Source organism: Hydra viridissima, unplaced genomic scaffold, assembly GCF_058129835.1.
Source record: "Hydra viridissima isolate aposymbiotic clone 2 unplaced genomic scaffold, HvirCarnegie_v1 scaffold_4, whole genome shotgun sequence".
Taxonomy (NCBI): domain Eukaryota; kingdom Metazoa; phylum Cnidaria; class Hydrozoa; order Anthoathecata; family Hydridae; genus Hydra; species Hydra viridissima.
The window spans coordinates 6,912,728-6,984,816 of NW_028324303.1; the positions used below are offsets into that span (position 1 = coordinate 6,912,728).

Below are 72,089 nucleotides of genomic sequence, written 5' to 3' on the forward strand. Positions count from 1 at the left end.
TTGTTTAAGTGGTGAAGTTCGTATTGTAAGTATGGATATTTTTCTAATTGGAATCTCAAAAGGGATTTGTTAAACTTTACAAGCGTTTTTTAGCGGTCAGAATGGTTGCGTCGGTACAATTTAGGACATGCCTTGAGGTACAATTTACGCAACTAATCTGACATACAGTTAATTAAAAAATTTGACAACTAAAAATAAGATATTTTAAATTATAGGTATTTATTTTGAATTTAGATAAATTATGCTTTAACATAAATACACTGAACAAATCATATCTTCTGCTTTTTTTAGTGAAATACGCTTAGCCATAAAAACCTAAAATAAGAAATCTCCAATAACAAACCAACAAGAGCTTACTCTGGCCTTAATGCAGTTTGATGACAAAAAAAAAAACAGTTGACTCCTTAATTTCATTTAGCAAAGACAAAAAATAAGCTAAAAAATTTCTTGTGGGTTGTAAAAATAACGAGTTATGTTAAAAGTACAATATAGGCATCGGTACAATATTAGCAACCTTACCCTACTTTGCACAAAAATTTCTCAGAGTTAAGTAGCAGTATACAATATATACTGCTACTATTTTTCAACATCCTAATAACTGATATTTTATTAAAAATTTATTTCTTGTATTACTAAATATATTTGCAGAGTTGTACTCATAAAATGCAAAAAAAAAAAAAACTCTGCAAACTCACTAAAATGTATGAAACTTTTTTCTAAAACACCTTCTTCAGCTCAGCAATGACTTTGAGCCCAGATATTTTTATAGTGGTCTACTGGGACCAAATAAGGAGGATTGACATAGTGCACAATATTAAATTCAAATTTTTTTTTTCCGGGATACTCTTATATATATATATATATATATATATATATATATATATATATATATATACACACAGTGGCGACAAAATAAATAGCACAGATTGATGTTCAATATGTAATAGTATATTTTACAGAGATCTGAGTTTTTGAGATCTAATCTTTTTCAGCCTGTAAAAATATCAATTTTAGACGGTAACATTACAGAGTAAGAAAAGAAAGTAACTTAGTTAAAAAAATAGCACAATCATATAAATGATTTAGAAGTACAGAATAAGGGGGGCAATTTAAATAGCACACCCTGTACAAAATAATCATTTCGTCCTTTTGCTATCAAAATCATGGAGGTTCTTTTTATAAATAGCTTAGAAAATTTTATTAGAGGTAAATTAATATTTAGTAAGGTATCCTTTTGAGTCAATAACTGTTTGACAACGGCAGCCCATTGACGAGATCAATTTTTGGCATCGTATAGGCGTAATGGCGTCCCAAGCAGCCTTTCATTTCAATCCAAAGTCTGTCTAAATTTGTTGAAGTTGACCGGTTTATGTTTCTGTCAACTTCCTCCCACAAATTATTTATCGGATTAAGGTCTGGTGACTGTGCGGGTCACTCCAATATATCAATCTTCTTAGCGTTTAACCACATTATAACACTTTTGGCGGTGTGCTCAGGGTCGAAGTCTTGTAGGAATTTCCAAACCAAAGGAAGATTTTCCTCGGCATATAGCAACATGACGTTTTCTAGTATTTCTTTGTACGTGTGTTGAGCAATTGAAATTCTTGAATTCTATGCAACGGGCCCAAACCACACCATGAAAAACTGTCCCAAACTATCATATTGCCACCACCATGTTTTACGGTCTTACGAATATACCGAGGGCTGAGTTCTTGGTTTTGGGGACGACGAACATATTACAAAATAATTCTAACCTTGCGATAAGTCTACAATTCATAACATTACTAACCAAAATGGAAATGTTGTTTCTAAACATTTGCAATATTGAGGTGTTGTTAATGTTCTGAGTTTTTATTCATATCTTAGTAGTTAATGATTGCAATAATTACATAATATTTAGTAATAATGAGTAATAGTAAATGGACTAAAAAAGTGTTGGAGAAATTGATAACAGACGGAGCGGCTCGCTTAGTACCTGCATCATGGACAAAGAGTGAATGCTGGACACGCTTCCGTCGTGTTGAAGTTGGGGATGAGGTTTGTAGCTATACTTACTGCATATGTAATTATTTAGTTTTATAAATATTTCGATAAATCAATAATTACCTGCATCTCTCATATTGCACACAATGCCAAACTGAGCAGCATTCAGGTTTGATAATTAATTGAATATCAATTGCTAAATAGAGTCAATTGACCTTAGTTACAATACATTTTATTTGATAACTGTGAGTAATCATGTTATGATCAACAGGTTGCCAAGGAGTTTGCCGTTTGTAAGCAGTGTGGATTATGGTTGTCAGTGCCAATTGGTCATACTACAACTTTACAAAGACATAATACATCACACATCAATAAGATCAATTCAGAACCTGGACAATTAAAAATGACAAGTTTTTTACCTAAAAAGACAGAGGTTAGTAAATATAGTTAGCGGATCTTGCTTTTTTCTATTTACTGTTTTAACTTTTCACTTGTTACTTGCTGCCATTGATAGCAAAATATATTTGTTACAAGTTGTTAGCAATATTTTAGAAATACAATGTTTTTTGTAGTACAAAAAAAAAGGCCATTATGTATTGCTATGTATTTAATGTCTATTGTTTATTGCTTTATACTTTACAGGTTCCTAAACACATTTGTGAAAATGCTCAACGTGCAGCCCTGTACATGATTGCAAAAGACATTCAGCCATTCTCGTGTGTTCAGGATGATGGGTTCCGTCACTTTGCTCAAAAAATGATTGATATTGGATCGAAGTATGGATCAGTGAAACTTAAGGGTATTATGTGTGATCGAACAACGCTGTCTAAGACGCTACTACCAAAGTTCTACAACGAATGTGTTCGAAAGCTGAAAGACGAACTTTCTGGGGTTACTCATATCGCAATAACAACTGATCACTGGACCGATGACATTCTAAAATACTCTTATCAGACTTTTACAGCACATTACATTAACAGCAGTTATTGCCTTATAAGTAAGTGTGTTGGATTATTTGAGTTTAGTGAGTCTAAGACTGGCATTGCCGTAAAAGCAAAGACAGCTGAAATACTTAAAAAGCTTTTCCCTCAGGCTATAAAAAGTGACAATTTGGTATTTGTGACTGATAATGGGAGTAATATGAAGTCGGCTTATCGCAACGATGTTAGACTTAGCTGTGCAGGTCATATTCTGAATTTAGCTGTTGAAAAGGCTTTGAAATCCCCTAGTGCTAATTTAGTTCATGAAATGATCAAGACTTCAAAGGAAATGGTGGGCCTATTTAAGCATAGTGGGAAAAACCAGGAACTAAATCACACTCTCAAACAGGATGTTGCAACTCGTTGGAACAGTCAATTTTTTCTTTTGCAATCATTGTCATGCCAGTTAGATCATGTCAAGTCAGTTCTTGCTGATTCAAAGCAGTTTGACAAATTTGAGCAACTGAACAACGTTAATGAAAAGTTGTTGCATGACGTCGTAAAATTTTTGCATCCCTTTCACAAGGCTACTGTACAATTGTCACATGATAATGTGCCGACGTCCCCTTATGTATGGCCAATGCTATTTTATTTTCGATCAGTCTGTAAGATCAAGACAGCGATAGTATGCGTGATTTGAAGGCAGTTTTTCTGTCCAGCTTGAATGAAAAGCATATTATTCATCCTTTGCACAAGCTATCAACACTTATTGTTCCTTCTTACAAATACTTGTCTTTTGTCAACACAGAAGATCGCAATTTTGTTTATTCAGAAATGCTTCGTATGGTGGACAAAATTATTTCTTATTACCAAATCAGGTGATACGAAAGGACTCAGGCAATGCAGATATAGACAGCTTTAGTGAATGCAGTCATTCAGATCAGCTGCCTTCTTCAAAGAAGAATAAAGATGACCCTGAATCTTATGATTTTCTGGCAGACTTAAAAACAGCTGCCACTCCATTGTCTAACGCCGACAGTAATGACACAAGACATGAACTTGACAAATACTTGGCACTGCCCGTGACAGCGTGTGATGCATTACAATTCTGGAAAGACAATAACGGTGAACTTCCGACGATGACAATAACGGTGAGCTTCCGACGATGGCATTGATTGGTAGAAAATTGTTGGCTATTCCTGCTGCAAGTACTGCCAGTGAAAGAGTGTTTTCAGTGTGTGGGGTGACGATGAGTGAGCGCAGGGCTCGCCTAAATCCAGAAACATTGGAAATGCTGATATTTCTCAAATACAATATGCAGCCCTGATTACTAGACTGACAGTAGGCTACTTAAGCTACCGTTATCTGTGTTCAGAAAGTTACTACTTTAATGTTTTGTGCACTTTAACTGCAGCTATTAGTAACTGCATTGTTTTTTGAACTTTTAAAGTTGCAGTATAAAAGCATTGCAAATAGTTTCAACTTATTTGTAATGCTTTAACTACTTAATTTTACTTTAATTTATTTGTGTTTTATCATTGTGGATGTAAAGCTTTGTAACTAATAAAAAAACAGTTGTGTTGATACCGAACCGAACCGAACCCGAACTGTGCTTAAGACCAAACTGAACCGAACTCGAACATTAGATATAACCGAACCGAACCGGACCCGAACTTTAAAAAAAGGGTTCGATTCCCATCTCTAATTTTTATACATGAAACGGTCCATTTTTCCACCGTTTCGATGTATTGGACCTAGACCGTTAGCAGAAAAACACCCCCAGACCGTTACATTGCCTCCACCATGCTTCACGGTCTTATGGCAGTAACGTAAATTGAGGCGTTTTCCGGCCGGTCGACGTACACGGCAAATGCCATCGCTCCCAATGATGTTGAACTTCGATTTATCACTGAACAGGACAGTTCGCCATTTCTGCACATTCCAGTCAATATGAGATGTAGCAAACAGGAGTCTTTTCTTCTGGTTTTTTAGTGAAATCAGCGGTTTCTTTGCAGGGCATCGAGAAAACAATCCGGCTTCAACACCACGTCGTCTGATTGTTCGGTCCGATATAGGCAGCTCTAATTGCTTTTGTATCTTGACTGATGATATCCAGGGATCCTTCTTGACGGATCTGACGATCATAGAATCCTCTCTAGAAGTGGTGGAACGCGGTCTTCCACCTTTGTTATCTGCTACAAACTTCCCCGTAGAACGAAATTTGGAACATAGTCTTGATACGGTCCATTTTTTTACGCGATATTTATCACAAATACTTTTTTGTGACATTCCATTTACTTAATCGCCGATAATTTTCTTTCTTAGTTCCAATCCAAGACTGTCGGGAGCCATTTTTATAGATATTTCTGGATGATATTTCTGGATGCTACTAAATGCTTCCAGATGCTTCTTCTGGAAACTCCTGGAAGCTTCTGCATGCTTCTGGAAACTTCTGGAAACTTCTGGATACTTCCTTTAATTGTTAAAAAACTTCCGTGACGTTGATACGGATTAGACTTAAGAAAATGAAACAAACCAAAAAAGTTGCACTTGTTTTGTCCGCTGCAAAATGGCACTTGTCAACGAAAATCTGCCTATGTGCTGTCACCTGTCAGCTGATTGCTAATGTCATGGCATGCTATGACTCCAGACTCCTGAACTGTTTGCTGTGGTAGTATAGTTCGTTTCGTTTTTAAGACATGTAAAATTAGGAACACTTTTTAGAATTGTTCAATGTTGGTTGCAAATGTTTTGTCCAATACTGTGTATATATATATATATATATATATATATATACGCGTATCGAAACTTTTCTTATCACGATACGATAAGATATCGGAATGTGCATATCGTAAGTTTTTTTATATTACGATAATATCGTACCCAAAAAACTTGCACGATAAAGTTTCGAAATTTATCGATTCATTAAGATATCGTTCAGTTACCATAAATATTGTAACATATCGTAATAACGATAACGATACTTATCGATTCATTACGATATTTTTTACTTTTTCCGACTAAAGAAATCAATTTTTAAAAACCTAAATAACTGTAGTAAAATTTCTGACAAATGCACTATTAAGTTTGTATATATATATATATATATATATATATATATATATATATATATATATATATATATATATATATATATATATATATATATATATATATATATATATATATATTAGGGTGTTTCTTATTTGGGGTTAAAAATTTTTTTTTTTGTTTTTCAGTGGGCCACCCAATGAAATGGTTCATTTTGGTGAGAAAATAAATGTGTAAAAATTTCAAGGGGAAGAAAACATTTTTACTGGGCGCTACCAGTCATTGAAATTTAAGGCATACTTTACTATGCGCTCTTAGTCATTAACATAGGAAAAAATCATAAAACTGATGGAGACTGGTGATAATGACTCAGTTACTTGGTACACATTTATTCACTTATTACATGCATTAAAAACATCCATTTTCTGTCATTGCATTTCTACTTATTTATTAAAAGACAGCAATAAACATGCTTTTTTAATTTGATTGTAGGTTTATTAAAGACAATAGTTACTGTACTAAGATTAATCACTCATGAGAGTTGTCTTTTTTCTGTCAGGATATTTCTGTCTATATTTTTGAACTACCAGCAACAGGAACTGCTTTTGCTCTTCGTTATTTGTATGTAGTCTATTATATTCGTCCATTAGTGCTACGCCACGTTCTGCAATGTCGTTGACAACCTTCATGCTTCGAACAGTGGACTTTACAGTCTTGAACTCTTCATTATGTTCCCATTCTCTTACACTGTTTTGAAGAAAGTGTGATGGAAGTCCTGTGATGCTGAAAAATCTTCGTGTATTAAACGTGACAAAGTCCTCCAGTTTCTTTTCTTGGATAACTGAGCAGCCCACAGTAGTCCGTTTCATATGTATCTGATCTGAAACATTGTTCAATGCTTGGACCATCTTGACCTTCGTCTCAGGGCGAACCTTATCATCAAAAAAAGCTAAAGCAACAAGTTCCTCTGATAGGTACCATAGATGCCCTTGTAACTTATTCACAGCAATTTTCGAGATCTCAGGATGCTGGGTCTTGTAGGCATCCAAGTCTTTCAAGAGCTGCAGATCAAGTCTAGGAGCTGAGGTTGCTTCAGGAGATCTGTACCAGGCTGTAATGTACAGTCGAACCGTGAAAAGGCAAATATCCCTTATTCCCTTCTCCTCTCTTTTTGTCAATCTGAATTGGTCTCTAAACATCCAAATCTTCAACGCATAAATAGCTTTCGCCATCCAGCGAGCACGGTGTACCTGAAGTTGATGGCTCAGGGTCATCTTGGTTACTAGGCGAGGCATCTTCTTGAGTTATGCTATCTTCTTTAGGGTTATCTTCACCTTCAGAAGATGATGAAAGAACAACTGTTTCTTCTCGAGATTTTCTTGCCATCTCCTCTCGGTTCCTTTTTCGGTTCATTTCTTTTTGTCTTTTTCTTGATACTTCTTCTTGCCTTGCCAATTTCTTATCGACTGGACCCATTTTGCCTCTCCGAATTTTCTCGCTTTGGCATAATAGGAAGTTCTTATCCTCCTGAATGGTGATCATTTCCAATGCGTTGGCATGGGCAATATCGAATAGTTCTGCTAACCCTTTATTCCATTGCTCTTCCTTTTGTTTCAAATAATCTGAACGCTTAGCTTTATTCTCTTTATTTTTCTTCAACTTTTCCCATTCCTTGTAAATGTTTTCGATTTTAGGGACAACGTGCTTCTTTAATTGCACTGGTATTCGGGCCTTTGACCAAACTTCAAAAACATCATTTGCTGTGGAATGTAATGCTTCCCTAATGCTTTGCTTGGCAATCTGCTTGTAATGGAAGAAAAGGGCCAACACTTCCCTTTTTGATGGAAGCATAACACAATATAAAGAAGAGGACATCTGTCCAATAAGCCATATCTCCGTTTTCTTTCTGGTAGCTATCGTTGCACTGGTTGATGAAGCCATCATTGTACAGTAGTTACACTAGTTTAACCTGCAAAAGAAGCAATTAAGCATTATAGACACAATTCTGCACACTAAAAGTAAAAAAATTACTAGTTAAAAGAGGTTTGTACGCTAAGCACCAACCACTTTTGTTGCATAACATCATACGCAACATAAGCATTTTTAAGGTACATTTGCGCAATACTGTAGGGTCGGTAGCGACCCCTAAAAATCATTCTAAAAAAAAAAAAAAAAAAGTGCATTACTTTTTTATGATAATGAACAAAATGGCAGGGTGGCCCATGCAAAAATCGAATCTTCAAAAATAAGAAACACCCTAATATATATATATATATATATATATACACTACCGGCAATTAATTTGAGACCAGTGGTTAAAAACGGTATTTACATTTCAAAAATAAATATATCTGATTATAAAAAATTGCACTTCTTTATTTTTGGATCAAAAATAAATAGAGCACAATAAAAATGTGGATAGAATAGGATATGGGCATTTTTGCACCCAAAAATTTGCTTATGTACAAAAGTATACAAAAGTGTATGTGCTGAGTTCTTCCAGCATAAAAGACAATACAAGTATTATTTTTAACTGTTACTTAATTTTGATTAATGACTTGTAATTGATATTGAAAGTATAGTTTTTCTCATTGGTAGCTTCTTGTAGATAATTTATGTAGATCCAATATAGTATATTATGACTTGCAAATGAATATACAAATATTGTATTGTTTGAGCTATTTATTTTTTTTTAGTTTCTATTTTGTTGTACTAAAATGGCTCCAGTTCGAGAATTAAGCTTTGAACAGAGAGTTCGCATTGTTTTACTTGATGAAGAAGGTGTTTCAGAAAGAAAAATTACAAAAAGAATAAAAATATCAACGACAGGAGTTCACAATAAAATCAAGCGTTTGAAGGAAATTGGTCAATATTGTGACTTACCACGACCTGGACAGCCTAGAAAGATAGATGAACATGGTGATCGTCGTATTACGAGATTATCTATGTCAAACAGAAAATTAACAGCTCCACAAATAATGAGAGAATACCATGAAACTGCTGAAAAACTTGTTAGTGTCGGGACAATAAGAAACCGATTGATGAAAGGTGGACTTTGAGGGCGTGTAGCTGCCAAAAAACCTTTGCTAAGGAAAGCAAATAAGGTAAAACGACTACAATGGGCTCCCAAACATGCCAACTGGATAATAAGTCAATGGAAAGCAGTAGTATGGAGCGATGAATCCAAGTTTGAATTATTAAGCAACAAGAGAAGAATATTTGTACGCCGGCACCAGAATGAACGTTACATTCCGCAGTGCATTGTGCCTACTGTTAACCATGGAGGAGGTTCAATAATGGTATGGGGTTGTTTTGTAGGTCACAAAATAGGAGATTTGATCAGAGTTCGTGGAATTATGAAAAAGGAGCAATACAGAGAAATTTTGGAGAATCATGCCGCTCCATCTGCTCATCGAATGGTAGTTCGACGCCAGCCTGTTTTTATGCAAGATAATGACTCAAAGCACAAATCTAAATTTTGTACAAATTATCTGAATCAACTAGTACAAGAAAAAACCCTTAGTTTTATGGACTGGCCGGCGCAATCACCAGACCTCAATCCCATTAAACTTCTTTGGGATGAAATTGACCGGTATGTGAAGAAATTCCAATTAAAATCTGAGGATCATTTATGGGAGTTACTGCAAAAGGATTGGAAAGTTATAACCATGGAAACTTTAAACAAATTAATCTTTCGTATACCAAGAATATGTGAAGCAGTAATGAAGAAACGTGGTGGTTATTTTGATGAACGCAAAGTTTGAAACTTGTGCGAAATAATAAAGACCTTATAATTTAACTTTTTCATGTTTGTTAAGTTTTCTATTTGTTTAGAAATATTTGTGAAGAAAACTAAATAAAGTATATTTCATGAACTATATTTGTAGTTTCTTCATTCACTGAGATCGAAAAAAACATAAACGAAAATATAACTGATAGATTTAATTGATTTTTACTAAAATTACTGTTTTCTCATCACTGGTCTCAAATTAATTGCCGGTAGTGTATATATATATATATATATATATATATATATATATATATATATATATATATATATATATATATATATATATATATATATAGTACATACAAATAGTACATACAAATAGTACATACAAAAGGACTTCGGTTTTTGGGAAAATGTGCTTTGGACTGACGAGTATAAGTTTAATCGCTTTGGATCAGACGAAAAACAATATGATCGTCGTCCCCAAAACCAAGAACTCAGCCCTCGATTTACTCTAAAGACTATAAAACATGGTGGTGGCAATGTGATTTTTTGGGACAGTTTTTCATGGTGTGGCATGGGCCCGTTGCATAGAAATCAAATGACAATCGATCAAAACATGTACAAAGAAATACTAGAAAACGTCATGTTGCCATATGCCGAGGAAAATCTCCCTTTGGTTTGGAAATTCCAACAAGACAACAACCCCAAGCACACCGCCAAAAGTGTTAAAATGTGGTTTAGCGCTAGCAAAATTGATATTTTGGAATGGCCCGCACAGTCACCAGATCTAAATCTGATAGAAAATATATATCATTACATTTTAAGCATCAATCCGTGCTATTTATTTTGTCGCCACTTTACGTTGACTGAAAGAGAACAAATAACTGTAAGAAAATAGATAACCGTAAGTAAGAGAACAAATAACCGTTAGTAAAGAATAAGGCAGGAAAAACAGAGTAGTATTAGTGTTAAGGTGCCATTTACCACGACTGCCAATTTAGTTTGATTTAGATTTGTGCGTTTTAGAATGTGAGAAATTGGGTTTTTAAAATGGTTTAGATTTTATATTTATAATTATCCGTATATTCAAATGTGAAAAAGTGGTGGGTGATCAAATTTGTTATTTTTTTTTTGGACTCAGCACACCCAAAAAGTAAATATAGAAAAATTCTTTACTTCGAAAAAAATGTTTATTTATTTTAAGAAATATACAATATGACCTCCTCTTAAAACTTTCGTCGTTTTAAATTTCTTTTAATTTATCGGAAAAAAACATTTTTGAAAAATTTATAAATCGTATGTGAAAATAATTTAAAATCAAAATGTTTTTAGTAAAAAATTCTAAGCCTAATATACCAAACACCAACGCAGATTTTTAGCGGATGTTAAATAATGACGTTTTAAGTTATGATTAGCAGGGGATGCATCTTGTTGCATATAACTATAAAAATTAGTTTTTTTTAGCTTAACTCTGATTAGTTTTCAATTATAATCTTAAACTCAAAAATATCCTACGTGCATTTCATCTTCTTTTCATCATCAAAGTTTACTTTTCAAAGAACGTTTTAAGAAACCAACATTTCCTTTGTTACAATCAAGAAACTGCTCTGCAATTATGGAAACATTTTAAAAAAAGTTAATTTATATCAACTTCAGCTCCTGTGATGCTCTTCTTTATCCTAAGCAATAGAGTTGTGTACCACTGGTCAAGACGAGAAATCGAGTCGTAATCACGAACCTCAAATAAATAATAATAAAAAAAAAAACAACGACTTTAGAGCAATAGTTTAATTTGTTAAAAATCAAGAATCTCTTAAAAAAAACTTACAGCTTCAGTGAAATTGTCAGCATTTTCTTCTTTAACTGCTTCTACTAATTTCTAAACAGTAATCCAAGTACTAAAGAGTAAACTATTTAAAACGGCGCATACTTTTAAATTAAACATTGGTCTTCTTACATTTAGGAGTTTAAGTTCTCTAGAATCTTCAAAAGCGGGAAACATATCTAGGTACTTTTCAATGGCTCCCTTCACAGCAACAATATCTAAGCAAAGCCAACATAAAGATGCTCTAAAAAAATGCTCACGAGCGCTATATTTAAGGAGTGGACTTTCTATGCAAACTTTAGCAACCTAAAAAAAAAATGTCAATCTTGAAACTTACGACTTTGTAGAAGTTAAGAATTTTATAAAAATGCAAATAAGTGCATTGTTTCATAAAAATTATCCGTTTGATAATTTTTAATATTATTTGTTATTTCGATGCACAAAGCTAATACATCCGAAATGGTTTTTAAATTATATTCTTTTCTGACGTTTTTAAGTAAAAATATCAATAAGCATGATTCTAAAATCACTACTTCCAAGTAAATAACAGTTAAAGAACACAAGTATAAAAAAGGTGAAGCATTCCGAAATAATGATGAATTTCAGCAAGGAGATGTAATTTTCCTATTACTAAGAAAAAATCATTCCATCTCCGAAAAAGGTTTCAAACCCAACTCACACAATGCCTTATTCCGCAAACATAACAAGCGCTGAAAACAATAAAAAGCTGAAGGAAAAAGAGAAAAAAAAAAGACGTGCTTTCCAATCCAATTCCAACAAGTGACTCGAAGAAGAGGAAATTTTTTTTTATTAATCGAATAAAATCAAGTGACTTGAAGAGGAAGGAATTCTCCAGCTAGCGTTTGAAATCATTAATCAATTCACCAACCAGGTTTGTCGAATGTTAATAACCGCAACAGCAAAAGTAACTCATTGTTGTGTGTGTGTGTGGTGTGTGGTGTGGCATGGATTCATCAGAATACTGGCTTCAATACATTTCTTGTTATGGATGGGCTTGTGAAGTCTGCTTTTGCATCGACATGTATGCAAAATGCTCTTAATTTAGTTAAATAGCACATATATCTAACTCTGTTTTCACATGCTAAATTTCCCCATAAATGGGGAAATAGCCCCATGTGAGTGTTTTAAACAAACTTTCATTTATGAATAAGAAGAATTAAAAATTTTTGATTTTTTAAACACTATCGAACTAAAACTAAATAATTCTATATCATTTAGTTATTGGCATGAGTTCAAAACTTGTCACGTCTGACAATTAACATTAAAGCAAAAAAAGTGCTGAAATAGCCCCGGTCTACCGTATATCGGAGTTTTTTGTTGTGCTCATCCCTTTTAAATTTTTCATCCAAATAATACCACAAATTTTCAATTGTATTAACATCTAGGCTTTGAGCAGGCCAACAACTCTATTTCATTTTCTTTGAAATATAGTTTGGTAATCTTACTGGTATATTTCGGATCATTGTCTTGTGGGAAGATAAAATCCAGTAATCCTAATATATTGACGGAGAGCATAAGATTGTATTGTAAAATATTAACATATCTAGCTCCTATTAAATTTTCTTCATTTTGAACTAAGTTACCAACTCCAATATAAGTGAAATAGCCCCAAACAAGAAATTTACCACCTACGTGTTTGATGGTTTCTTTTATAGTTTTTTTGGCAAAGGGGTTTCTTTTTCATACATTTTTTCATACACTTGATCGTTTTTTGGAATTCTTTAGTTCGAATTTACTTTCATCAGACCATAAAATTGATGTCCAAAAATCTAGTGGCTTTGAAAAGTACTTTTTTGCAAAGGCAAGGCGTCTTTTTTTTTTTTCTTCTTGAAATGAAAGGTTTTTTTTGTGACACAGAACTCTTAAAACCCTACAGAGCGAAGTCTACGTGGATATAATTTGTACAGAAATGTTCATGCTTAGTTTATCTTAATAGCATTGGCAGAAATTACAGGTTCTTGCTTTACTTCTCGTACAAAAACCTTATCTTCTCTAGATGTTGTTTTTGGCCTGAAAAGTGCTTTATTTTGCAAACTTTCAATTTTTTTTATATTTTTGTATTATTGTTTATACCGTTGCTATGCTTTTATCATATTTTTTCAGCAATTTTTCTATACTCTAAACTACTTTCATGATCATCAACAATCATTTACTGTACCGCAACACTAATTTCCTCGGTCTTAGGCACTTTGCAAAACATTTAAAATAAAAAAAAAAAAGTAGTTATTAAAAAACTTTAAATTTTACTTCTGTAGTGCAGACAAAAATAATTTAATAACTTACCAGCAAGAACAATCAAAAAAATAAACTTACAGCACTAAATAAGTTAATAGGTATGAATACACTGTTATCATGTAATCCAATATTGCCAACCTAGCTGACCCAAGAATGCCACTTATATGGGGTGATAGTGTACACATCCCAGGGTCACCTGGTGCAAATTTTAAAATCTTTTAGGTACGTCTGCGTGAAAAAAGTGACTTTGAAGTTACAAAATATGGACAAAGTTTACCTTCTTTATTGACATAGCAAAACTGCTATAAAATCCATACCATTAATCATAGACCAATAAAATTTGGTGGCAATGTAGCCTATGCCAATACAAAGATTTGGGTAAAATTTAATCCTAATCTCTGCAGTATAACAAAAATGGTAGTTTTAGTGTTGATTTTTTGTTGATTTTTTCACTTCCAGTGCAAAACTTTTCTGATTACTGCCTATTACAAGGCCCCCCCTGGCCATAATGTGGGTAACACATGTGCTCTAGTTGAATATAGTAACAACATTGTAAAATATAGATTTTCATGTTCTTACCAAAATTTTTGGTTTTGGGGGTCAAAACTGTTGTTCTTGATTGAGCCCTGAGGATTTGTGAGCAAAGCAAAGAAATGTGTTGAAAACCTTTTGCATGTGATTTTTAACTGGTCAACATGTATTGTGTGTTGAAAAACCCATTTCATACATAAAATCAGCTAAAATCATTATCAAATGTACAAGTTGTAAAGTTCAATAAATTTACACTAACATTGAATTAATTTCTAAAATTTATTCAATTCTATTCTTTTCTTGTGATATCTTCACACTCTTTAACTTATTTGACATGACATTTAAAGTACTGGTCAGCTTACTTTTCTCAAATGGCATTAAACTTTGAAATAAGAATGGCACAAGTTTTAAATGTTTTTTTTGATATTGACTATAACTCATTATAATGGGCTACTTAAGAGCTTAAATTCTCTTCTAACAAGTAATATTAATCCTTTAAAATGAAGCTGAATGGATGAAAATTCTTGATTATTTTCTAAAGGTGTTTGCTATTCAAATCCACAAGACAACTGAACAGCCTTCCTTTGTATTCAGGGTGGGTTTTATCTCTTTTGTATCATGACCAATGCTGGTGAAAATCTTGATATGCAGTCTCAACAGCCTGTTCACTGAACTGTCCTAAACGCCAACTTTTTATGTTTACAAAGTCCTTGATGTGGTGGAATACTGTGTGGATTTCAGGCATGATGCTTCCAAGTTGGATTGCCAAATATGTAGCTTTAAATTGATCAATCTTGAAAGAAAAATCCTTTTCTAGTGCATTTCCAAAGCATGAATTCACAACCAAATTAAACATTTTGAAAGCTTCAATGACAGCAAGAACATTTTTCAATAATTTCCTGCATTCATTGCCTTCAAAGTGTCCGCCATGTAATGGGCTTAGGTGAATGTGAAGCATGGCTCACCACTTTTCAGCATCAGACCTCACAGTTTTGAGAGTATTGAAGAGCTGATTTACTGTGTCAAAAGAAGGTGTAACTCCATTGGTTGAATGATGTCTAGAATCAGTGTATCCTTAGGTCCATTGATAATTGACTTGTGAACAGTATTGCCAAACATTTGGGCCTTGGCCATCACTTCACCCGATTTTTCAAAAGACTTGAGATTTTTTTTGACTGAGCCAAGTGTTCTTAAACTGTCTTTGCAAGCAAGGTTCTTGTTTCAAGTTTCAGGTTCTTGTCTCAAGGTTTGAGTCAATATCACACCAACAACAAGGGTGCATACTTGAGTGTGTTTGAAATCCACAAATAATGTTGGCAACTTTCATGTCACATGCAATAATCAACTTCAGAGCATCTTGCATTGATGAGTGACCAGACCTTTTGAATAATAGAATGAGTTTCAGGCAAATCTTCAGAGACTGCTACAAGAATTTGTCTTTTCACACTTGTTACTTTTGCCGCTCTGGAACTCAAAAGTCGCTTTTGAGGTGGCGAGTTCGATTTATCTTGTTCTGTGGAGCTCTCAATAACACTAACACAAAACTTGAGGAAACCTTTGCCTCCATCATTGCCTAATTTGACAAAGTAGCCACCTGAAGTTTTTTTAGATTGAATGACTTGACTAACCAGAACAGACAAATCTTTGCAATGAACAACAACATGGGTTGTGTCACAACCTTTGGAATCTGTGGTTTTTAAGTCTGTAAAAGTAAAAAAACTCCTTCAGTTGTTGACCAGCCATTTGAAAATTGGTATAAAAGTTGGGCTCAATCATCTTCTTCTCTGATGACTGATGAACAGTTTTCACTAATTTTTTGATCCCATTGTTGGAGAGGCCGTTGTTAACTTGTACATTGATAAGGTCTTGGATTGTCATTGTTGGAGAGCCCAGTGTTACTTTGTACATTGATGAGGTCTTGGTTGATGTGGCAGAATGTGATCTTGCTGCACTTGATCCTATAGAGAATTTGCATTCATTACCTCCAGCAAACAAAAATTACAAAAAACCATCATTTTATAATTAATTACTTACAAAATTATAATATTATAATTAATTTTTGCTGATATTGTACCTGGAGTAACAGGGAGTGGATGACCTCCACATGCTTATTTGAAACGATTTGTGGCTTTTGGAGATGCTAACTTATTTTCATTCACATTGGATGCTATCTGTTCTGCAGCTTTGGCATCTAATGAAGCCAATTTTTGTATATTTTCCCTGAACTTTAACTGAGAACAATGATGTGGTAATCCCTTACCTAAAAGGCTGAGGCAGGTACTGCATCTCACAGTTGACATTTGATGCACTTTCATTTTTTCATTAGATTCAGCTTTTTCTGGAAACCTAGACTGTCCAATTTTGTAAATCAAGCAGTCACACACATGACTACGTGTTTTAGCTCTGACTCAGATAGTTTTGAAATCAAACAACTTTGGCAATGCAAAATCCTTTCCTTCCTCTTTTTGCCTTAAGGCAGTTCTGCATGATTCGCAAAGACCTTGAGGCACACAAGAGTCACAACCATCAAGATTTGTCTGGTAAATGCAACAAACTCTTTCAGCCTGAAAAGCAGTCATCTGTCGGACACATTTTTGGAGGCAGAGCATGCAGACACACTTTCTGTTCTGCTCATGGTTTCTTGCCTGATTTGGCATCTAAAGGAGTCAGTGCATTGTAGCTGTGTACCTAAACAATTGAGCTATAATATGAAATTGAAGAATATGATTGACAAACATTAAAATTTCTAACAATGCTATTTCATTCCTAGCATTACTAGCGGACTCTCTGTAATGTCATCATAAGAGATAGCTAAATTTATTTTGATTGGATTTCAAGACTATGATAAGCTTTAGAATTGTGCCTTCTTTGATAATGTGAATTTAATGCACTAACATATTTGTCACATTGACTCAGGTAGGTGTATTTCAAATAAATAACATATTGCTACAAGTAGAGCTACATATTTAGCTAAATCAATCCTATTACTTCAGCCTAACAATTTGTATACTATAAAAAATGAAAAACAAAATTTTTTTACCACATACAACAATTTTCAAGTGAAAGGTTTAACAATTTTGGATATTTCTGCAAACTTTTCAGTTCAGTGCTACAAAAACAAAGTTTTGTTATGATTTTAACTTTTTATATGTACATCACAGCGTACAAAATCAAAGCAAAAATCAAATTAATAAGAAGAATTAATTGATATTGTTAATTCCTCTTATGAAAAACTCTTTTTTTTTCTAATCATTATTAAAACAAAAATGGAACAAGACTAAAGTTAAAACACTTAAAACTTTGAAATTAAATTTAAGCATATCTTATGATAGAGTAGAAAAAATACTCATTTTAAGAATAGTAAGCTGACCAGTGCTTTAAATGTCATGTCAAATAAGTTAAAGAGTGTGAAGATATTACAAGAAAAGAATAGAATTGAATAAATTTTGTAAATTAATTCACTGTTAGTGTAAATTTATTGAACTTTACAACTTGTACATTTTATAATGATTTTGAAAACAAAGCACTAAGGAATTTCTGCATTTTTAGCTGATTTTATGTATGAAATTGGTTTTTTAACACACAATACATGTTGACCAGTTAAAAAACACATTTCTTTGCTTTGCTCACAAATCCTCAGGGCTAAATCCATGTGTAGAATAAGCGCAAATTTACTAGAGTAAAAAATGTAAAGATTTTTTATAATTTTCATCAAAAAATCTGTTAAAATGCCTTAAATAACTTCTAAGGTAGTAGTTTAGTTAAAAGAATGGTTATGGGGCCCTAATAGTACTGCCATATAAGGTTTTGTATAGAAAAAGGTGCATATGCTGTAAATTGAGCTCAATCAAGAACAACAGTTTTGACCCCCAAAACCAAAAATTTTGGTAAGAACATGAAAATCTATATTTTACAATGTTGTTACTATATTCAACTAGAGCACATGTGTTACCCACATTATGGCCAGGGGGGGCCTTGTAATAGGCAGTAATCAGAAAAGTTTTGCACTGGAAGTGAAAAAATCAACAAAAAATCAACACTAAAACTACCATTTTTGTTATACTGCAGAGATTAGGATTAAATTTTACCCAAATCTTTGTATTGGCATAGGCTACATTGCCACCAAATTTTATTGGTCTATGATTAATGGTATGGATTTTATAGCAGTTTTGCTATGTCAATAAAGAAGGTAAACTTTGTCCATATTTTGTAACTTCAAAGTCACTTTTTTCACGCAGACGTACCTAAAAGATTTTAAAATTTGCACCAGGTGACCCTGGGATGTGTACACTATCACCCCATATAAGTGGCATTCTTGGGTCAGCTAGGTTGGCAATATTGGATTTCATGATAACAGTGAATACTAAGTATGTTGTAAGTAAAATTGCACTTTTAATGTTATATACTAAGTATAACCAAGCATAATAACTTAACATCATAACTATCAACACAGAATTGTTTATTATCATGTTTACGCATTATTTTATAGCAATAAAGAATAAACATGTTAGAGTATTGAAACAAAATTTAATAATGTACTACGGGTATGAATAATTTTGGCGCATACTGTATTTAAGAAAGTTTCTAAAACTAAACTTATATCAATATTTTGAAAACTCAACAATTTCTGAGTTACTGAATGGTCATTAAGGCTAAACCAGATAACCAGTTAAAATAATGAAGATTTTATTCCATTCTATCTTTCTATATTTCTCTTGATGAAATTTAATTCTGCAGCAATCGATATGTTCATTATAGATTGGCTTCAAACATTTTAAAATTCATTATAAAAATATTTAAAACTTACCTCTTCATATATACTAATAGCTTTTTGATAATTCTCCTGCTGCGCAGAGTAGAATGCCACTTTCAATAAGCATTTGTTTGCTGCACTAGAATGATAAAAACACTTCCAAAAAAAAAATTAACTAATTACTATAACCATTTAAGAAAATTATTAAAATCACAAAAGCAAAATTACTGATGGTTAAAAAACTTTTATAGATAAAGAAATTTGAACTTAATTCAAAATTGTCAATTTTTATTCTCCTTTAGAAATTAGATAGTGATATTAGCACATCATAAGTTGAAACTTGTTTTTCTAACCTAACTAGTCACAGCTGCTCTTGCTAGATGTATATGCACAGTTAAGGATTACAGAGATTTAAAATTACCTGCTTGATTCTTCTCCCTTATAGAAATCTGCAGCCTGTGTATAGTGAACAATTGCCTAAAAATCATTAAACACAGAAGTAGAAAACATTGTTCCAAAACAGGAATATCTCTACCATCATTTTATTTTTACTGAATTATATTTGTAATAATCATCCTTTTTTGCTGTTCCTACTCATCATGGAATTTATAAACTTTTATATTAATTTACTCAAACGCAATTTACCATAATTACAGTAATATAATTTAACAATTCAAAAATTATATTTGATATTTTGTTCGTATTGGAGCGTGACATTTCACAGTAAAACAAATTTACACAAAAATAATTACAAATATAAACTGTTGAAACATTATTAGTTAATTTTTAACAACATTCAGGATGGTTAAAAAATAAAAACAACTATAAAACAAAGAAAACACAGATTTTGTTTAAAAAATGTTTAGGTATCTTTGTACTTATAAGCTATTTGTAACAGAAGCAGATTGATAATGCACTTGCTGCTCAACTAATCAAAATAAAAAATAATTTTGTTGCAATGTATAGTGATATAGCACTTGCCAGTAGAAAACAAGTACCCCTAATTTTCCTTGAAAAGTAATGTGGTGATGAAACCATTAAGCTTAGAGTATCTGTGAAAAATTGTGTACCCACTGAAAAGAACCCTAAAGAATATCTGGGAGATCCAATTATTATTAAAATACAGAGACCTTTTTCCTTATCATTGATACTGTGGTAATAGAGAATACTTCTGTCCAGCTGTTTGACTCTTTAGAACTATCATAATTTGAATGTAAGTAAATTTAAACTTTCTCTTGATGATACTGATACTCAGTGAGGTGTTAGCTTTCTTATTTAACAGAAATGGCACCTGGTATGCCTAACTTGAAGCTTTTGTATAAACTTATTTTAGCTTTAGTGAATTGAAACTAATAAAAAGCTACCTTTGCTGAATGATGACTTACCCTCTTTTGATCAGATCATTCAGAAAGAAAAAAGAAAAAAAAGTAAACAATTTATCTATAATCAACTTTATAAGTGGAGTGCATACAACATGGTAGTAAAAGTTGCCACAAAAAGTTTAGTTTCAAATTTAAAATAGTATAAACTACCAAAAATGTATTGACGAAAAAAATAATTGTATTAGTTTTCATAAGTATGAAAAGAAGAAACTACTTAGAGGTTTTTTTGAATGCTGATTTCTATTTTTAACTTTCGATAAATTAATTTCAAAAAATCAACTTCAAATATTCATTTGTTTCATTTTCATTAATATTATTGGAGATTTTACAGTAAAATATTATTAGGTATAATTATCAGGTGTAAAAGTAATAGAAGTGTATTATCAATAAAATGAAAATAAACAATAGTAATTAATGACCAGGATTGCAACAGTATGGTTGGAAAATCTCTCAGTGTATAAAATAAGTATAATATATAAGTATAAATATACTAAAAAAACACTGGGAAGAGTGAAAGAATACTACTTATCATACTTTAATGAAAAGCATTTGGTAAATATTTTCCTGCTTAAATGTGGAAGGTCAATAATCATAAAAGTTTTCATAAGGCTTCAAATTTTATCTTATTTTAGAACATCAAAGACTTCTTATTCAAAATCTTCAAACTATTTGATATCTGAGGAGAAAAAAAACTTTCAAAAAAAATACATAGAAATTTGTACAAATGAAGGTCTAGAACATATTAATTTTATCAAAACTAATATGAAAGATGACTCTTGAACATAGAAAAGATCCTTTAAGTATTCTTTTTTTAGGAAATGCTTTTACAAAAATATTTAGACTTTTATCATTATCATTTAAGACAGAAAGTCTTTACAACATTTTCACAACCTCATATGGTCATGGCCTTACAAAACAAGTTTTGGTATATAAACACTGAAATAGAATCTTTTTGATTTGTTTCAAAAACAACTTCCAGGAAAATTTTATAAAAACTGTTTTTGAAACTTCGTGATATAGTATAATTGGATAAAACTATTTTTATGAATAAATCAAAATTTATAACACAGTTCAATGGTAATAATTGAATATATAAAAAAATAAAATTGCTTGTTTGACAAAATAAACTTCAAAGTGATTTTCTCAGCACTTTTACACTTAATATCTTGCATGATTTTAATTGCTTACTTAACATAAATGTTACTTTTTTGTGATTGAATTTCTATATTATCTGTATTTCAGTTTATTATTGTTTTTTAAAAGTTGTGTTTTTTAAACAGTCAAACAACTTTTTATGATTGTCTTCTTTATAAAAATGGCTACTGAACCAAACATCAAATCTAGCTATAGAAATTCACAAATTTTGTTAAGCATTTCATGTTTGTCTGAGAGTAGTACAAAAGCAAGTAAGGGATTTCTTTAGAGTTCCACCTTGCATTACTTATATTAGGTAATGTTTTAAAAGTAATAAAGGGAAATATAGCAGGTTCTTGATAATATTGGTAGGCATTTCCCAATCAGTATAAAGACTTTATGAGACTAAATCCAATACATAATATTGACCTGGAGACTAAATCCAATACACTGAGGAATGCCATTTGACATCCTATACACTGAGGAATGCCATTTCTTTAAACTTCTGTTGGTTTATTAAAAAAAATCCATTCCTTACACAGAATTGAAATTTGAATTATCACAGATTATACTTTTAATGCTATCCCATAATTGACATTTTCTAATATCTCACTTATTTCATTAAATAGTGTTAATTCTTTTTCATCACTAAGAGTTAGTGCATCTAAGCAAACTTCACAATTCTGACATTAACACAAATTGCATTTCTTGCTTGCTAGTTTTTTTTACCATCAAAGTGTAAAGCCCATTTTTCATTTTTGAGAGTTTCTTCAAAATTCTACTGCATTTTATGTGACTCTCTAATAGATGCCCTTTATATTGCAGGTTGTGTTAGTGTAGGGATGTAAAAACTATGGTCTGATAGTTATTTTCAAATTCTTGCTGGTTTAAAGAAACTTAAATTAGTCTGCTTTACTAGCTGAAGTGTAGTTTTTGTAGCAGAATGTTTTGTTTTTCTTACTTTAGCAAGAGGCTCAAAACTGTCAACAGAGTTGAGGAAAAATCCTTTTTTTAAAAAAAAAGAAACCTAAACATCTGTTGTTAATTGTTTTATTATTTATTTTAACCATTTGTTATATAAACATTGAATTTTCTTGATTTTTCCCAATATAAGGTAGCAAAACAGAAAAATAAGTGATGAATAATTTTATGTAAACAAAATAGTAAAATGTAAATATACACTAATATTAAACAAGTAGTAAAAGCTTTAATTGAGTGACCCAACTTAAAACTTGGTGGTCTATCTGGTGTAATAAAAAAGGTGAAAAACAAAAAAAAAAAACATAAAAAAACTGAGCCAATATTTAAACAACCAAATATTAAAAAGAAGCATACTCTATAACAATTTTTCTCGTTTAAGATTTACCTTATCTATATCTACTATGTTAGTTTCATAAATTTCAGCAATTGTAATGTGATGTTTGGCAGCAATAGAAAATCTTCCCTGTTAAGAAAAAGAACAAGTTCAAATATTTTTAAAATGACTAAAAATGCTAACAATTAATTTAAAAAAATTAAAAGCACAAACAGTTTGATCTTTCCAACATTTTGAGCTAAACTTGAAATGGATTACTTAGTTAACATTCTTAATATTAACAATATAAGTGCAGCATGTAATTCTCTCCAACATGTAGGTAATTCTCTCCAAGAATATACCACTAATGTTCAAGAACAATTAGGCTTTTTTGACAAATGTTAAAATTCCCACACAGAAGGACAATAAATTCAGATAAATATGATAATTTCAGGCTTTGATTCTTATAGTTGATCTTATTATATTATTATATTTGATAACATTCTTTTTATTTGATATTATATTTGAGACTTTTTGATATTATTATATTTAATGATTATATTCAAATACTTTAAGTTTTAATGATCATATTCAAAATTTGGAATTCTAGAAGACAGATTTTTTAGTTGCACTGAGGGAGAAAGGAAGGTCTAGATTACTGGGAGATGTTTACATAAAACTAAGTGAAAAAGAGACTATGATTGAGAGCAGAAGGCCAGTAAAAGAAAAAAGTCTAAAGAAGAATGAGAGAGCTCAGCAATAGAATGTCAGCTATTTAGGAGTAATCACAGTTTAGAAGATGCTGATGAAGTATGTTATTAACTACATATACCATTCTCCAAAGAAATTTAAAGCAAAGTAAGCAGTCAAAATTTGGCATTTCTATGCCATTGTTGATTGAAAGACACAATTAACTATGTGTTTTGATACCACAGTAAACAAAAGCTGAAGCATGCACTTTACTTAAATGTAAGCTACAGAGGCCACTTCCTGAAAGACTTCACATAAATGAGCTTGTAACATTACATATCTTCAGCCTGTTAGTATTATGTTCAAGTAGACTTACTATTAAACTATTTGATTGCTTTTTAAAAACCTGGAATCATATATGCAAATAGAATTTTAAAAGCAGTACCAGCAATAACCTTATTGCTATCCTTCTTGTACCACAAAATGAAAGTCTCATAAACTTCAGCATCTGTTAGATGAATTTCAGCCAAGAGACAACAACTAGGAATTACTAGATCTGGCTATACTTTTTCTTGGTGATCAGGCAAATGATGTTCTCATTACATCTCCAGGGGCATTTCACAGAGTTTACTGGAATGCAAAGATAACTTACAGTCTTAAAACTGATCTGTTTTGCTTGCATTTCATTTTAAAGTCACTGAACTATCTTGACTTCAACATATCAATCCATTCACAATTGAGCTAAACTTACATGTCTACAAAAAAGTATTGCATACAGTTCAGTCAACAAACTTATTTCTATGCATCAATTGATGAGGCATTTCTGGCACTTGTATCAAGTACTAGTGTAACTGGCTTTCTTTGATACTGAAATCTCTGGCACTAAGAAGTCTAAGACGGCAGCAACTTTTTTAAAACTGTGCTACACATCAATTTAAATCACTTGATGAAAGCAGTGTCTTTCACCCTTTGTTTTGTGAAGTACCAAGAGGTTCTTCTCTGCAATGCAAATTGAAGTAGATTTTTTACAGCAGGACCTAAGTAACTGGGACAGCAATTAACAGTACAGCATCAGGAATCAGAAACATGAGTATCACTGATTCAGGACGTTATGTTATCACAAACCAAGTAGATCAGAAAAAGTACTTCATTGGCAGTTTCCTGCATTCTAAAGCATATTTCTATGTGTTTTTTTTCTCATATATGATAGAATATATCTAGGAATTGAGATAAATCAATTTGCAAACATTTATTTTCACTGGCACCCTAATGATTGTTCTGCAATTCAAGGATCTAATTCACATCACAATAAAAATGTATTATAAAAACTAAGCATTTATATTTATGTAAGAGATATTGTAGAATTGAAAACAATAGGTAGGTAGGTTGCATTATTATTGTGTCCATTCATGTCATTTTAAATTTTTATAGTTAAGACTGTCCTAACAATTATCACAGCTAAACAATCAGTTGTTATTTCCTAATTTAGTAATATTTTCATTATAGCCACAGCCAACATTAATAAAAAACCACTAAAAAGGAGTATTTAAATCACAAAAATATTTAACTTTTGTTTGTTTTAAAAATGTTACCATTTCAGTGAATATTTCGATAGCTTGTTGCAGGCAATTGACGGCTTCTAAAGAATAATTAGTTGAATTATAATAAATTCTATGAAAAGAAGAAATTGGATTTTAAGCTTCAAACTTTATTAATGTTTTTAAATTTCAAAAGCTTTTTCATGTAAATTTGGCTTCAAAAACAGTTAATCTTCAAAGACCATAATGGAATAAGCTACCTTCAAAATCAGACTTTCGATAACAGTTTGCTGCCTCAACATATTGAGATGCAGCCTCATGTTTACTTTGAAGTTGGTTTAATTGAAGTTTAGCAGCTTCACAAAACGCATTTCCTGCAGCTAAAGAATATACAAATAAGAGGAAAAACAATCAAATTACCATAAAAATTATAATGGATTTTTTAGTTCCAGTAACCAGAGAATTTTCAGCTCAGTCTTTTTTTGGTTTTTAAAAACTTTTTGTTGATGGATTAAAACTATAGTTTATTAATTTTAAAATTTCACAGGTAATAGTTTGTGACAAGAAAAACTTTTAAAAAAGATTAATATTTTCATAACTCAGTGATACTGAGTAGACTCAAACCCAGCAGTTAAATTTTAAAAAACTACTGATTTCTCTTGATCAACACTTTTTTTTACAAAAATCAAGTAGCAAGAAAAAAACAAAAGCCATGAGAACAAAAAAAATATAATCATTATATCTAATGTGCTTGATAACTTAATATGAGATGTATTTGTATTTAATCATTAATCACTTGGGACATACTGTAATTTGGATTTAAAATTGAGATTTTTATTACTGTATGGTTAAATAAGAACTCAAAAGTTAATTTTATTCCAACTTTTTAATAAAGCAATTCTCTTAATGACTTTGTTGATTGTCAAGTTATAAATATTTCAACTGCATAACAGAGGTTCTTCTAGTTGCTATAAAACTTTAAAAATATAGATTGGAAGAAAATTATTTTTGTAAAATAACACTTACAGCACATAAAGTCTATAAACAACTTTTTATTATTCTAATTATTAAATTATGTATTTAGTTGTTAATTACTTAAAATTGTTAAGTTTTTCTTTTTTTAAACAAAAATATTCATACCAGTCCATTTTTTTGCCATTTTAAATGAGTTACCAGCTCTTGAATACAATGAAGAAGCATCTTCAATCTTTGATGTTGCACTATGCACAAATATTTATAATCAGAGGAGAAAATAATTCAAAAATGAGTAATACATCTCATGGGTGGGTCATTCCATGTTAACTCATCCTAGCAAATTAACCCACTTTTTCTAAATTTTTTCATTTTTAGAACAAAGATAAGTAAAAATAATGCAAACAAATACTTTTATGTAGCTTAAATTATTTCAGAAGTTACGAGGATTTAAAATTTGCACTTTCTCTGGCATATTTATTATAACATTGGTGTGTTCTTAAGAATATTACACCCATAGTAATACTCTTAAGAACACACAAATGTTGAGATTTGTCAGGAAAAAATGAAACTTAGTAGATTTGTGAATGTTCAAATGATAAATCCGAAAATTCATAAATAATCATATTTTTAGAAATCATAAAAGGGTCAGATCATTATTCTTCAACCAACTTCAAGAAAACTTTGTGAGGCACCATCTCTGATTTTTACATATCATTATCTACATGATGTAAATAGGTTAAATGTGCATTTTCAGAGTTCCAAGTAAAACGGTTTAGAAATTATACCTTACAAACACTCTCAGGTAGCCTTCTCAGTTTCTTGAATGGTAAAAATAGACAACTTTAAGGCCTTATAACTTTTTTCTAACTTTTAACAAGTGGCTCATTTTTTCTAGAGCTATTTTCTGGATACTTTTGTCTTAAAAATAGTGATTTTCATTAGCTTATATCATGTTAGAAACAACTATAGCCTCTTCAACTTTGGAAAAATTCTGAAAAATGCTAAAAAAAGGCAAAATGAAGTTAACCGTAGTATTTTTCTATTTATCAACAAGTCCTTACATGTTAGTTTTCTGATTAGCTACAGTTGTCTGCAACAAATGGGCAAAATATAAGCAGCTTGTTACAATTTAGAAATCAGTTATATCTAAAAATATATAGTCCATTCGACTAGAAAGTCCCATTTTCAGCTATTTGGGGATAGCTCGTCAATTTATCTAACACTTTGTATTGATCTGATATTAACAGCAAATAAGACTATTAGATCTAACTATACAAAAATGTAAACATTACAAACTTGTCATGTTCACAACAAACACGGGAGCATTTTTTAATAACCTTGTTTTTCAATTATCAGGGTTGAATAGCATTATTGAAAACCAGTGCCCCAACCTGTCTCCTGGCCTATGTAACCCACTATCTGTAATTTGGGATGTAACCCACTATCTGTAATTTTTTTTACAAAGTTTTATATAATTGCTATAAAAACCATTTCTGGCCCAGAATTGTTATTTATGTCAAAAGCATAGTTATCTTTTTTTCAAAATTCTTGTATACTCCCTTAATAATGACAATAAATAATAATGTAGTTGAAAACAATTATATATGATAATTCATTTCATCTTTTTTTTAACATGAGAAGAGTAAAACCCTCTAGTGTTTTTGAGCTCAGGCTCATGTAATGTGGCAATAATGTCACTAACTGGATACCAATGCATATCTGTGGTTCTTGGATACTTGAAATAATTGCCTGCTTTTTGTAAACAGCTGAGACAAACCATGTCACCTTTAAGATCAGTTATCTTTAAGGTATAATTTCTAAACCGTTTCACTTGGAACTCTGAAATTGCACATTTAACCTATATATATCATGTAGATAATGATATGTAAAAATCAGGAAAATCAGAGATGGTGTCCCACAGGCCATTGGTTGAAATATAAAGATCTCGCCCAAAAATCAAATCTTTGTATTTAACATTTCGTTCTAAATGACTATTTTTGAAATAATATATTGTTTCACCTAAGAGAAATTTCAAATCTAATAAACACCAAGCTTCAGCCTTTAAGTATTTAGAATAACCTACAACTCATTTTACTTTTTTTATATAGGTAGATTTCTATACCTTACAAATTTTCCCATATTTTTTACCATTTTTTAAAAGTACATTTTGTTTACGAAAGAAACATATTTGTAGCCAAGTTACAAATCACAATAGATTTTATAGAACAATATACTTTAATAAACAAATTTTATGCCATTTGATTAAAAAAAAATCCTTTAATTTATTTTTCTTTATTTGTTACACAATATTTTTGCATATAAACTTATTAAATTACCCATAATTATTGAAAATACTTCTTCTTACAAAGATTATTCTAATTTTTGGTTTTTCTTGGTATTTTTGAATCTTATTTTTAAGAGTAATTCCATGTCAATTGAGCCAGAAAATTTCAAAAATGTCACCATACATCTCAGATTTTGCTGAATTTTATACAGTTGAGAGTACTTAGTAAAACAAGAAATTCTTGAAAATTTTAGCTTCTAGCTCCAAGTGGATCCTGAAATATGATCATTTTACTCTCAACTGATCTTGGCCAGGCCCCTCTTGTCCTCTCAGAATTGAGACCTTTGTTTAAAGGTTCCAAGTCAAATTGCTTTAAAAATATTTGATGTTTTGACTTAAAAATTTGTACCTGGCTTTTTTCAGGGTTGAGGAATCCAATGAAATAATCAAAAATATAAAAAATTATTTTTAAGTACCTGTTATTATCAATTTAAATAAATTTAGGCAATTTTTTATATACCTGATTTTGATGCTCAAGAAACCCACGTGGCCTTGATGATATCAAAAAAAAATATTTTACACATTCTAAATTTTATGATCTTTCAGAAAACATAAGAATTTTGATCTGCAATTATATGGATTTCCATATATGGATAACGGGGCACAGGCCCCACCTTTTTGTAGCGGAATCTTGCAATACATTTTCCACTACCTTTCAGACTAGCTAGAGCTATGAAAATTTCTGTATTTTTTTAGTGCTGATAAACAAGCATTTTAAAATTAAAAAAGAGCCCAAGACACTAGGGGAGGGGGCTAGGGGCATGTGCCCCACCTTTTTGAGCAGAATCTTGAAATGGATTTTTCACTATCTTCCAGACAAGCTGCAGCTCTGAAACTTTCAGCATTTGTGTAGTCCTGATGAACATGCGTTAAAATTGTTTCAGGTCAGACAACCAGATAATCCATGGGGCTGGGGCACCTGGTACCATGCCCAACTTTTTTTCTCAAAAAAAAACTTTTTTTTTTTTAAACTTATTTAAGATAACTTTAAAACTATTGTCTTCAAATTATTTTTTTTTAGATTTTCATTTTTAACAATGTTAAACATTTCTTTGATAACATTGCTTTCCAAATTTTCGTGATTTTTATTTGTTCCATTTGGTTTTGGTCATTCTATGTTCAATAATTTTTCTTAAAATGTTTTAAGAAACTTAATGTTTATAAGAATTTTGATTTGCATGTATAAGATTAAAAATAGTCTAAAGTAATGATTTTAACAGAATTTATTTTGTATAATTTAACATTTGAATTAAAAAAGATTAATATATTTTGCTAATTCTAAAATGGTAACAGCAAGTTGTTAACAGAAACAAAAAACATCCTGTCATTAACTAGTATAGAAGAAACTTGTTACCTATTAAAGTCATCATTAACATTTTTAACATTAACAAATTGAGTATAATTAAACTTTGTGAAAAGGAAACTTTCTTTTTGTCAAAGTAAGATAAAAGAAATCAATCACTGTTTAGTTTTGTATTACCATGGTGATTGCTTAAGTTGCTTTCATTAAATTAACTACTATTGGTTTCTTATTTTAAATTAATGTCAAATTGTTTTTAGTGTTACAGTAAGAATGGATTCATGTGATTAGGGAAGAAGAACTGAAACATAAAATTCCTCATACGAAAATTATTGACAAAAGTAAATGTGATGATCTAGACAAACTAACAGCAGAAATAAAAGAAAAATTAATTGTTTCTGACCAAAAAACTAAAATTCAGTTGTTAACATTTACACCTGAGTCTTGGTCAAGAAATTTTGCTGCAAGATGTTTCAATGTCACTATATACCAAATTAAAGAAGCGCGCAAACTAAAGAAAATAAGTGGGATTTTTTCAGTTCCAGGCACTAAGAAAGGAAAAATATTTTCAGAAATAACATTAAATAGAGTCAACAATGTATACCATGATGACGAATTTACTAGACAAATGCCTGGTAAAAAAGATTACGTATTGATAGAAAACAACACATGCAAAAGTGTCTTATTTTATGCAATCTTAAAGAACTTTAGGTTTCTTTTAAACTAAATATCCTCAAGAAGTTATTGGATTTTCTAAGTTTTGCAGTTTAAGACCAAAATGGTGTATAACTGTTGGAGGCATTCATTCTGTTTGTGTATGTACCCTCCATCAAAATGCAATACAAGTAAAATGTACTTACAAAGATCTGATGACAAAAGTTCTTTGTGATGTGACAAGTAACAGGTGCATGATTCATCGATGTCCGAACTGTCCAGGTATAGTTTCTTTAAAGAAGTTTTTGGATCCACAACTAATTGACAATGACGAGGAGGTGTCATTCTATCAGTGGCAGAAAACAGACAGAACAACATTGATCTATCAGACAACAACAATGGAAGAATACAAATTGATGTTATCAGAGGCAATAAACAAGCTAACAGCTCATTCCTACATTGCAAAATGTCAAGCAAGATACCTAAAGCAAAAAAAGGAAAATTTAGCAAAGACTGCTGTATTGTCTTAGGTGACTTTGCAGAAAACTTTACTTTTGTGATTCAAGATGAAATCCAAAGTTACCATTGGTGCAAAAGTCAATGCACATTACACCCTGTTGCCCTCTATTTATTAAATGAAAATGACCAACCTGAAGAAAAATTGTTTTGCTTCATGTCAGAAGATAATGAGCATGACACTGATTTTGTGTATAAAGTTAAAACACAAATAGTTAACTATTTAAAAGAATATCATCCTAAAATTTCAAAGATTCTTTATTTTTCTGATGGTTGCGCTGCACAGTATAAAAATCACAAAAACCTTTACAATATCTGTCTCCATAAAAATGATTTTGACATTGATGCAGAGTGGACATTTTTTGCTACAAGTCATGGTAAGTCACCATGTGATGGTATTGGTGGCACTGTAAAACAATTAACTACAAATGCAAGTCTACAAAGGCCCATAAATGACCAGATATTGAATTGTAACAAAATGTTTGACTACTGTACTAACAATATTAAAGGGATTATGTTTTTCAAGATTGAAAAAGAAAGACTGACAGAATTGCACACCACTTTGAAAACACGTTTTGAGCTAAGTAGAACAATTCCTGGATCTAGGAGCTATCATCAATTTAAACCAGAATCTGTAGATACTATTAGCTTTAAACGAACAAGTGGAAATGTTCATATAACAGGTATTTTTCCTTTTTCTGGTATTCAAATTTCTCAAAATGATCAGTAAATTAACATTGATGCCTTGAAATTGGGTGAATTCATTATTTGTAAATATGATGCGTTTGATTGGATTGGTATGATCAATGAAATTGATAATATAGACCAAGATGTTATGGTAAAGTTTATGCACCAGCATGGTCCTTTTAATAAACTTTTCTGGCATCTAGAGTAGATGAGTTTTGGGTGCCAATTACCAACATAACTTGTATAATTGATGCACCTGTAACAACAAATGGACGTTTTTATACTTTAACCGTCGATGCATCTAAGCTAATCTAAACATTATTTTGACTTTCTTTTTTTTGTATTTTATTTTGTAAATAATGAAGTAAAATGGAACAAGTATAAAGCAATAAAAATTTTTGAATACAATATTTTCAAAGTTATCTTAAATTTAAGACACATTTATGTGTTTAAAAAAAAATAATAAAAAATTTTTTTTGAGAAAAAAAGTTGGGCATGGTACCAGGTGCCCCAGCCCCATGGATTATCTGGTTGTCTGACCTGAAACAATTTTAACGCATGTTCATCAGGACTACACAAATGCTGAAAGTTTCAGAGCTGCAGCTTGTCTGGAAGATAGTGAAAAATCCATTTCAAGATTCTGCTCAAAAAGGTGGAGCACATGCCCCTAGCCCCCTCCCCTAGTGTCTTGGGCTCTTTTTTAATTTTAAAATGCTTGTTTATCAGCACTAAAAAAATACAGAAATTTTCATAGCTCTAGCTAGTCTGAAAGGTAGTGGAAAATGTATTGCAAGATTCCGCTACAAAAAGGTGGGGCCTGTGCCCCGTTATCCATATATGGAAATCCATATAATTGCAGATCAAAATTCTTATGTTTTCTGAAAGATCATAAAATTTAGAATGTGTAAAATATTTTTTTTTGATATCATCAAGGCCACGTGGGTTTCTTGAGCATCAAAATCAGGTATATAAAAAATTGCCTAAATTTATTTAAATTGATAATAACAGGTACTTAAAAATAATTTTTTATATTTTTGATTATTTCATTGGATTCCTCAACCCTGAAAAAAGCCAGGTACAAATTTTTAAGTCAAAACATCAAATATTTTTAAAGCAATTTGACTTGGAACCTTTAAACAAAGGTCTCAATTCTGAGAGGACAAGAGGGGCCTGGCCAAGATCAGTTGAGAGTAAAATGATCATATTTCAGGATCCACTTGGAGCTAGAAGCTAAAATTTTCAAGAATTTCTTGTTTTACTAAGTACTCTCAACTGTATAAAATTCAGCAAAATCTGAGATGTATGGTGACATTTTTGAAATTTTCTGGCTCAATTGACATGGAATTACCCTTAATCTTCTTCTCAGGTTGTTCTTATCATGAATTAAGTCTAAAGCATATTCAGTTTAGATTACACCATGCATTACATATATTCAAGAGAAACTAATTACTGCTCATTTCTATATTTCTACATGTCAAAATATTTGAAAATCCAAAAAAAGATAACAAAAATGAATGCTATAAATTTTGGAGATTTTGCCAAGAACAACAGCTTTTTTACTCAAGATAAGGTTGAAAATTTCCATTAAAACAATTGTTAATGCACAGTAAACCAGTTGTCTATGTTTCAGATGACAACAACCACATTGTCTTTATCAAATCATGGGAGGCAGCCAGGTAATGGTATAAGTAGAACAGTGAAAAAGTTTGTTGCCATATTTATAGAATGTAAAAAATAAAAAATAAAATAATAAAAAATAAAGTTAAATAATTTTTTTTTAGAAAAAAAATTATTTGGATGTTGTACATTGAGTAAAATTTGTAAATACCATCATGTCTATACTTTTCAATAATATCAATTAACTGTTTTTTTTGTTTTTTTTTTTTTTTTTAATGAAAAGTAGGCTAATAATTCATTATGGATTGACTCAAAATTGATTTTGGAATATGAGGATACTTGAAATTAAAGAAATTTTTTAATTTTAATTTCCTTTTTCTTAAATTTTTGCGAACTTTTTATATTGTAGTGGGTATTAGTAATTTTAAAAAAATAATACTGCTTTTAGCATCATATAAAAAATCAAAGTTGCTCCAAATAACATATCAGCTACAAGCTACATCTAAAGTAACATGTGATAACTAAAAATCTGGACAAAGTTTGTGTAAATATAAAAATACAATGGAAAAATTTCATGAAATTACAATCACTTATATTTTGTTGCAAATTTAATTCTTTAAATGTATTGTTAAAAAATAATTTATTTAGGAATAATTAAAAATGAAAAAAAAAAGCTTATAACGAAGAATCCCTTAGAAAACGAGTGTATGCATTTTTGGATTTGCATCCAGATGACAACAAAAACTTTATTGTAAATCATTTTCGAATGGAGAAAATACCAAAATCTACTATTTATAATAAACTTAAAAGAAAGGGGAACAATATAGGACCAGAAAGAAAAGTTGGAAGTGGTCACAAAGCAATAAAGATGCCTGCAAAAGAGATAAAGCGTCTTAAAAAATTGATTGATCAAAAGGATGGTATTTCACAGCGTGGTCTTGCAAAACGATTTCATGTATCACAACCGTACATATGCAAAATTATTCACCAAAAAACTAGCATTTATTATTGTAAAAAAACTAAAACACCAAAAAGAACACTGGCTCAAAAACCAATTGTTTGTTCAAAGTGCGGCAGGTTGGTTTTGATTTTTTGGAAAAAAATTGTAATTATTGGCAATGAATCGTATTTTTATTTGAGCAACACTAATATTTCTGAAAAAGCTGGGTTTTACTCTTCTGATATAAAGGCAGCATCAAATGATGCAAGGTTAAAAAGAAAAGACAAATTTGAGCCAAAATTACTTGTTTGGATTGCATTCTCTACAAAGGGAATCTCTCAGCAGTAGATTGCTCCATCAGGCCAAGCAGTCAATGAAGATGAGTATATTTCAAAATGTCTTGTTAGATTGGACAAATTCATTGAAAAACATCATAAAAATGACAATATTGTTTTTTGGCCTGATCTAGCTTCGTTGCATTATTCACGTAAAGTACAACATCTTAAAGCAAAAAATATTGAATTTTTACCAAAAGAGCTAATGTGCCAGAATTACATCCAATTGAAGATTTTTGGTCTGAACTTAAGAGATTAGTGTACAACAAAAACTGGCAAGCTGAAAACCTAGGCAAACATAAAAAGTGGATAGAGTTTTCAATTAACAGAATCAACATAGAACGTGTACAAGGGCTTGCTGCTGCCACATTTACAAGAGTATACACTGTTCGTTGTCATGGCATGAAAAACTTATAAATATATTTATTTTTATTATTTAGATGTTTTTTGTTACTATACTTTTTAAATTGTTAAAAAAGATGACTCTGTTAAAAAGTTATACCGTTTCTAATTTTGTCCAGATTTTTAGTTATCGCATGTTAAAGAAACTAGACAATAAAATATTGAGAAAAATATATTGCAAAAGTAACAAAATTTCAGTAAGTAATAATCATTAAAATCAAAATACAAAATATTCCAAGATTGTATATTTTAAAAAATGGCTAAATCAAATATTTGGCTAATTAATTATAGATTCAGTATTTTAATTGTCACTATGCTCATCAACCATATCTAATTGTGATGTATCAGAGTCAAAAGATGTATTGTGTGAAATGCCACTAGGTCAATGGTCTAGGTAAGACATTCAGACTGAATCAAAACAAACAATGAGCTGGTGTGTTGCAGAGCTGACAGTAACAGATTCCTTAATGAATTTAAGAAAATTCTGGCCTTAGCTTATAGAAGCCTAAGTTAAACTCAGTGATAAATATGGGAAGGCTAAACTAATTATTTTACACATCAGTTAATTAATATAATTGCTAATAAAGGATGTTGATGCTAAAATTAACTACTTTTTTAATAATAGTGTGAGTAAATTAAAAAAAAAGCTTTAATAAAATTTAGGTGGTGTTTTTAAATGAACTTTTTGAGCCAGTAAGTTTTCAAAAATTAAATGTATTTGACCATGAATTTCTTAATTAAACCTTTTAGAACAATTTAATTTACAAGATGGCAAATAATGGTTTCTTACTGTGTGGCTCACCACACTGCATTTTTGTTTTTCTAATATTAACCTTTCCATCTATCACCATTTCTCTATCTTTTACTAGCTATTTTCCTACAAAAATTAATGAAAATGATTGCTTACATTGAGTATAATAGAATATAAGTTAACTCAAACAGTACAGGAAGACTTTAATTAGAAAAATAGTCTCTGCCAGAGAGCATTAAGATATCTGAGATAAAAGAAAAGCCTGAAGATCACCACAGCACAGAGTTAAGTTAATACTATTTTTCTACTAACTAATACAAAATATGCATATATTTTATTGATAATAAAAATAAAAAATGTCATTCTTACCCTTCTCTAAGAGCATTTTTTTCTTGGTGCCAGTTTGAGAAGAATAATCATCTCAAAATAACACCAATGATAGAAAATCTCTTTCTATTTTTAAATAAAATTTTCTCATTTTAAAAACTATTATAAGTAAAAATTTTATTTACATATTAATTAATTACACTGCAACTACACAAAAAGATATTTAAAACACACAAATTTTACATTAAGAGCATGTGACAAGATTCATGCACTTCTATTGGCTTAAACCTATGTAGTGAAAATAATCTGAGCATTCACTAAAGATATTTACTTTTACAACAAAATTAATGATCAAAACAATATAGTTAAAAACAAAAAATTACCCTTCCCATAAATTTCTGTTAAATTGCAGTATAAACAGTATTTTTTTATTCTGCTATTTTGAAAAAATCATGTTTTTCATTAACCTAAAGTAATTTGAGTCCTTTTTCTGTAACACAAATTTTAAAAAAATTATCTCTATTTTTAGACAGATGCTGAGTGCTAATAAAAACCCTTTTAAATAAACTTTAACATTTTTTTAATATTCATTTAAGTTTAATATTTACTATTGGAAAATTATGACAGACTGTAACTGGATAGTCACCTGGAATAACCATGTTACTAAAGCTAGTTTATAGAAAAATTCTGTTAATCAGCCAATAAACCAGTAAAATATGTTTACTAACTGAACCAAACGTGTAATAGGTAAAAAAATTTATGAATATCTCAAAATAAAAAAGCAAATCAAAAAAAAAAACAAAAACAAAAACAAAAACAAAAAACAAAAATAAGAATATAAATCAAAAAAGATTTTGAAAAGATAAAGACAAGGTGACAGAAAAAAATGCAACTCATGTAATGGATTGCAATCAAAATGTTATTTCAAGGTTAATACACAATTTTACAAAAGTCTTTCTTTTATAAACTGAATATGCTTTTAAAAAAAAAAATGCTTCAAAAAAAGGCAACATTTTGAAGTTGTAGAAATCTATTTATCTAGAAAAATACAATTAAAAATAACTAAACTTTTTTTGACTTGTTGGTTATTTTTATATTTATTTACAAGACTGTGAACTGGTTTTGATTAAATTTTTATCTTTTCTAAAATTTCACTTGCAGTAAATTTCTTAAAAAAAAAAATTGTTTTAAAAATACTTGTTTACAACTAAAAATTTATTGCAAACTCTTAATTTCCATGATTTCTAAAATGATTTTTGGCTTCAGCATTTAAAAATATAGCAACATCAATTTCATTACTTTATGATTAGCAATTTTAATCTTCATAATTTATTTAATGCTGAGAGCTAGAAGTGCTAATTTCAATAATATTTTGATAAAAATTCACTTTTGAATTAAATACATTATCATTTAAACAAGTGTTAAGTGCTTTAATGCGGTAAACTATAAATATTTTGATTCAATATAGAGTTTTTCATTTACTAACTTCAATTTCTTAGTTTTACTATAAATAATAATTTTAAATGCATAGATATAAAACAATCATAATCATAATTCGGAATATTATCTCAGTAACGATTTTTTGATTTATTTTATAAGTAAAAAAAAAAAGCTAAACAACTTTTTATAATTCAGTTCAAAGTAATAAGTTTTGTAATAACTTAAAACAACTTAAATATTTGAGATTAGTTAAACAAAATTTGTTTGAGAAAGTTACTCTAAAAACTAACATGTATTTTAAAACAAAAGTATATATACATACCCAAACATGCGACCCAAAAAACTTTTAGATGATTCAATACACTTTTTAGCTTCAGCTAATAACTCATTTCCACGCTCTTCATCACTCATTCTTGTAGTTAAGACAATTTAAGTCAGATAGCCATACTTTACATAGGAAAATTATGCTATACCTATATATATATACATACATATATATATATATATATATATATATATATATATATACATATATATATATATACATATATATATATATATATACATATATATATATATATATATATATATACATATATATATATATATATACATATATGTATATATATATATATATATATATATATATATATATATATATATATATATATATATATATATATATATATATATATATATATATATATATATATATATATATATATATATATATGGCGCTACCACACTTTCTCAACCTACCCCTAATTTTATGATTGATTCTGATAGAAAATTTTATGCTGATTAAGAATCGTATAAAAAACAAAGGTCTCAAAATCAATGGAAAGTGTTCTAATTTGAAGTTGAAAGAACAAAAATATACCACAAATCGCTAATACTCGCCATCTTGAAACATTGTTATTTATTTGTTTAAAAGTCACCTTTTAAAAGTATTAGTAACCTGGTTTTTACTAAGGGTCTGCGTATCGTTTCATTTTCATTAAACCTTAGATAATTGGTCTCGAGTCTCGATTTCTCGTCTGGTATCGGTGCAATACCATACAGTATCGGTATCGAAATCACGCGATACTGGTATCGAAAGTATCGTTAATGTTGGTACCGTTTGGTATCGTTTGGTCTCGATGCAATACTTTACAGTATCAACTTCGAGATTACGCGATACTGGTATCGAAAGTATCAGTTATATTGGTATCATTTGGTATCGCTGCGATACCATACAGTATCGATATCGAGATCATGCAATACCGGTATCGAAAGTATCGTTTATGTTGGTATCGTTTGGTCTCGGTGCGATACCTTACGGTATCGATATCGATACTAGTATCAAAAGTTATCGGTTGTGTTGGTATTGTTTGGTACCGATAGTATCATTTGGTATTGCAACTTGGGTCATCATGAGAACTTCCATGTTGTTTTTGTAAACGATTTGTAATTTGAAATAGTAAATTCGTATAACTAATGAGATATATATCTGAGATATATATGAGATATATGGCTCATTTATTATAAAAAAAAAGTTCTCCAAGCTGGTGGTATGACATCATGTTTATCATTTAATTTCTCATCTGGTATCTTTGTTTTAATTTAAATGATTGTGTGGTACCACTTCTGTATTTTAATTTCTCATCTGTTATCCTTATTACAACTTTTTCTACCGTGAGTTAAAGGAAAGAAAAGATTTTTAAAATATTTATTTCTGTATTAAATTTTTACAAATTATTAAATTATGTTAAACAGTGTGTAAGGGCGGACAAAAAAGTAAGGGAGGGGTTGGTATTCGGGGTAACTACCCCCTTCCCCTACCTAAGAATTGTCAAACTTCAAAATATTATAAAATTTATATAATCATTCAATATATTTAATATTACTATCTTATAACTTTTCTAAAATCTATCTAAATATCAAATGAAACAGTTGTTTTATTTTGAAAAAACGCAATTCTTATTTTTTATATTTTTTTTGTTCCGACTACCCCCCTTGAACAATGACCTGGATCAGTCCCTGCAATGTGTAATTTTCCATGTTGTTATTCCAACTCTATCGAATTATTATTCTATTCAAGCAAAAATTTTCCGTGCGGATATAATCTCAAAGGGAATAGTTTTGCAATCATTAAAGAGTGTTATATAATTCTCCAAAGAAAATTGCTTGTGATGCAATGGCTAATGATTATTCTAAACGAGTATTAGAAATGGTTGTTTAAAATTAATTAGTTTTGAAACTATCAGTAATTAGAGTTTTTCATGTAATTCTCCAAAGGGAATTGCTTTTGATGCAATCGTTAATGATTATTCTAAACGCTTATTAGAAATGATTGTTCAAAGGGAATTGATTTCGTAACAGTCACTACAGTTATTTTAATTTAATTAATTGTGTGATATCGCATTCATATTTTAATCTCTCTTCTGGTATCGTTACTTTAATTAAATCTCTCGTGGTATTGTAATTCTCGCTTTGTTCAACATTCAACAACTAAACTTTAGTTTTAAACAATTAAACATAAGTATACTTTAGTTATCAAAGAAAACTAATCTTCACTCGTTATGCCTTTTAAAACATCTTTAACCTGGGATTATTTCAAGAAAAATATAGGTAAGCACTACTTAATAAGTATTTTTTATACTTTATCTCAAAAGGTAATTGCCGGCAATGTCGGGAAATAATTCTAAAATTAATTACCGGCCGAATTATTGTTACATATAATAACTTAACTAAAGAAGAAGGTTCTCTTACATGCAGTGATCACAAACTCAACACTGCACTTCAAAGAACAGTTGAGGGTACCCCGGAACTGAAAGATGCTTTTCTTAAAGCCAGCTCACTTACTACCAGGCTTCATAAATCGACAGCCTTCAATGCTTCGTTGAAATATGCTGGTTCTAAGTTAGATGTGAGTTATCTGAAAATACCCTCTACAGTAACCACGAGATGGAACAGTCATTACGATATGCTGCACGTCATGCTTCGACTGAAGGTTCCACTCATATACTTACGCGATACAGAAGGTGATGATTGGAAGAAAACCGTACCTACAGATGAGCAGTTCCTACTCTTTGAAGCTATTGTTCCAGTGCTAAAATCTGTTAAAGAATATCAGTTTTTTTATTTTCTGACACAGAGATCCGAATTGACATGACGCTGTGGAATGTAACAGCACTCATCAACTTCATCGAGAAAGAAAAAAATAATTATGTTACTCATGGAAAAAATAAATTAGTAGAAAAATTCTTGGAGGACTTACTATCAGAACTAAATAAGAGATTCTCAGACAAAGGCTGTAAATTAGCCGCATTTGCACTAGGACATTACCTTCATCCATTTTTTCGTGGACATCTTCTTGATGTTGACGATGAAAATATTCAAAAACTGGTTGAAAACCATCCCACAACCAAAGAATACTTTGAGAATTCTTCATTGTCTGTCTCAAGCTCCAGTAATATAGGACATGAATCAGACTTATCTTTGCCAATATTAATAGAAGAAAATCCTAAAATACCAACGAAAGTACGGCAAAGGAAAAAACAACGAATGGACGATAACCAAAGTATTGTAGATTATTAAAAAGCAAGAAGTAAATCTCTAAAAAGCAATTGTACTTGTATTTTGTTTACAAAAAATTCAATAAGTCACTTTTTAATTTTTTGTTTTTTTGTTTTATTGAGTCTCGATTCGAGACCATGCGATACTATACGATTCTTTCTATTATCGGTATCGTTTGGTATCGAAGCGATACTGATAGTATCGACATTGGAACATAAGCGATACCACACGATACGAGACCTTCGTTCTCGGTATCGACTTATACGATTATCTAGTGTCTAATTTTAATATCGTTATCATTCCGATGTGATATCGGAAAAAAAAATTATCGGAATGACGAGAGTTCCGGTTTATACCGAGATTTAAATTATAACACCGGTTAAAATTTTTATAACGATATTAAGTCGTAATAAATCCGATGACACTTTTTTTTCCCGATATTATATCGGTATGATAACGATATAGAAATAAAACGATACGCAGACTCTTAGTTTTTACTTTTAGTAATAAAGATTTTGAATAATAGAACGTTATGGAAACCCATAAGGTTCTTTGGAAATGCAAACGATAAAATATCGTTATAAACCGATAACATCGTATGATTTTTCAACTTAAAAAAGGCATATCATTACTACACTGTTCTCCAAATTGACCGCCCGGTTGAAGCTCTCCCCACCAATGATATGTTAAAAAGAACAAGATGTCTAACTTCCGCGTATTTTTTGAAGCAAAAATCGGCCATTACGGAGGGCAAATTTAAAAAATCTTAAGCTTCGTATTTGTGTTGTTTTGATAGTGTAAAGATTTTGCCCCCTATAATGGCCGATTTTTTCTTCACTTTTTCTTATGCCGATTTACGGCAGTTAGACATCTAGTTATTCTTAATATATCATTGCTCCCCACTACTGATTTTTTTACATTTAATCAATCATATGCATTAGTAAACACAATATATGTTGTCAGGAAATCTGAACTAAGTGCTAAATATCTATATTTTCAAAATAAAAACGCATAATTTTTGGCTTTTTTTCTTCCAAAGTTTTAATAAAGTCAGCCACTATGGTAGTCAAAATAACCCATTTATATTTATTTATTTCATTTACAAAAAAACCATAATATAAATACATTTGTATCACCATAGTCAGTATTTAAATAGTCTGGAAACGCGGGTCGTCTTCTATGGATTTCGTTAAATAACTTGAACATTTAAGGGTGACTGGAATGAGAGTGCATCAAATAATTTTAAAATGACTTTTTCTGCCGCAGTTTCTAATAATTTAGATGAATTTGATGCTGTTTTAACTGCTATTGATGAAGATTTGTTGGAGACTGATCCTAATTTTAGTTCAACTGTTGAGTTAGCTGTTGGAAATATTCCTAACGCAAATGATGAGCGTGTATTTTTGTGTTTATATTGCGAAAAAAGATGTTTATCACAAGGTGGTTTAACTCGTCACCTCAATGCCAAGCACAAGGACAAGCTTATTGATAAACAGTTTAGTAAAGAGAAAAAAATAGCAGAGCTTATTCTTCATTCTAATTGCTTTCAAAATTACTTGATTCAGAGTGCAGAAAAGCTTGCCATTGATGCTACCCTACTAAAATAAGAACTGAATTTAAAAATTTTAAATTGACATGTATAGAGGAGGTCAATACAGCTTATTCTTTAATAAAAAGTATTATTAAATCATTTGATGGAAATGCTGAAAATTTTTACCCAGCTTTCTACAAAATATTTTCTGAAGCACCAAGTCCTTTTAAAAATCTTAGCCAAAACTGCACTCTTCTTTTAAGTTTTGAAGTTGCTAATCTTGTCTTGGCTCATCTGAATGGAGCCTCCTTTAATAATGATGTTTTAACATTTAAACATGAATCTTATCAGTTTACTGAAAAAGAAAAATCTATTATCGCTTATCTTAGTGGTTATGTTTTTGGTACCTTTTATCGTAGAATTAGATGTAGTTCTAACATGTCTAGTTTGTATCATAAACAGTGTTTATCATTTTTGCTTGCTGGTAAATGTACAGGAGAAACGATTTCTTTGCCAGAGCATAAACATGTTAATTTGCATGATAGGGGTGGTTTATGGAAAGTAAGTAAAGAGGTTATTTGTATCTTTACTACTGCAGAGTACCATTTTATTTCTATGGCAAAAAAGTCATCTTATACTATCAATTGCAAAGAAATAGTTGATACATTAATTAAAGACTCTTTTGTGCTTGTTAACTTTTCAAAAATTATACATAGTTCAACTGATAAAGTTCAAAAAGAAATAGCACTTAATTTATTAGAAGATCTTCTAATTCTGTATATACATGTTCTTACATTTTCCTATGTGAAAGATAAGTTGCAAGCTTTCAAGATTTCTAAAAGTCAAACTAAATCAAATGCATTAAGAACAGCAATTAAAAAAAAAGTCTTAACTTTGGAACAAGGACATTAAAGACTTGGCATGACTTGGACTTATGAAAACGGCTATTTTCATAGCCACATATCTTTTAAAAATATTAATAGCATATTACTAACTACTCCTGAAGTAGTAAAATGAATACTTAATAACTTACTTTTATGATGTATAAGTTTATGGTATATTTCATATTGATATTGTATAAATCAACTTTGATATATACAATATCAATAACAAAATTAATACTTTATAGTGTTACCATTTTTTTAAATTGTAAGATAAATTTAGATATAGACAGATCTTTAAAATTGATTATTTTTGACCAATACATTTATACCAAAAAATATTTTAAAAATAGTGTACTACATTTTTAAAAAAGAAAATAAGTCGAAATCTATATATGTTAAATTTTAAGTGAAACATATTAGTAATTGAACTCATCAAAAAACATTATCTTATGTTTAATACAGTTTTTACTTGGTTAAAATTTTTTTTTAACACGATTTAATACTATCACTCGTATTATCTGTATAGCTAATTACATTTCCAGTTACAGGAAGAAATACTTTCTGATTTCTTATCATGTTATCATTGTAACCAAAGTCATTAACAGATGGATTATCTTTTCGTGATCCAAGTGATCGTTGGCGTCCAAAATAATTTTCAATTGGATCCTGACAAAAGCGTTCAGTTAGAACATATTTTACATTTTGCTGCAGTAAAAACTGAACAGATTCTGTAATTGAATGAACTGTAATCTTCAAACTTTCATATGTTTGATGGGCAATGAACATCTTTGATTTTTGAAATATCTCCAGGATGCTCTTCAATAGATTTTAACCAATCTTTAAAATATTGCAAAAAAACACTTTGTAACCAAAAAAACCTATCATCATTTAATGATGAGAATGGAGCTAGATTTGGTTTTAGATCAAATTTATGACCATTTAAACTTATATACATTATATCAAAGAAGCTATCCATTAAGGCACAAAACTTAGCAGTGCCTTCAGCTTCAGGTGGTCCGTAATGTAATAAAACTTTTGATACAGTAGAACTTAGCACTTGAGCAGCAAGTTTAACATTCATTATTGAATATGGCGTCAATTTTATATGTTCAAAAGTGAGTTTAGGCAAAATATGTAAGCCACATTCTCTGTCCTCATAAAATTTATCAGCAATATGATTCCACAATATGAACATACCACCATTCCACATATATCTTGTTCCTTCTGCATTTTTTGAGTTAGATAAACAGTTACGAACTGTCTTAACTAAATGTGGTGGGTCAGATATAAAATAAATAAATCGTTTTTCTGAACTAAAATAGTTAAGCGTTCTATATGTGACATCAACATGCGGATTCATATCATTACGTGTCATGGTAAAATGCATTTTAAACAACTTGCGATTTGCAGAAGCTCCATCACAAGTTACAGCAATAACTTTTAAGGAATTTAATTCATAAATTCCAATTGCTTTCCAAAGCAATGGAAAAATTTGATAAGCGGTGGCTCCAGTTGTTGCAAAGTTAGCTAAACTAAATTTAAAAGGATTGACAATACTACGAACAAGAAATACTAAAACATGGGTAGCAAAATCATCTACTTTTGGCAAAGTTGTTATGTTAACATCAGCATCACCAAGATCAACATAACCCACAATCTCCCCAGTGTGCTTGTCCCAAACTAAGTTTTCCTGAATTTTCATTTCATCCATTAGAATGACAATAAATTTTTCTTGCTCAGAAAAATCTTTGGTTTTTTCTTTTGATTCATCAATTATTTCCTTATTAAATCCATGTTTAGGTTAAATGTAATTTTTATAAAGCGACGACGACTTGGAAGGACAAGAAAACCTGTTCCTGATTTCTCATTGTAACGTATATCATCATATATTGCAGCAGACTTTGATGCCAGTGAAAGACAGTATCGAATTATTATAGGATGATATCTTACATTAGTTGGAGATAACCTCAAATATTTTTGCTGCTCCTCCCAAAATAGCTTCATAAAAGGTGAGTTTTTGTTTTGATCTGCATTTGACATAATTGATATTAAATCATCACTTAAACTTGAACTGATAGTCAGGGCAGATTTTGAAATTGAATTTTGTAAATCAATGATTTTTTCTTTCAACTCCTTATTTTCAATTCTATAGTTTTGAATTGTTAACTTTAGGCGATCTGGAGAAGTCAATGATATTGGTACATTAAGTTTAGCAGGCTTTTTCGCTACACTGTGCTTTCTTTTTGATGATTTGGAAGACTTAGAAATTAAAGTTTTTTCATTTATAATACAGTTATCACAACAATACAGTTTGCTCAAAACTGAACATGTACTTGATCTGAAATACTCAGTTTGATAAGTAACATAAAAGTTAAATTCTGTTTGATTATATATTTTAGGGACACAATGTTTGATGGCAGACTTTTTTGCTTCATCGAGTGAGACTCCTAGACAAATACTATAACTTGAAATAACTTTGATCAAGTTTGACAAAGTGATATTTTTCATTGAACTGTCATAACTTTTATAAACTTCATGGGTTGATGGTAAACGCCAGGCATAAATGCGAAGTGTAAATGTTAAAGAAGCATCAATAAATATGTCTGTTTTTGTAACTTCATGAATTTCATCTTTTTCAAAAATATGAACGTGAGAAATATTATTATTTATATTCCAACCAGAAGGAAGATTAAGATGTATTATACGCTTAGTAAATTCTTCCATTGATTTGTAACATTCCTGGATTGAGTTTGGTTGAGTATTTAAATTGGATTTCTTATCAACTATGATTTCTGCAGATTTACGAGATGTTGTGCTTAAAATAAAATTATCAATTCAAGTAGTTTATTTGCAATTATACAACAGTATAAACAAAAAACTATTTTCAAGCTTATATATATATATATATATATATATATATATATATATATATATATATATATATTCTTTATTATTTTTCAAAATAATTTTATTTTACCTTGAAATAGAAAAACTTTTTTGTGGTAAATTTATTTTTGGTATTGATCCAGGAATAAGTGTAGTTTTTAAATCATCTAAAATTATAAAAATGTACCTGAATTTTCTTGTTTCCAGTATAGATACCAACACAATGTTAATACTGATATAATATTTGTCAACTAATCCAGCTAAGTAAACTTTATATAAAATATAAAGTTTATTAGGCTCTATTAGCTAACATTTCAAATAAATATATTTTGAAGATAACGTATTATATCTGAAGTCATCCATCTAATTATACAGTCAATGAAATGCTTCCATATATTATAATTATATGGCATATACAAACCAATTTCTTGAAGCAGCAGATATATTGAATAAAATATTGCAATTTACTCACGACGAAGAAGTTGATCCTTTGTGTAATGACTTTCACAAATATAAAGATTTCTTTTTTCGATTTGAGCTTTTAATCCTTTGTCAATCACTCTGTCATGTGTAATTACACTTATTAACTTCTGTCTCCAGTTTGCGCTATATTCGTCATCTTTTGTTGGAACACGAAATATAGACAATCCAACATGATTTCTTGATACTGAACAACCAAATATAGCGCAATTGGCTCCTGGCATTTTCAATATTTATCACAGAGTAAATGAAATTAAATAGCAGCAAAGTACTATGTTTCCAATTTGATGCACTCTAAAGTAGTCTGAGCACTAGTATTGAAAGGAACTTAAGTGTTATGAGAAAACGGCCCGCGTTTCCAGACTATTTAAATACTATAGGCCGGTGTTGCGTTAAAAAAGTTAGTCGTTAAAAAAGTTTATTAAATGTGCATGCGCAAAATAATTACAACTTTTTATAACGCCTTACGGCATTATAATAGTTTGCCCGTTTAAAAAGTATTCAAAATGGTACCGTCAACCGGGGTAACTTTGGTCGCCGGGGTGACTTTGTTGACCGGGGTCAATTGTTGATTTTTTTTTAAATTCCTAAAATTTAACAAAGATAACATGTTTTAATTTTGTTAGAGATACCAACAATATATATCGACTATTATATCAACAAATTTGGTATATCAACAGTTTTTGTGAATATAGCACAGTTACTTCGTAGACTACATTGAGTTTATTTTGGCATGTTTTGACACTTCTGATACATTTATTGAACCATTTGAATTCTTAGCCGGTGAAAATGCCGAGGAAATATAAGCAAAAGCGTGGTTCAAGAGCATATGCAACTTCATACAGTCAAGAAACGTCCAATGCTATAAAAGAATGTTTAACTGGAAGAGTAAGCGTGAGAAAGGCTAGTCGAAAGTTCGGAATATAGGCTTCCCATTTGCTTTAACCGCTGGACGTTGCTGTTTTCCGTCGAAATGGTCATGAAGCGTTTGCCACAGGTTAACAAAGACATTGGAGGAGGTACCGGTAGTACTGTTAAGGAAGCATTCAATGAAGATATAGAAGGTCTAATAGTGAAACATTGTGGACAGGATGGGAAAACAAATCGCACCAGAGGGAAAAAGATCACACCTGGCAAAGCGATAACACCGCAAGATCTGGTGAATAACACAACTCCTACCACATCAAAGAATAACACCAAGAATAACAGTAACACCAAGAATAACAAGAAAAGGGCAAGAGTTGAACAAGTGTCATCATCCTCAGATGACGATAATGACCTACTAGAAAATGACTGTTAATGACTTTTGCACAATAACAGGGAGCTAGTTGCAAAATTTTTTGTCCATTTAAATGTTCTTTTCATGTTTCTCTAAGTGTTTAAGGGCTGATGATTTTTTAAAACTCCAAAAAGTGACCAATGTTACCCCATAGCAGGAGAATTATTGATCAAACATGATAAAAACCTGGGGTAACATTGGTCACTTTTCGGCGTTTAAAAATAAATATTTGTAATAAAAAAATTAAAAAAATAAATATAGAGGCCTATAGCCAAGACCTATAATGTTATTACCACAAGAGAAAACTGTAAAAAGTTAATAAGATTTTGTTTTTGAGCAAAAGCTCTCAAAGAGAGTTTCAATTATTTTTTCCAAATTTTTTTTCCCTGTAATTTTCTAATTCTATACAATTCTCATGACATTTTCTTTTTCATTTGACCTCCTCATAGTATCAAAGCTTTTAAACTCCTAAATAAATTATATTTCATGAAAAAATAGAACATAGATACTCACTTCTAAAAGAATTATACTATACTAATTATAGTAATATATACAAAATCAAATATTTTTAAATTCTCATATTATAGTTCAGAAATATTAACATTTCACCATGAGCTCCTGTTAAGCTATATCTCTTTGCAGTATATACATTTCCACCTATACTAAAAAGTCTTTCACTCTTCACAGAAGACGGTGGGCAGCTTTAATACTTTAAAGCAAGCTTTGCTAATAGTCGCATTTTGGTTTTCTGTGATTTCCACCACAACAAATGATTGCTTTCTTTGTCAATAAGGTCTTCATTTGAGTAGTGTTGAATTTTGTTTAATAAAGTTTCATTTGAAATTAAAGTTTGTGGTTGACCAATTTATTTAGAATTAAATCCTACAAGTTCTTCGAAGCAATTGTCAAAACCCATTTCTACTATATCTTTCTATTCATTTAGTACTGTACCATTATTTTCATATTCTGAGTTAATATTTTCAATGTCACAAGCTGCAGACCGATCATTTTCAGTAACTTTGATGTTTTTTATATTTTCATGGGTTTTAATAAGCTGAATGGTTATGTTCTCAGTACTTGTTTTAGCAGCTGAAAAGGTGTTTTCATTTTTGAACATTTTTAATTTGAATCTGGGATCAAGAAATATTGACAAGATGATGTTATAGTTATCAGTATATTGTTTGAAACTATTCTCCATTGAATTAGCTGTCATCAATTAAAGGTTTATTAATGAAATGTTTCAAAAACTGTATCTGTGGTATAATATCTGAGACAATAGAATTTCTTTCACTCAAGCGAACTCTTGTTTTGTGGAAATCTTTTAGCAAAACACAAAACTGTCCAATAATCATCCATTTGTTTGCATTTAATAAAGGAAGCTTACCATTTTCAAGTGCATATATGGTTAGAGGTTTCCTTTGATCATAAATTAGTTCTAACATATGACAGGTACTATTCCACCTTTTTGGAACATTTTGAATAAGTTTGTGCTTAGGAACATTGTTTGCTTCTTAAAGAGCTTTAAGTTTAGGGCAGACTTGGGGAGAATGGCTGAAATGCCCAACAATTTAATGCCAGTTTGCAATGACATTCTTGACAACTGTTTGTTCAAAAATACACTCATTAATTACTAGTTGCAGTGTGTGTAAAAACAAGCCATACTATCATATGGGCTATCTTTAATAGCCTTGACAATATTTCTACCATTATCTCTAGCTATTAAATGAATTTTTGAAGGTGATATTTTAAATTCAGCCATATCTTCAATCAATTCAGCAATATTTGCTGCTGTATGCCGCTCAGGAAATGGAGCTACTCTAAGTACAACAGTTTTCTGATTAAATGTATTGTCTAAACAGTGACCTGTCAGGCTCATGAAGCTTTCATTTGAACTACTGGTCCATATATCAGTAGTAAAGCTTATAAATTCAGCAACTGAGTAATTATGGACAGCCATTTTTAACATAAAGTATAAAATAATTTCATCAACTGAGTAAACATGGACAGCCATTTTTAATATAAAATATACACTAATTTTTATTATTTTACATACCCTAATGAAACAATGCAACTTTTTTAACGTCTAATTTCATTCCCTAACGAACGCTCCTTTGACTTTTTTAACGACTAACTTTTTTATCGCAACACCGGTATAGCAGTCTAAAGTTAAATAAATACTCCCGGAGTATATATTTCCTAGGAAATATGTACTCCGGGAGTATTTTTATCCTAGAAAATAATTACTCACGGGAGTAATTATTTCCTGGGATAAAAATACTGCCCCAGGATATAAGTACTCCCCTAAAGTTGAATTTTGAAATATATAAATATAACACTGAATTTGAGGTGGCGCGTCGCATCTCTCTGATGCGTACTGATTAAATAATTTTAAGCGTAACAACATTGGTTAAAAAACAGATGGTTTTTACAGTATTTTTACATTGAAAAGAGGTTGCATCTTTTATTATTTTACTTCCTTTAAAGTTTTCAAAAATATTATAAAAATACCGTGGCACCTCCAAATTTTATCAAGAGGATATTTTTTCTTTCTACTTGTACCGTTTTTTTGGTAATCGGCTTTAATCGGCATTTTATTGGGTTTCCCATGGTTAATTTTTTATTTTTATTTTAAACAGTTATATCTTGTAGTATTTAGAATCTTTATGATTCCTTGGGATTATCATGAGAAAATCCCTTATTAAAAATTTCTTCTTAATTTTTCTTTTCTAAAAAAATGCTAATACTGGAACCCAGCACTATTTTTGGCCTGCGGTTTTGGTACAAAAAAATAATTAATAGATAAAAGTAATTATTTACAGTTTATAAAGTTTTACAGTTGTAATTATTGTGTTTGAATACAATATTTATAAACAAAAAAAATTCTTTTGAGGAAAAGGTAAAAGATGCTGAGACTTTAAACATGATAACAAGTGTCCCCGCATTTTCAATACATCAAAGTTCGTTTCCATAGGTGATTTACCTGCTAATAATTCGGCTGCAAAGGCAACAGCAAACAATCCACAATTAAAATCATCTGTTTGTTTTTGTACAGGCAGAAAAGTTATAAGTAAGTCTTCATTACTATTAACATTGTTTTTATATAAAGACTGAACACATTTCAAAGAAACAGGATTCAGTGAATCACAAATATTGACTCTTCCATTAGAACAAAATGTAAGAAACCAATGGCATGAACCATTATGCATAAGTTGAATATGTTCAGTATTGACTGGCTGGTATGGATTATTTGAACATTTTTGAGAATTTAGTACAGATTGGAATTCTGCATTTGGTCCTAGCTGTTTACAAATAAGCATTTGGGCAGCATCCATGATGTTGTCATTTAGCCACGAATTATGAGACAACAAAATCTGTTTATCTTCATTTTTAAGATGATAAAGATTTGGAAAATTTAACCATAGTTTTTGAGGTTTTAAAGCCTTTTTTGAGTCAACTGAATTGATTATTTGATGTGATTTCCAAAATGTTTGTTCAACTGTAAACCATGAATGTTTTTCTGCACAAATGATAATCCATGAAGATTTCCATTTTTCATTATTGACAATATTGTTCAAGCAAGCTGCAACTCCACTAAAAGATCCAAATATTTTTAATAACTTTTGAATACTTACTTTTATTCTATTGTTCCGTTGCATTAAACTTGAGAGTTCGTGATCTTGAAATTTAAGGAAAATACGCGGAAGAAGAAACTTTTTTTTTGTTGCAAAATGTTTTTAAATCTCTTACAAGTATGATACAACGATTGATATGTTTCCGTAACAATAATGGATGTTTTCACTGCACTAATCAATATCATTTCAACAACTTGGTCAGGTAACATGCACCATAAACTTGTAACTTTTTCTTCAGTTTCAACACAAGAACTCAACATATCATTATATAATGACTTTTTATTTTTATCAATGTATGGCTTAAGTAAAGTAACGTTGTATTTTTTCTTTAGAGTAGTATTTTTTTGGTTAACCAAAGTGCACAAGTTGTTTTTAGAAATTGAATGTACTGTATATGGACCAAGCCATTTAAATGAAAATTTTCCTCCTTTTCTATCTATCCTTTTTTGATTTTTTAAAAGAACTTTATCATTAATTCCAATCAAATGAGGTGCTTGATGGCGTTTATTATAATCTTTCTGCTGTTTATTTTGAGCAGTTTGAATGTTTTTGAATGCGGTATGGTAAACTTTTTCTCGTAAAGAAATAAAAGAAGTAAGAACTGCATCAAAAGTTTCTCTCTCAAAACTTTCAATGTCATGCTTTTTAATATCAACCATTCCGTATTTAACATCTACAGGTAAAGTGGGTTCTCGATTATATAATAGAAAAAATGGTGAATATTTTGTTGAAGTGTGCTTGCTAACACGATGTGCAAATAAAATTCCTTCAATAATGTAGGGCCATTCTACAGCTTTTTCATCAAGAACTTTAACTAATGCTTCTTTTATAGTTCTATTCTGACGCTCACATAAGCCATTAGATTGGGGATGGTAAGCAGAAGTTACCCTTTGCTCAGTTCCTGTCATTGCATGCAATTTTTCGCTGACTTCATTTACAAACTCTCTTCCTTGATCATTAATTTGTATTTTAATGCACCCGTGTCGACAGGTTACTTCATATAAAAAGAGTGCAATTGAATCAGCAGTTTTGTTTTTAAGAGGTTTAGCTTCTGACCATTTTGTGAAATAGTCTATACAGACAACTAAATGTTTAAAACCATCAACCTCTGGCAAATTACAAACATCAATTCCAACTTGTTCCATTGCTTTACTTACAATTGGAATGGAATGCAGTTCTGTTGAAGAACTTATTATTCTACCATGTTTTTGACACTGATCACACTTTTGAATAAACTTTTCTACGTCGAATTTAATATTGTGCCAGTACAACCTGCTAAAGATTTTGTGATGAGTTGCATCTCTTCCACGGTGCAAGGCCATTGCTTTTGCTTTGGAATTTTCACTAAGACCAAAATGAATGTCAGATATTATCTTTTGCTGTTGATCTTTACAAGCAACGACTAACTTTTTGCTACGGTATAGTAATTGTCCAGATAAAATGCTAAAATTTTTGCAAGCTTTTCGAAAATTAGATTTCTTTCCTTTATCAGCTTTAATTTCTAGAGGATAAACTTTTTCTTTAAGGTACTTTTCAATTGCAACAAAATCAACATGTCTCGCCATTTTTTATTTTAAGTGTGTGTAAAATTTACTTTCGATATTGAAGGAACAATTTTACGACAAGCGATGCATCGCAATGTCTTCAAATCCTTTTTCAGCCTTGATATACTACTAAGTTCACTTGGTTTTTAATAAGTTTAAGAACTTAACTATAACATAATACTGCTCAATTTACCACAAAACAGAATTTACAAATGTAAAATCAATTGTCATTAAAAGATTGCTTTTCGAATTTAATTTAAATGGTAATAAGTACTCTCATTGGGAGTACTTATTTACTAAAGGGAGTATTTATTTACTAGCTTAAAATGACTGGGGGAGTACTTTTTGACTAGGAAATAAGTACTCCGGGAGTATTTTTTTACAGGGAGTTATTTTAAGCTACTACACCGGGTGAATAAAAATGAGTAATTGCTTTTACTCAGTAGTTGGTCAGCTTTACGTGAATAAAAACTTTTAAAACTTTACTTAAGTTTTTATTCAAGTAAAATTGAGCAATTACTGAGTAAATTGCTTACCTTTACGCGGATAAAAATATGAAGAAAACTTTTGAAGTTTTTATTCACGTAAAGCTGACCAATTACTGAGTAAAAGCTATTGCTTATTTTTATTCACTCGGCCTTATGACAATGGTTTAAATTACAATTTACTACAGCAGATTTTAGCTTTTCTCCATAACTTTTGTGCCCTATGTTTCTTTTATAGTTCATCCAAATTTTTTTAAATTTGTGACGAACTGATTCACCACATTGTTCTGCATTGTTACCTAAGCTAATATTATTGCGTTCTACGAAGAGGAGAATGTGACACACTAAAATATGTATTTTCCATGAAACTGTCAAATCATAGCCAAATACATCTTTTGTATACAGTTGAAGACAAGAAAATGAACTTTTGAGATTTTCAATCTCAACAGAAATATCTGTACCCATTTCCAAACCAAACACAGCTGAATTCACTAATGTAAAATTATGCAAACAATTGATTATTGGTAAAATATTGATTGTTGCAGTTAAGGTAACATCCCTCTCCAAAATATCTAACAGGAGCATAAGTCAATTAAACAAGGATTTATTACATTTTTGTATTCCTGCATTTTCAATCTTTTTTTTCCACCATATACATATTGATCATAACATAAGTCTATGGAGCCCAACGTTCTTAGTTTCTCTGCTTCAAGGGAGCATTCTCCTTCACAATACAGATAGGCATATTTACCAAAGTGACTTGAAAGTTCAAAAACACTGCTTGCACACTTTAGATCAAATGCCATACTAAAGTTTACTTCTTCAAGTTGAAGAGGTGCCAATAATTTTTAGAGATTGCCATTATCCTCTGAGACCATCTCCACAATGGCAAGAATATAGCATCCCTTCACACCAGAATCTTCATATACTATTATTATTATTATTGTTATTATTATTATTATTATTATTATTATTATTATTATTGTTATTATTATTATTATTATTATTATTATTATTATTATTATTATTATTATTATTATTATTATTATTATTATTATTATTATTATTATTATTATTATTATTATTATTATTATTATTATTATTATTATTATTATTATTATTATTATTATTATTATTATTATTATTATTATTATTATTATTATTGTTATTATTATACTTCTATAAAAGGAGAGTTCTGGGACAAAACCATTTTTTATCTCCGTTCTGAATTTTTTGTATAATCGCGGGTTAAATAAATGTTTTGTGAGAAAAATGATTTTTTGTATAATCGCGGGGTTGAAAAAATTTTTTTTTTGTGATGAAAATTTCTGACGAGGGTGAGGGGTGGCGAAGATGATGATGATGATGATGATGATGATGATGATGATGATGATGATGATGATGATGATGATGATGATGATGATGATGATGATGATAATGATGATGATGATGATGATGATGATGATGATGATGATGATGATGATGATGATGATGATGATGATGATGACGGGAAAACGTTTTTTCATGACGTGATAAACACGCGTAATGAAAAAAAACTTTTTTGTAATTGTGTTTAAATCTTGCGCGAAAAATTTCTTTTTTTCTTTGTTCTTGTTTTTGTTCTTGTTCTTGTTCGAGAACTGATTTGTACATTTCAATTTCGCGCCATCCTACTCCTTTGCTCCTTAAATATTCAATGGGGCCAAGTGTTTTTATGCTTCTAATTTTTCCGTCCTCATTTCGCAATATTCTAGTTTTTTTGTTCATTTTATTAAGCCAAGAAAAATTATTTAACTCAAAAAATTTTTTTAAAAAAGGATTCTTGAGAATGGGAAGTTTTGTGCGAGAAGCAATCAAGATAGGATGGGCACATATTTTCTGTCTCTTTTGAAGTATAATCCATCTTTGAGTGAGCTTCCTGTGACCCATGGTGTTAAAAACAATCCGTCTCCTTTGTATGTGGCAATTTTCATCCCTTTTCCATTGCTTTTGAGGTAAGCAATACCATTTCCAACAATTTTTTCGATCAAAGTGGGTGCAAGAGCTCCCAATAAAGGTAAAAGAAAAGGAAGAAACCCTCCTTCTGATTTTATTCCATTTCCTAAAATTTTGTCGATCATATTGGATCCAAGAGAAGAGGCAACCCCGCCCAAAGCGGCCTTACCAAAAACTGGGACGGCTTTAGCTGCAACCCTTCCCAATAAAGGTAAAAGAGCACCAAGAAATCCTCCTTCTACTTTTGCGTTGTGTTCCAATTGAGTTTTGCTCATTTTTATGGTGACTCCAACTCCTCGATTGAGAGCGTCCACAATTTTTCGATGTTGGCTTTCTGTTAAAAGTAAAACGTCGTTTCCGTGCAGATTATCTTTTGAAATACGGATGCTCGCAGGTTTTCCTTCAATGATTGATTTTTTTATTTTATCGATCTGTCCCTGAGAAACATTTAATTTGACACGAATGTAATTGCTCATTTTTAAAATGCCGGAAAAAATATTTATTTCACTTCTCGAATGTGATAACGGATCGTGATGTCCTCGCCGCGAAAGTCGATTAGATTACCGTTTTGATCGACAACGCGTGTGACCAACGTGGAAATTTCTGGTACTTTGACAGGGAGGTAAACCAAATTGGTAGGTCTTTCGATGATTTTAAAGCCAGGACCCACAGAGGGGTAAAAGGAGTAGATGCAAATTAATTGCGAGCCGTTGATGTATGCCGACCCGATAACGTTGTTAACGATTCTGATCGTGTTGACGTTCGTAATTCTGACAATGTCGTCGGACTCGTATTCGGATTTGGAGTCTAATTGTCTTTTTGTGAAACCCAAAAGCGAGGCGATGCTGTTTTCCACGTTTAAATCCATCAAATAATTTAATCCAAGTTTGATGGTTGATTTTAAAGTGTTTGAATTGGATCCAATCTTGATGTTTTCTGGTGAGTAGCTGATTTTATTTGCGGTAACGTAGCTTGCGCTTTGAGACGCATAATTTTTGATTGTGTTTGAGACGGTTTTTTGCAAATAATTGTTGATGTCGATAATGTCGTAGCTTCCTTCTGGAATGACGACGTTTTCCCAATTGGCACCGTTGGTCATGCTGTACCGGAAAGAATTGTTTTTGCTGATGATGTTTGGAAAGCTATTGTACGTCTCAAGACCGAGAAAAGCCATCTCATATTTTTTTCCTTTTTCAAAAACGATTTTGTCCAAAAATTCTGTTATTATTATGTTGGATGTTCCATCCACATCGATGATTATGCCTGACATTTTTTAAAAGGACGAAAATTTTTTTTAAATGGTTTTTCTTGTTGCACCAAAAATGTCAAGTCCGATTCGATATTTTCCCTTGTTTTTTTTTTGACGATAAATCGATAACAGCAAATCCGTGATCCTCCTTCCAGCATTTTTTGCAAAAATCTTTGAAAACTTCTATTGGCATGTCGCTCGAAACGTGATCTTCATAAATGTGGTTAATATTTTTATTGGATTGATAAAATAAACAAATAAAGTTGGCATTTTCTCTGATGGTTTGTCTGGGGATCTTGAAATAATTTTGAGCTAGGTAAAAGCAGTCGACGTTGGAGTGTCTTCCTTGGACGTAATATTCTTCACACTTGTTTTGTTTAGCCAATTGCAAATCGTCAAAGATCATTAAATTGTTTTTTGTTGAATCGAGATCTCCAGGTTTAGGCACATCGTCATCCGTTTCGAAAAATTGACAATCTATATCCTCGGAATAATATTTTGAAAGGTCGTCAATGACGCATTCAGGGTTTAAATTTAATTTTTCAATTTGTTTTTGTACCTTGAACAAATCGAGAATAATTTCTTTTGGTAGTTTCTTCTCAAAGGCGCTTTTGAGTATTTTGTATTCGGGTTGGAAAAGAGATTTGCCAAAGACCTGTAAGTGGTTATAATCCAACCATCCAGGCTTGAGCAGTAAATTGAGAAGCAAGGTTATTTTTCCACAACCTGATTTTCCAACGATGATCCCACGAATGCTTCTTGGTAAAAGCTCGATGTTGTTCCTTTTGTTTTTTCCAATACTCCATGACAAATCGGTTACGTCCATTTTTTTTAATTTAAAAATAATTATTTAAAATAAAAAAAATGTACTGCGTCAAATGTAAAAGGAAAACAGAAACGATCCATTTGAGAAACGAGAGGACAAAAAACAACAGAAATATGATCAAAGGGACTTGCGACTCTTGTGGAACGACCAAATGCACGTTTGCTTCTTCGACGACAAAAGGGGGAGACTTGGTCGAATCGATAAACAATTTTTCAAAAAAAATAAAGCTTCCGTGGGCAAAATTTCCAGGAAAAATGCAGATTCCAGAAATGAATTTTGAAGGACCTGGCACAAACCTGGACAAAAGGCTCACATCCACCGACATGTACCAAGAGTGGAGCAAACCGGTGGACCGAGTGGACAGTGCAGCGTACCACCACGATTTAGCCTATAAATATTTAAACGACGTTCAAAGCAGAAATTTGGCGGATCAAATGATGCTTGAAGAAATGAACTCCATTCCAAACCCCACTCAAAAAGAAATAAACGAAAGAAAGCTTATCGCACCCATCATCAAAGCCAAAGCCAAATTCGGACTGGGTGTCTCTGCAAAAAAAAAAAAAAAATTTTTTCAAGTTTAAAATGGACGGATCAGCTTGCAGAAGAGCTTCACAAACCGGTCATTCGCCATTTTAAAAAAAGAAAAGTGTTTGTGAACGACATCGATGAAATATGGGCTGTCGATTTGGTTGACATGCAATCGTTTTCAAAGTTCAACAAGGGCGTAAAATATTTACTCATGGTGATCGACGTGTTTTCAAAGTATGGGTGGATCGTTCCGTTGAAAAGCAAAACAGGTCTTGAAGTGGCTGAAGCGTTGAAAAAGATTTTTGGTGAAAGAAAATGTGTAAAAATGTGGGTGGACAAAGGAAAAGAATTTTACAACAAGCACGTGAAAGCGCTGGGTGTTCAATTATATTCCACTGAAAACGAGGAAAAAAGCTGTGTCGTTGAGCGATGGAACAGAACGATGAAAGAAAAAATGTTTAAATATTTTTCAGCCAACAGCACCAATAAATACATTGACATTTTGGACGAAATGGTAAAAAATTACAACAGCACAAAGCACTCGTCCATAAAAATGACTCCAATTGAAGCCAGCGAGGAAAAAAATAAAAGTATGGTCTGGATGAACCTGAATGGAAAGATGCAAAAAGAAAGACCAGAACCGAAGTTTTTAATGGGTGACAAAGTGAGGACCACAAAAAAGAAGACCAATTTTGAAAAAGGGTACACGCCGAGATGGACCTAGGAAGTTTTTACCGTGTCAAAAGTTCAGCGAACGGATCCACCCACGTACAAGGTTACCGACGACAACGGTGAAGACATTCAAGGCACTTTTTACGAGCAGGAGATGCAAAAGACGGATCAGAGCATATTCAGGATTGAAAAAATCGTTCGCAGAACAAAAAGCAAATCACTGGTAAAATGGAAAGGATATCCAGACTCGTTCAACTCATGGGTGGACAATAAAGAATTGATCCGTTTGAAAAAATGATATAAAAAAATTTTCTTTTCATGTAAAAAAGATGAATTTTGTTACGATTGAAAATTTTGACGACAGCAAACTATCGGTTGGAGAGATTTATTCCGCAACCAAACCAATTCAGTACCAAAAGATTCCGCTTTTTTATGAGTACCCCTCTGGAAAAGGTCCTTTTATTCTAAGAACCCCCGTTTTGTTTTCTCTGGGTGTGTTTGAGAACTGCAGTTTTAGAACAAACGAGCTGGAGGGATATTCCATGTCCTTTTTCGGTTTCAACGAAAAAAATGGAATGAGCGAAAAAGAAAAAAAGTTTATCGAGGCGACTGAAAAAATATCAAAATTTCTTCGCGAAAAAGTCAAGGAAATGATTCCCATTTTGAAAAAAGGAGGAAGAACGAAAAAAATAACGACAGAGGATCTGTCCATTTTTAAAAACAAATCCGATAATCCACATGCAGCTCCCATTTTTTCCGGACAATTGTTTACAAAGAAAAACGAAAAAAACATTGAGGTTTCTTCTTTGTTTTTCAAAAAGGAGAACAAAAAGATGGTAAAAGCAGATCCTTTGGGATATGTTCGACAAAAGTGCTACGCCGTCGCCTCTTTGAAAATTGAAGGTGTTTTTGTCGGAGCGCAGATCGAGTCCATTCAGGTTAGGATTCCCGAAGCGGTCATTTCAAAAAACGAGCCTTCAGTTCAAAGCATCATGGGTGACGATTTGGATTTTGGGGCAAATGGAATCTGACGAAGAAATGTGAAAAAACACGAAGAAATGTGAAAATACGAAGAAATGTGAAAACACTAAGAAATGTGAAAACACGAAGAAAAAAAAAAGAAAATAAAATGAGTTAAAAAAATTTTCTTTTCATATAAAAAAGATGACGATTGAAAACGAATGTACGTTATTGCGAGAGGCATCGGAAATTGCTAGACTTGGCATTGTCCAATTGCTCTTGGAAAACGGAGCCAAAGTCAACGTGCAAGATAATAACCTCTGGACACCTTTGCATCGAGCTTCTCAAATAGGTAATCTCGAAATTGTTCAACTGCTTTTACAACATCATGCCAATATTGACGCGTTAAACGATGATGGATGGACGCCTCTGCACGTCGCTTCGAATGGGGATCATCTTGAAATTGTTCAATTGCTCTTGCAAAACGGAGCCGACGTCGACGCGCGAGATAAAGACAACCGGACGCCGTTGTATTTAGCATCTCAAAACGGTTACGACAAAGTGGTTGAATTGCTTTTGCAAAACGGAGCCAGCGCGTGAAAACACGAAAAAAAATGAAAATAAAATGAGTTAAAACATTTTCTTTTCATATTAAAAAATGCATGCTCCTCACAAGTTTTTTAAAAACGTTTCCTCAGCAGAAAAACACGTCGATTCGAGTTTAGAGATCTCGAAAATGTATTTGGGACACATAAATGAGAGGATAAAAGAGTTGGAGCGATTCAAAGAGTCAGATCGAACCAAAAATTTAGAAAATTTGGTGGAAAGAATCAAAGAGCTGGAAAATTTGGTGGAGACAATAAAAAACCTGCAAAAAAAGACATCGCAAAATATTGTTGTGGCAAAAAAAGATTTGGATCATCCAAACTGTTTTAACATAAATGCGCAACACGAGATTTTTGCTCAGAAAGACATAAAATTTGCTGCTCTTTCTCAGACGACAATATCGTTGTCTGTTGGATTGAGTTTTGACAAAGGAATTGCTGTCGTCACTTTGTTGCATTCGATCAACGAAAAACTAAACTTTTACAAAAACGATGCCATTTTTTCTGAGCCTGTGGAAGACATCGTTTTGGATATAACCAGCAACAGCATCCATGACGTCATAGTCAAAAAAGGAGAAATGCTTTGCAAAATAAATCACATCGATTCGAATTAAAAAAATCTGTCTTTATTAAAAAGATGGAGATAATAAAAAAACCTGAAAAAATTTATCCAGTTCTTCCAACGGCATCAACCGATCCAGTTCTTCCAACGGTATCAATCGATCCAGCTATTCCATCAGCACCACCCTATGGAGACACCGTTTTCCGGCTTCAAAAAATAAGTGAGATCCAAAAAGAAATGGAGGATGAAAAAGTGAAAAGAATGGCTTTGAGCAAAAAGTACCATCGAGTGGCAAAAATTATTCGTTTCGTAGACGATGGGTTGCAAACGGTGTGCATTGGTTTGGGGATTACAGGTATTGCACTTTTATCAACCGTCGTTGCCACCCCAGTTTCTATTGCGTGCGAGGGGATTGCGGTTGGAATGGGTGCTTTGTCCATTTTTGGAAACCATCAAAACAAAAAAATGATGATAAAGGCTGAAAAGCACGAAAAAATAAAGGTTCTTTCCGAGTCAAAATTGAATACGATTGGCGATCACATTTCAAAATCGCTCATGGACGGGTTTGTGAGCAATTCCGAATACGAATTAGTTCTCAGCGAGCTTCAAAAATTTAAAACCATGACTGAAGAAATACGAACAAAAGCAAAAAGCAGCATTGGCGAATTGACCAAAGAGTCACTGATACAAAAAGGAAGAGAAGAAGCCATTCAAGCATTTAACAACCTTTAAAAAAAGGGAAAATGAACGCAAACGCAAACGCAAACTCGTTTGTGTTTTTTGTTTAAGTTTTTTTCTCCGTATTTTAAAAAATGGAGTTCTTTAAAATACATGACCCAAAAAAGAGAGAGGAGATCGTAAAAAATTACATGACCAACAGGGAGAAGCTTTACAATGAGAGCCTCAACGGGAACGTTTCAGATGCAAATTATCAGATTGATTTGAACAAGTTTTTTAAGCCGCTTATAGAAAACAACGTGAAAATGTGAAAAACGAGCTGAAAAGCATTGCATACAGGGAGGTTGGCAACAGTCCACTGGCTTTGACTTACCCAGAAAGTGAGTCGTCTTTTCAAAGTTTGGAGACTCCTGAAATAATGAATTTAGGAGGTCTCGCGTCTTATTATTTGTCGCATTACGCGATGAAAAAAGAAATGTGTGACAGAGTGTTTGGAATTCACGCAAAAAAAGATGGCAAAATGTACATTGGAAAAGAAGAAATTGTCATCAATGAAAACGACGTCATTATTGGTAGAGAAAGATACCACGGGACAAGAGGACTTTGGGAGCTGATTTCAAGATCCAATCCTGATAAAAAAAAGGTAACAGAAGAGGACTTGAAAAATTATGAAAAAATACTGGTCGAAACGCATGCAATGGAGAGAGAAGGGAAACCAACCATACCAAAAGCTTCGGGAAGTGAAAAGTGGGGAATAATTATATCCCCAATATGGAAAAGAAACTATGCAAAAACGAGGGGAATAAAAGGTTGTGGAGTGATAATTCTTCCGAGCGATCCGAATGCACTTGTGCAAAAACTTGGTTTGAGCATCTCCGCTGGTCATGCTGGAAATATCGCATCGAGAAACGAGGCTGTGGCGATTTGTGACGAGCTGCTGAGGCAGGGGGAAATAAACAAAGAGGAATACCGATCGATTCAAAAAAACATCGAGTCGCGAAACACGATGGCGAATTAAAAAAAATATTTTCTCATTTTTAAAATACTCATTGTGAACAACAGAAGATATATAAAAAAGAACGTTGTTGGAGGTGGAGGGATCGTGGACACGTTTAAAAATTTTTTGAGGAGAATGATAGCTTCAAACGCATCAAAGTCATCTCTTCATTTATTGAGGAAAGCAGCAGCAATGAAATTGGAAGAGAAGCGATCACAGCCGCCAGATCTGCCGGAAAAGAATTGGCCTCTTCGGCCATATCAACCGCCAGAGACGTTGCCATCGACAAAGGAAAAAAAGCGATTGAAAAAGTTTACGCCAAGACGGGGACAATCAATCCAAACCAATTGGCTAGCACGATTTTGAACGAAGCGGCAAAGCAATATGCATCTATTAATCCGATGGAAGAGCTGCATAAAAAAATGTTTGGTTCGTCCATTCAAGTAAAAAAGAAAATGACAAAAAAGAACGCGGCTAGAATCCAAGATCTGGTCAAAATGGGGAGCGGGCTTTTGATTGCGTGATTTTTTTTTGACGAATCAAAAATGACATAAAAATTTTTTTTCTCATTTTAAAAAATGATAAACAGCGACAGATTAATAATTGACGAAAAGCCCGAGTACGACACCGGCATTAAAAAGTTGATTTTTTCGAGTACCTTCCAACAAACCTCGATTTAAATTCTTCAGGATCGATCGTTTTTGAGATTGATTGCCAGTCTGTGCAGACAGTTCCGTCTGATGCTTACATTCTCGTTGAAGGGGTTCTGAAAAAAGCGGACGGTACCGCTTACGCGGCTGCAGACAACATTGCTCTGGTAAACAACGCCATGATGTATTTGTTCAGTGACGTCACTTGCGACTTGTCAGAGCAGCAAGTGGAAAGAGTCATGTACCCAGGTCAGGGAACAACCATTCTTGGAACGTTGAAATATCCTTTCGGTTTTCAGATTACCGATGGTTTGAAGCAAATGTGGTACAAAGACACTTCAACAGCAACTGGAAACGCAGGGTTCATCGTCAGGCGAGACCACTTGTTTGCAGACACAACATCCATTGGCGCATTTTCTTTTAGGATACCTTTAAGGCACATTTTTGCTTTTTGTGAAACTTACAATAAAGCTATTTACGGGTTCAGACATACACTAGCCTTTACAAAAAAAGAATACGACGACGCCATTTACAGAGCTGGAACTGTTGGTATAGGAATGATCGATATCAAAAAATTCCGACTTTTCATGCCAAGAATTGAAACGAGTATTTTGGAAAAAAACAAGTTATTGAATTTTATGGCGTCAAAAAGTACCGTTGATGTATCTTATAAAGCAAACAAAGTCGAAAGGCAATCCATTCCAACAGAATTCACCTGGACCCTTGGAAGAATCACTGACAAAAGCGTTCCGCAATTTATTTTGTTCGGTCTTCAGACAAACAAAGGTTCCAGTCAAACAGCAAATCCAGCCGTATTCGATCATTGTGACATCAGCAATTTTTTCGCTACCGTCAATGGGATAAAATATCCAAACTACAATTACGACTTGAATTTTGGAGAAAAGAAAGTGGTTATGGCTTATGCAGATGCGTTCTCTTTTGACGAAAAATATTACGGCACAAACGAGCTTGTTTGCAAATCCGGTTTTTCTCTGCTTGAATATATAAAATTGTTTCCGTTGTTCGTGATTGACATCACAAAGCAAAAGGAAAGAGTTGTTTCCGAAACGGCAGAATTGGTTTTGAACCTAAAACTCCGAACAGCAGTGCCAGAAAGCACCGTTATTTTTGCAGTGATCATTTCCGACAAAAAGCTTAATTTTATTTCAGACGGAACCAACATGAACGCTGTTTATTAGGCGTCATGATATTCTTGACAAAAAATGATTTAAAAAATTTTTTTCTTTTTAAAAATAAAACATGAGACTAACAAAAAATTATTTGAAAAATTTGCTGAGAGAAAATGGTGTCACAAAAACCTCAAACAATTTGTTGACCTTGATGATGATTGCGGTTGAGAACAATCTCGTAAGCAAAGATTCTCTTTTGGAAGGTGCAAAAGAATGCAAGTCGGTGGGTCGACCGAAAAAAGAAATAAAAACGAAAATGGTGCAAACGGAAAATTCAAAAAAACCGATCGATCCAAAATACGTGAGGCTTGGTTCGATTCGAAAAAAACCTGCGTCTGTGAAAACGACCAACATCGAAACCGGGGAGGTTGTTGAATACCGGGGAGGAATATGAAAAAGACGGGGCATGGTTGGAGATATTTGGAGCGTCGTAATGGAAAAGTGGAGGATGGGATCAAGATTGAGATTTTCAATTCTGAAAAACTCGAAAACAGAAAAAAAACTCCAAGTCCGAAAAAATGAAAAAAAAATACAAGTCCGAAAAAAAAAATTTTTCAATTCTCGGAAAAAAAGAATTGAAAAAATTCTCGGAAAAAAAGAAAAAAAATTTTTTTTCTTGGCATAGTAAAAATGGAAAACAGAATGCGAAAAATTAGCAAGCCCGTAAAAATCGGAAAAACCAAAAAAATTGATTTTGAGTTAAATAATTTTCTTGGAAATAAAAAAATGGAAAACAAAACCGTCAAAGAATTGCGAGAAATCGCCAAAGCTCAAAAATTGAAAAATTATTCAAAGATGCGAAAGGCTGATCTCGTTGAAGCAATAAAAAACGCGAGACCGGTTCCTGCTCCGCGTTCTGATCCTCGTTCGATCGCCCCGCGTAAAATTGTTCAAAAGCCTGTCATCACTCAAAAGCCTGTCATCGCTAAAAAGCCTGTCATCGCTCCGAAACCATCAATAATTCCACCAAGACCTATCACGTGGAAACCAGCTCTTCCTCAAAAACCATCCCATTTGCAAAATCCTACCGTTGCGACTGTTCCAGAGCCGTCGAGTTATATCGTTGACGCTCCTGTTCCAGATTCGACTCCTGCAATGACTCCTGGAATTTTTTCAAGGTATACAACGGCTGTGAAAAATGCGGTTGTCAACAGTTTCAACAGCTTGCTTGAGTTTGTTGATCCGTAAGTTCCAGAGCCGGTAAAAAAAAAGATTGAAAAATAATATAAGAGAACTAAAGAAAATAATCGTGTTCGGAAAACCTCAAATTGATTTTCATTTGACCGATCACGCACTGAGGTATGTTGCAAAACAATTTTCACACCAAGTCGAAGGAAACCAAAGGGATGCTTCTGCCTTTTTAGATTTGGCGAAAGACGATGCGATAAAAATTCTTCAAGAGAATAAAAACAAAAAAGCGAGCCTTGTTTTGACTATCGATATGGAGAGCGTTAGCCTTACAACGGGAGAGGAGTGCATCGAATCGTACCTTTTTTGTCAAAGGCTGGGATTATTTTTGAGTCGACGGACTTGGGAGATTTTTACGAAAAAGTAAAAGATGAGATCCTGGAAAACATGGAAAAATACAACAAAATGGGCTCGAATAGCACAGTGTCCGCCATCTTGAAAATGGACATCAATTTAATTGACTACAGACCCATCGGTGGTCGGTCGTATATCCCTCTCGATGACTTTTTGGCAAGCAAAAAAGCAATAATCAACATGGAGAACGAAGACAATAAATGCTTCAAGTGGTGCGTCACCAGGGCGTTGAACATGAAAGAAAAACACGGAGAAAGGATTGACAAAGACTTGATTGAAAAATCAAAAAAAATAGATTGGGAGGGGATTGATTTTCCTGTCATACTCGATCAAATCAAAAAATTTGAAAAAAATAATACAGAAATCAGCATCAACGTTTTCGGATATGAAAAAAAAATCCATTTACCCTTTGCAAATATCGAAATGCTTGAACAGAAAGCATGAAATAGATTTGCTGCTTGTTTCAGACGAAAAAACAAATCATTATTGCCTGATCAAAAATCTGAGTCGACTCATCTCTTCCCAAGCATCCAACAGAAACGGAAAAAAATATTTTTGCAGAAATTGCTTGCAGGGGATGAAAAGCGAGGAGGATCTTTCAAAACATTCAACCTATTGCAGAGAGTACAGCGCAGCACGAATGGATCTTCCTCCAAAAAATTCGTTCATGAAATTTGAGCACATAGAAAGGTCAATGAGGGTCCCATTCATTGTTTACGCGGATTTTGAAAGTTTTATCAAACCGATGGACTTGTGCGAACAAAACCCAGACCAGTCGTACACCAAAAAGTTTCAAAGGTACGTTCCGAGCTCCTTTGCCTTTCACATCAAATGTTTTGACGAAACCATTTATAACAGTGGACCCACAATATCCGTGTCGGAAAGCGAGGATGACGACATTGGCGAATTTTTTGTCTGCGAGTTGGAAAAAGAAATAAAAAAAGTCTATGGAAGGATCGAAAGAAAAAATATGGTTCTCACAAAGGAGGATGAAAATAGTTTCAAATCCGCGACGGTTTGTCACATTTGCGAAGAAAAAATTCTCGATACAGAAAAGGTTCGCGATCACTGTCATTTTACTGGAAAATATCGAGGAGCGGCTCACAACGAATGCAACCTAAAATACAAAACGACAAAATTTATTCCTGTCGTTTTTCACAATCTGTCAGGATACGACTGTCATTTGTTTATCAAAAAATTGGGTGGAGAAATAACCTGCATCCCATGCAACGAGGAAAAATACATCAGCTTCTCGAAAAAAATCACGGTAGGAAAGTACATTGGGAAGGACGGAAAACCCAAAGAAAAAAAAATTGAATTGAGGTTCATCGACAGCTTTAAATTCCTTTCCTTCGGTTTGGATGCTTTGTCAAAAAATTTACAGCCAGAAGAGTTCAAAAACCTCGCAAAATATTTTAAAGGAGAAAAATTCGATTTGCTTCGAAAAAAAGGCGTGTACCCTTAAGATTGGGTGGATGGATTCGATAAGTTTCATGAAACGCAATTGCCACCAAAAGAAGCGTGTTTCTCAAAACTCAGACACGAGGAAATAAGCGATGAAAATTACGCGCATGCGCAAACGGTTTGGAACGTGTTTCAATGCAAAACGTTCAGAGATTATCACGATTTGTACAACGTGTCGGACGTTTTGATTCTGGCTGACGTCTTTGAAAATTTCAGGGACGTTTGCATTAAAAATTACAAGCTCGACCCAGCCTGGTATTACACGTCTCCCGGGTTGGCTTGGGACGCTTGTTTGAAACTGACAAAAATAAAATTGGAATTGTTGAGCGACCCCGACATACTTCGAATGATCCAAAAAGAAGCCCGTGGAGGGATCAGCATGATCTCCAACCGGCATGGAAAATCGAACAACAAATACATGAACGACTCCTACGATCCAAGCCAACCATCAAAATTCATTCAATACTTGGACGCCAACAACCTGTATGGGTGGGCTATGTGCAAATCTCTTCCCACTCACGGTTTCGAATGGATGGCAGAAGACGAACTGTCTAATTGGAGATCGGCTCCTTGCATTTTGGAGGTTGATTTGGATTATCCTGAAAGCCTTCACGATGAACACAACGATTATCCGTTGGCCCCAGAGAGAATGAAAATTGGAAAAGTGGAAAAGCTCGTTCCAAATTTAAACGACAAAACCAATTATGTCCTTCACTGCGAAAACCTGAAATTGTACGAACGATTGGGAATGAAAATTTCAAAGGTACACAGAGGTATAAAATTTGAACAGCGTGAATGGATGAAACCGTACATTGACCTCAACACCGAATTAAGAACAAAAGCCAACAGCGAGTTTGAGAAGGAATTTTTCAAGCTGATGAACAACTCGGTTTTTTGAAAAACAATGGAGAACATTGAAAAAAGAGTGGACGTGAGACTGGTGACAGAAAAGAAAAAGGCAATAAAATTATCAGCGAAACCAAACTACGACCGGCATACGATTTTCGACGAAAACTTGATTGCCGTTCACATGAAAAGGACAAAAATTTTTTACAACAAACCAATTTATTTGGGTATGTCCATTTTGGATTTGAGCAAAACCTTAATGTTCGAGTTCCACTATGATTATATCCAAAAAAAATATCCTGGTGACGCAAAGCTTCTAATGACAGACACGGACTCGCTGGTTTACGAAATAAAAACGGACGATTTTTACAAAGACATTTCCGAAGATGTGGAAAAAAAATTCGACACGAGCAATTTTAGCAAAAGCCATCCAGCCATTCAAAGCGCGGGGTGTAAAGTTGGCTTAAACAAAAAGGTCATTGGGATGTTCAAAGACGAAACCGGAGGAAAACAGATTGAAGAGTTTGTCGGCCTCCGATCAAAATTGTACTCTTACAAAATACATCAAGAAAAACAAGAAAAAAAAAGCAAAAAATGCAAAGGTGTGGCAACAAAGGTCGTCGAAAAATACATTACCCACGACGATTACAAAAAATGCCTCAAGACCAAAAAAGAAAAAGTAAACAAAATGAACGTCATCCGATCCCATTTGCACGACGTTTACACGGAAGAAATCAACAAAATCTCTCTCAACTCCGACGACGACAAAAGAATCATTTTGGAAGATGGAATACACACGTAGGCTTATGGTCACTACAAACTAAAAGAAAAGGAACAAAAGTTAAGTGCCAAAAATGAGGAGGCAAAATAAAAAAAAGGAAAAAAAATGAACAAAATAAAAAAATGAACAAAATAAAAAAATGAACAAAATGATCAATGTGGAAGGAGTTATTTTACCGAACGAGGCTTTGACCAATTTTCAATTAATGGAAGCAGCAAAAAAACTAAAAATAAAAAATTTTCGTGGGGTTTTTGTCAGAGACATATTGCCAAAAAAACCGAGAAAAAAAGAATGCGGGATTATCACCACGGGGGATTCGAGCACTGGAGGGTTTCATTGGGTGTGCTGGTACAAAGACGGAGACGCAAAGTTCAGCTTTGACTCTTATGCTCAACACCCTCTCGTCGAGCTCGTCGATTATTTAAAAAGCCCTGTCTTTTACAACAGCGAAAGGGTTCAATTTGGAAACACGTCTTATTGCGGTCACTTGTGTCTTTACGTCTTAAAAAAGTGTGAAGAGGGAAACAGCTTTCAAGACGTTGTCAACACCCTTTGGTAATTGCAATTTTAAAAAAATTTTTACCCTTTTAAAAAATGATTCACAAATTCAACAGAAACGAGTTCAGCGTTTATTTAGACAATCTTACATCAGACTCAGCAAGCAACGTTTATATCAAAACGGATGGGTCAAGCACCATCACTGCAGACATTGATTTTAACTCAAACAAAATCATCAACCTGGCAGAACCAACCAACTCACACGACGCTGCCACAAAAAATTACGTGGACACGCATTCAACAAACGGAGGTGGAGGAACGGTGATTAGAGCTGCGGACTTGGATTTAAATTTTTACAAAGCGATCAATTTGAACGAGCCGACCAATCTTCACGACGCTGCCACTAAAAATTACGTCGACGTCAGCTCAAGCATGCGCGTCAAAACAGATGGAACGAGCACAATCACTGCTGACATGGACCTAAACTCCAATAAGCTGATCAATGTGAAAGATCCAACCGCTTTAAAAGACGCAGCGACAAAAAGCTACGTCGACACAAAAGTGTCATATAACAATATTTTTTACACGGACATCAACATGACAGCAAACAAATTGACCAATTTGGCTGAACCTACTTTAGCTTCAGATTCAGCCACCAAAAATTACGTGGACACGCATGCGTCAGGTGGAACTACTGTGGGAACCTCAGACTTGGATTTGAATTCGCATAAACTGATCAATGTGCTCGATCCATCAAACGCGCAAGATGGAGCGACGAAAAGTTACGTCGACTTGTTGTTGCAAAAATCGAGCTTGAGCAGTGTCGTTCCAGGATCCAGTTTCACCAGTTTGGGTTTTAAGTCTCAAACGTTGGCAGCGGTAACGACTGCTCCTGTGTTTTCGTTTTCCGGAAAATCTGGAGTGCTAAGAAGATTGTGGTTGGCTTTATACAGCACATCTGGCACAAATATTCCTGGTCAAGTTTTTATTTGAATCTTTACAGACGGAGAAATCAATGTGGGAAACTATATAGAAGTGACTGACGGAATTGGAGTGGACGCTACCGGCCTCGCTACTGATTTGTTTTTTTCTCCTTTGGGAGGTGCATTTTACGCCAACTCTTTGCAAGGATGCAACATGTTTAACACCACTTCCTTGGGAGGATATTTCACGTTGGACATGCCTTTCAGAAACGACGTCTTCATTCAACTGGTAAACAAAAATGCAACAGCCATCACGTATTGGATTCAACCGTTCATTTCCACTCTTGCTTCCATTCCTGCCTCCATCCCTCTTTTCAAGCTGTACTGCAGGTCGTTCCGATATTTAAACACGACGTATGGCAGCGAATATGTTTTGATGAAGACCAACGGGAAAGGAAACGGAGTCTTTCTCAAATACATGAGATTTCACATCATCGGCGCTTCTGGAAACTGGTGGGAATCCAAAGTCAGAATGTACGACGGCAATTTACCTCCCGGAAACGGTACCGTTCTTACTCCTTGGACACCATACAACACCAACAATTACACCTACTTTCCTGGTTACGACGGTGACAGCACATGCATCTTTTCCTCATCTGGATTGGAAGATTTTTACTTGTCTTAGTGGAACGGATCAAACTTAACCTCGTTCAACAACAAATCCACAGGCCTTCTTTACCAATCCACTGCATCCATCGGTTCCACCACCACCATCTCCTTTTACAGAAATTTTGGAGAAGCAGACTCCATGCCCAGCGTTGCAGCCGGCAGAAGGCTCGTGGTCACGCTCAACTCCGGCGACGCGCAAGTGGGTCAATCCGGAAGCTATTACCTTCTTCTCGGACAAGTGTTTTATTACGCTTAATTATCAAGATTTTTTCATTACGCGTGTTTATCACGTCATGAAAAAACGTTTTCCCGTCATCGTCATCGTCATCGCCGTCTTCGCCACCCCTCACCCTCGTCAGAAATTTTCATCACAAAAAAAAAATTTTTTCAACCCCGCGATTATACAAAAAATCATTTTTCTTACAAAACATTTTTTCAACCCGCGATTATACAAAAAATTCAGAACGGAGATGAAAAATGGTTTTGTCTCCTTTTATAGTAGTTATTATTATTATTATTATTATTATTATTATTATTATTATTATTATTTTTATTATTATTATTGTTATTATTGTTATTATTACTATTATTATTATTTACCATCAGGTTACGTCTTAGAACTGAACTATTTTCTTTAAAACTACGTTAATGTCACTTTTGGACATAATACTTTCTTTTATTGTTAAAGTTATTATTAACATAAAAAGGTTGTGAGCTGGTGTTCTTGTTATACATACATATTTACATACATACACACATACATATATACAGTTGTGGACAAAATAATAGTAGTGTGA

At 32.2% G+C, this 72,089-nt stretch overlaps 3 protein-coding genes and 2 pseudogenes across 4 annotated transcripts; 3 read left to right on the plus strand and 2 right to left on the minus strand.

Annotated features, from left to right (window-relative positions):
* Positions 1–8,671: 8,671 nt before the first annotated feature.
* Positions 8,672–9,013, plus strand: LOC145185395 (uncharacterized). Its single transcript, XM_080061279.2, has one exon. It carries the CDS (start codon positions 8,672–8,674, stop codon positions 9,011–9,013), a length of 342 nt encoding a protein of 113 aa, XP_079917405.2.
* A 1,845-nt stretch (positions 9,014–10,858) lies between these two features.
* On the minus strand, positions 10,859–37,864 carry LOC149889600 (alpha-soluble NSF attachment protein-like). Its single transcript, XM_090084929.1, has 10 exons — positions 37,701–37,864; positions 26,231–26,310; positions 25,351–25,470; positions 25,145–25,191; positions 22,935–23,012; positions 19,474–19,529; positions 19,107–19,191; positions 11,645–11,818; positions 11,516–11,566; positions 10,859–11,425 (listed from the first exon to the last, which is right to left on the minus strand). Exons 1-10 carry the CDS (start codon positions 37,787–37,789, stop codon positions 11,324–11,326), a joined length of 882 nt encoding a protein of 293 aa, XP_089941055.1. The 5' UTR covers positions 37,790–37,864; the 3' UTR covers positions 10,859–11,323.
* On the plus strand, positions 29,693–32,010 carry LOC149889601 (uncharacterized; annotated as a pseudogene).
* Positions 37,865–43,626: 5,762 nt separating the features above from the next.
* Positions 43,627–46,998, minus strand: LOC149889602 (uncharacterized; annotated as a pseudogene). Its single transcript, XR_016452163.1, has 3 exons — positions 46,710–46,998; positions 46,329–46,404; positions 43,627–46,166 (listed from the first exon to the last, which is right to left on the minus strand). The product of XR_016452163.1 is annotated as an uncharacterized LOC149889602 (transcript).
* Positions 46,999–63,561: 16,563 nt separating this feature from the next.
* Positions 63,562–64,564, plus strand: LOC149889603 (uncharacterized). The gene is made up of 2 exons (XM_090085149.1): positions 63,562–64,458; positions 64,550–64,564. The coding sequence occupies exons 1-2, from the start codon at positions 63,562–63,564 to the stop codon at positions 64,562–64,564; spliced, it is 912 nt and encodes a 303-aa protein (XP_089941275.1).
* Positions 64,565–72,089: the final 7,525 nt, after the last annotated feature.

Bases quoted from the DNA above. Each gene is read 5' to 3' on its own strand.
- LOC149889600 (XM_090084929.1), bottom strand. From the start codon at position 37,789: ATGAGTGATGAAGAGCGTGGAAATGAGTTATTAGCTGAAGCTAAAAAG. The intron at 26,311-37,700 runs GTATGTATATAT...ATTTGTGCATAG, and splicing joins TTTTTGGGTCGCATGTTTGG to TGCAACATCAAAGATTGAAG. The intron at 25,192-25,350 runs GTAGCTTATTCC...ATTATTCTTTAG, and splicing joins TCGAAAGTCTGATTTTGAAG to AAGCCGTCAATTGCCTGCAA.
- LOC145185395 (XM_080061279.2), top strand. From the start codon at position 8,672: ATGGCTCCAGTTCGAGAATTAAGCTTTGAACAGAGAGTTCGCATTGTT.
- LOC149889603 (XM_090085149.1), top strand. From the start codon at position 63,562: ATGTATTTGTTCAGTGACGTCACTTGCGACTTGTCAGAGCAGCAAGTG.